Below are 50,835 nucleotides of genomic sequence, written 5' to 3' on the forward strand. Positions count from 1 at the left end.
CAAGTCTTCCTCACTTTAATCCAATTCACACGCAAGTCGAGTCCCAGTTTGTGTTCTCCATAATGGAGGCGGAAATGGAAACTTCGGTCTTCGTCGAAACCGACGGACGAACTCCTGTGTGTGTGTGTGTGTGTGTGTGTGTGTGTGTGAGATGTTTGCCCCACATCATTTTTATTATGCCATTGTTTAGACCATAATTAGATAGATAATATATCTTATGTTTATTTTTTATATATGTTTAAATATATAAAGAGAGAGAGAGAGAGAAAACAATAACAATAAAAAGACATAGTTAGCTAAAGCAAATTTATTGTGTGTGATCTGTGTTTATGTGTGATGTGTGATATGTGATCACATTTCCATATTTTGTAACGTGGCTGTGGGGATTTGCCCATTCAGCCACAAGAGTATTAGTGAGTTTGGGCACTAATGTCAGGCGAGGAAGCCTGGGGCGCAGTCAGCATTCCAGTTCATCCCAAAGGTGTTCAGTGGGGTTGAAGTCAGGGCTCTGTGTAGGCCACTCGATTTCTTCTAAACCAACATTGGCAAATCATGTCTTTATGGAGCTTGCTTTGTCCCTAAAGGATAAAGGGGCAGTGTCATGCTGGAACATGTTTGGGCTCCTTAATTCCAATGAAGGGAAATTGTAACACTACAGCATTCCATGACATACTATACAATTATGTGCTTCCAACTTCGTGGCAAAAATTTGGAGCCACTAAATTTACATCTAAATTAAACAACTTGCATAAATGAGACAATTGTAAGTCGCTCTGGATAAGGGTGTTATCCTTTGATGGTAGAGCAAAAGTACTGGATAGTCTTACAGTAAATTAAAGTAAATAACACTTAATCTTTGGTTGCGTGGATTGGATACATTTCCATGTAAATTGGCAGAGTTCTGAATTTATTCAGCTGCTACCATCATGAGTTACATCATAAATAATGATTAGTGAGCCCATTCCAGAAGCAGCCATGCAAGCTCAAACAGCTCTCTGGTCTTCATGTTGGTCTATCTTTTGTAGTGAGGTGTGTGACATGATTAAAACGTCACCATTATTTAATACGTGGCCAATGAGCTATCGTCCTACCACAGTATATAAGCTGTTGTTTAGGCCTCACGGAGTGCGTCATGGTTGAAAAGCCGCCCCTTACTTTCGTTGCTACGGACTACGGAGGTATGTGTTTATAGCTGTGCCGCTTATCTATTTGATACTAGTGTTGTTCAGTCATATCATGCAATTTACTTGTTTAGTGTGACGTTGGGCTACGGAGACTATGTGCGTATGTGGTGTGCTGCTCACTCTCAGTGTGGTGTGCCGTCAGGGCTCCCATCTGTGCAGCATAGCAGTTTCACGTAGCCCCAGTCAGAGAACTAGCTGTTGCTTTCGCAACTATTAAAGAAGCTATCATATGATTTTCGTATGTGCTGTCGTGAGTATGTCATCGGATCACGGTAGGTAAACTGTTCAGTTCTATTACAAGAACTCAGGCTGAGTAAGTGCAGTTGTTTCGGTATAGCTCCTCCCCCTCACTCTTTGAGCCACGTTGCTGCTTTTTGGTGTCCAGTCAGGTCTCAGTCTAATACCCAAGTGGGAAGGAAGGTCCCTTCCTTCTTTTTTTTGCTGTATTAATACTGTTTTTTTGTTCTTTTGCTTTATTTGTGTTGACATAGCTGTGTGCTGGTTACTGTCACTAACCTCAGTTTTCTTGAATCCAACTGGGTTGTAACAGTCTTTATCAATTGTGCTGATACCGCTATGCGGTAGTAGTGGGTTTTTTTAACCTCACTACCTGTAATCAGTTTGAGCATGGAGTTATCTCTGTGTTTTTGTGACAGTAAGTGTGTTTTTGTTTTTGTTTTTTTGTTTTTTTTTGGGGGGGGGGGGGGGGGGTTCTTAATTTTTTTTGTTTGTTTTGCCTTTGAGTATATTGTAAGTAATTTTCTTGGGTTTTGTTATACTGGATTTAGTAAGCTGATTCATAATGTGTTTATTTTCATTTAGTTTTTATGCTTAGAAGCATTGGTGTCTATTTGACCGTGTTCTTTCTTAATGTGATTTTATTTTTTTTGTTTGTGTTCTCCTGTAGGAGCTGAGTGCTTCCTGAGGCAGGGGGGAGTTCTTTGTTGCACCTTAGGCTTTACTTCACTAAGGGTCATTATTATTGCTGTGTTATTATTTGCAGTGAATTTTGTGGGTATGATTCTGATTGGTGGGGTTCTTTCCCTTTTGTATAGCTGTTGCTGTTGTACTAGCCCGCCCTTCATACAGGAAGCCTTAGTCCTCGTATGATGACGATGATGATTATTTTTATTTCTTTTTGTTTGTTTTATTTGACCAATGCCTGACTGCATTGGTTGCTGGTTTTAAATAATTCTTGGTCAGTCTTCTTAGTTTCAAATTAAATTTATTTTTGTATGGAAACCCATGCCTCTTGTCTTTTCTGATTGGATTGTACTTGTGTGCCTTTATTTGGGTTGTTTTACCCATTTCCTCGGGGTGGTGTAGTCATTAGGGGCGAGCCACTTTCTACACTTTTTAACAACAAATGCGGTTTTCACAGGTGAAACCCAGGGCTCAAACCAAGAGTAGACATTCAGAGCTATTAATTGTTTAAATAATCAAGCTAACATGGATAAATCAATCAGGGCATATTCAATCCAACAAGAAAAATAGTAATATGTTCCAGTATTTTTGAGCATTTGAAAAATTGGTTGGTTCAAACAAAAGGTGCCATTTTCTAAGTTGTTTAACACCTCTAGATGTAAATATTAGGAAATTAAAACTGGAATTCTATCATGTCATATTCATCTTAAACCCAAATGTCTTCCTTGTGTAGCAAAAACAAAAGAATTGGCCCTACCATCCTAATACTTTTGGAGGGGGATATATATATATATATATATATATATATATATATATATATAAGAAGCTGCCACCACCATGCTTCACTGTGGCTATGCTGTTCTTTGGATGAATATCTGTCTCAAACATATATTTTAGAATTTTGCTGATAAAAGTTCTACCTTGACCTCATCAGACCATTACACATTTTGTCACATGGTTTGGCAAAATTTGGATGGGCTGTTTGTTGTGAGAAAGTGCTTCCATTTAGCCACCCTGATCCATAGCCCAGATATGTGAAGAATGCAAGAGATTGCATGTCACATGCAGAGATTGACCAGTACTTGCCAGATATTCCTGCAGCTACTGTAATGTTGTCATGGGTCTCTTGACAGCCTCCATGATAAGTTTTCTTCTTGTCCTTTCAACAATCTTTAAGTGATATCCTGTTCTTGGTAATGCCACTGTGGTGCCCCATTTTCAACATTTTCTGATGGTCTTCACAGTCTTCTATGGTACATGTAAGGTTTTGGGGAAATTCTTTTATACCCCTTTTCTGATTGATATCTTTTGAGAATGAGATCCTGTACATGATTTGTAGGCTCATTCACGACAATGGCTTCAGCAATCAGATGAAACAGAGAAAGTGTCAGGAACATTTTACAGAAAGCTGCTGATCTTTATTTGGGGTTAATCAGAATCACTTCTTTGATGATTCTTTGATGTGCATACAAATAAGTTCAGTGGGGTTGAGGTTAGGGCTCTGGGCTTCTCCCACTCCAACCTTGGCAAACCATCTCTTCATGGACCTCTCTTTGTGCATAGGGGCACTGGCATGCTGAAAAATGTTTAGATTTAAATCCAGGGAAGAGAAATCCTAATACTACAGCATACAAAGACATCCTAAACAAATTTGTGCTTAATAAAAAACAAAGAGGAGTGATTTGTAAATGCACTTTGACTTGTCCATCCATCCATCCATCCATCCATCTTCTATACCACTTATCCTTCCTTCAGGATCACGGGGAAACCTGGAGCCTATCCCAGGGAGCATCGGGCACAAGGCAGGGTACACCCTGGACAGGGTGCCAATCCATCGCAGGGCACACTCACAAAACCATTCACACACCCATTCATACACTACGGACACTTTGGACATGCCAATCAGACTACCATGCATGTCTTTGGACTGGGGGAGGAAACCGGAGTACTTTGACTTGTATTTAAACAAAAAACATATAAAGCCAATTTATTTCATGTTTTGCCTTATCAACTGCATTTTTTTAAAAAAATAAATAAATAAACATTTATTTTGAAATTGATGCATGCAACACATTCCAAAAAATGTTGGGACGGGGAGATTTAGGACTAATAGCAATGTGACAAGTTGAAATAAGAAGGTGACGTGAAATAGGTGAGGCAATCATCTAATCATAGAATATTAGGAGGCTCCAAAAAAGGCCTAGTCCTTCAAGAGCAAGAATGGGTCGAGGATTGCCAATCTGCCAATAGATGCGTCAGCTAATAATCCAACACTTTGAGAACAACATTCCCCAAAGATAAACCTTCTACAGTGCACAATATAATTAAAAGATTCAAGGAATCCAGTCAAATCTCATTACATAAAGGGCAAGGCCGAAAACCACTTCTGAATGCGCGTGATCTCCGATCCCTCAGACGTCACTGTCTTAAAAACTGTCATGAGTCTGTAATGGATATCCTGACATGGATTTGGGAATACTTTGGTAAACCTTTTGTCAGCCAGCACCATTCGCCGCTGCATCCACAGATGCAAGTTAAGGTTTTACTATGCAAAGCAGAAGCCATACATCAACACTGTCCATAAGCACCGCCGACTTCTTTAGGCTCGGTCTCATCTGACATGGACAGTAGCACAGTGGGATCGTGTTTTGTGGTCCGACGAGTCAACATTTCAATTAGCTTTTGGACAAAAAATCTGTCGTGTTCTCCAGGCCAAAGAGGAAAAGGACCATCCAGGGTGTTATCAGTGTCAGGTCCAAAAGCCAGCGTCTGTCATGGTATGTGGGTGTGTCAGTGCTCATGGCATGGGTAACTTGCACATCTGTGAGGGTACCATTGATGCAGAAAGATTTTTGTAGATCTCAGGACACTTAGCTATTATGAATCCTGTTTTTCTTGGCAATTTCAAATGATCACTGGCAAACTATCGAAGTGTGAGTGTAACACGTCACTGTAAGAAAAGGGGAAAAAAAAGCCTGTGTAATTTTTAAAACAAGTGGTACCAGGAGCAAATTTATTTCACTGCTCGTTTGTTGCTAGGCCTTCAAATTTCTGTGTGTGATAATAATAATGTCAGGTGCTAGATATTGGTTCATTGGTTCATGGTTCATTGAACAAGCATTAACAACATTGTTTAAACCCTTTCCAATAAAGATCTGTAAAGCTTATTTGGATTTTACAAAATTATCTTTAAAATACAGTCTCCTGAAAAGTGACTTTTTTTTGCTGAGCGTATGTTATATATATATATATATATATATATATATATATATATATATATATATATATATATATATATATATATATATATATACTGAGTGTTATATTTGTATTGTTTGTTTAGTATTATTGTGTTATTGTGCGTGTTGTGTTCCAAGTTATGGGAGGGTCTCCGTCCAGCCCGGCTCTTCCGTCTCCTGGAATGACACCTAGGGACTGGGTAGAAGCCGTGTTAGGCGGATTATATATGGTTCCATATTTAGATTGTTTATACGGCTGGTGCACCGCAGCTTCAAATCATTTCACTCCGTGGCTCCTTTGAGACGCGTGTATTAGCTCAGATCAAACGAATTATTTATGACGGGGAAGGTGATCCGGATTGTGATTATGAATATATGTCAAAATGTTATATGGAATGGCTTCGCCTACTCCCCTTATGGAATAAATATTATAATTTAAAAGACAAACTTCCTAAAACGTTTCATGTGAATGATAAGACACCTCGCGCACCACCACGTAGAACTAAAGTTTCAAGCCTAAATTCCAGCGCCGCCGCTGCTCCAATTTCGAAGCAAAAAACCCACTCATGCTAAACCGCCCACATACACAGCGCGAGCACTGTCCTGTCGTGATCATCTCCAACTGACCGGTCCGGATTATCGTTTAGGCACATCATGTCATTATTGTAAGAAACCTGGCCATTGGGCTCGTAAGTGTCACGCTAAAAAACGAGATCAGCAGCAAAGGAGAAGAAGAGGTTGTTGTGGTCATGGTTTTATGGTAAGAGGTGGCCTGCAGTATTTTCCTGCACAATCTGTCCCATATTATCAGCCTGGTCAATATCAATGTATGGCCCACCTCCCGTCCCCGCTGCTGCAGGGATGGCGAGGTCCCAATCAAACCATCAGTGAGATACGTTTCCACCACCACCTGTACATAATCCTGTACAGCAGGATTATTATTATCACAATCAATAGGGATGCCCACAGAGCTCTTGTGACCCAGTGTGCCAATCATACTTAAACGTAGCTTTTAATTCTTTTAAATTTGATTTTAATTCCGTGTTTTTCCCTGTTTGGAAACTGAACGAAAGTGTTTTGAATTCCATGATGACCTTAATCTAAACACAGAGCGCGCGAGAGAGGAAGAGATGTGTGTGCCCTGCTGCTGCTTTCGTGGACAGAACAGTGCGCTGATACGTCATTTTAACGCAAACAAAAGACTTTCTTATTATTGCCATTGTAGACAATATTCAGGGACTGTTATGGATATGAGTACAAATTATTATAATGTTTGGATCATGAATTAATTTTCACGCATGAATTCGTAAACATTCCGGAGTGTCCTTCTAATTTTGCATTGTCGAGCTCTAAATTGGTGGTATCTAAACCTCTGATTGTGGAAACGCAGTAAACCTCCTAAATCAGCTGTTCAATATGTCAGAATGTGTCTCATTCAAAATCAGATCCAAGTTTACAGACTCTGCCTAACTCTCTGTGGGCAGACCACAAGGACATGCAATATCCTATCAGCTAAGTCAAAACATTCTCATCCTGTGTATGTAAAACAATATCCCATGTCTGAATCGAAAGCCCTTGGCGTTAATGTTATTGTTAATTCTCTTTTACAGCAAGGTGTTCTGAAGCCCTGTAAGCCCATATAACACACCTGTTAAATTCTGTTCCCAAGACCTCAGGCGGAAGTTGGGTTTCAATGTTTTATTTCTCCTGTTGTTCTAATGTGCCTTCTATTATTAGATTACATTAATACCTTCACACCATACGTGGTTTAGCGTGGTGGATTTGTGCTCTATTGTTTCAGTGTTCAGCCATTATTCGCATTCACGTATAGGGGACGCCAGCTGACCTGGACACGCCTGCCACAGGGCTACGTTGACTCCATGTTTTCTCGTGTTGTGAGACTCCTTGCAAGATCTCCATGATGACGCCAGTGTACTGCAATATGCGATGATCTCCTTATCACTGCTGAGTCAGAAGCTGCTGAACTGCAAAATTGAGACTGCTAGAACATCTGGCTCACAATGGATTCAAGGTTTGACGTACAAAATGGCACCTACATAAAACAGAAGTCAAATGTTTGGGTTTTCTCTTATCAAAAGGACAGAGGAGCCTGTCGGACGGCCGGATGGCGGTTGTGATGACTTCTCGGCTGCCCGCTACAAAACAGCTCAGAGCCATCGTAGACCATTCTGATCCACTTTTGACTCCTGGGACACATACTCCTGAGACTGTTTATGCAAAAAATGCTTTATGTTCCTCTCTAGCCCTGGAGACTACACGGAAATTTACCATCTGCCCACTCATGAACACTCTGGGGGTGGCACAAGGACATGCTGGACTACCCGGCTGTCTGCGGGCGGTTGCTGGGAGCGCTCTGTAGGTAACAGATGCAGAATGATTGGTCCTGTCACTTTTGGTGTTGCACATGGCCCTTCAGTTGAAACAGGTATTATCCAACATTGAAATACAACACATGACGACTCAGCGCAGAAGTGGTTATGGAACTATTCTCTGTGCTACCACAAATATGACCATTAAATTTGTCTGCTAAATTCACAGGATGACACCATTCCTTTACCTGAAAATTATGATTGTTTAAAAGAAATTGTTTCTTCATGTAGCATTCGATCTGATCTGTCTGATACTCCTTTGTTTAACAGTAAGTATGTTTTTGTATTCGGATCGTGTTCTAAGCCCGCCAATCTCACACTCCACTCTAGTCGACAATCTAATATCTTCCTGTGCTAAACCAACAGCTCTTGCGATCATCAAAACAAAGACGGCGTCTCACATCGTTCTCTATCAGGAGTGTTGTCTGATATGACCTCCCAATTTTGTATATGTGACTTAGGTCCTCAAATAAAGACACATCTCTCACTATGTTTGATATGACTACAAAACAATGCCACTGGTTCTGCTGTAAAGCAGAGGCCATTTGATGCCTTTTGAATGTCTGCAGGTCGATTTTACCCATATGCCAACCGTTGGACGGCATAGAATGTTGTTGGTCATTGTAGACCGTTTCTCTAAATGGGTTGAGGCTTTTCTATGCACGAGGAAAAATGCTAAAACTGTCGTCAGGATTTTGGCAAAGGAGTACTCCCTGGCCTGACCTTTTACCTGCCGTTCTTACTGAAATTCGAATGACGCCATCTAAAACCACAGGCCTTTCACCCTTTGAGGTGTTATTCGGACCTTTCCCCATGGCTTGGAAAATGTCTACTAACCTTTCTCAGTCCACAGGAAGTAGTGTTGATATTCATCTAGACGACTACGTGTCTAAATTGCTTGACGTGTTGTGTACGTGCTAAATTAAAATTACCTTTACCCCTCACAGAAACCCACACATCCTTTTATTCCAGGAGACCAGGTGTTATGACCTCAGAAGGACCGATCTGGAGACATGCAAGTTGGTTAAAAGCTGTTAACAAATGAGCTCTGACCATTCTATTTTTCCTCCACCTATTCTCTATGGCAGGTTGCCTATTCGGGAACGTACCTGTACCCCTGACGAGGTCTGAGCATCGGTGAACGTGTCTACAAAAGAAGGAAGTCCTGTCCTGCTGGCTGACCTGATTCACATTTTACACATATACATATAGTTTTTCTGTATTGGCTCTCATCACAAAACCAATATCATGACTTTTCTGTGGATGGGTGATGTTAACCTATGACTTTAGAGAATTCCTTTTTGTTTATTCTATGCTACGCTAGAATAAAAGAGAGGAATGAAAGGAAATTCTCTTATATCATGTACTCTCTTATATTATGAACTGGTATCAAATACCTATGATGAATGTATACATTTAATTACCTCTTTGAATAAGCTGATCACCTGTAATCTTTATTATAGTAGACTTATTTTGTAGTATGACCCTGTGCGTTGTGTGTAACTGTCCACGCACTGCTGTTATCAATGTGTATAAATACTCTTGGTTTGCATGAATAAACTCGGACATCTCGTGAGCATGCATGTGTCAGTGTGTGTTCATTTAGACTCCGCAGATCTGAAGCGCTCTGAGGAAAACCACACTTTCTAGCTCATAGCAGCACAGAACTAAAAGTTAATAGAAGTAACTAATTGTAGAACAGGCTGAAAGCGCTGACGGAGATCTGAAGATATAATATGAGATTCCTGAGATACATAGAAATCTAACAGCGTGTGTGTATATATATATATATATATATATATATATATATATATATATATATATATAAGCAAACAAACAAAAGAGAAGCACAAAGATAATGCTTAATGTGCAGGATGTGTACATTCAGTAACAAGTTCTTAGTAATTTTTTAAAAAGTCATGTCTTGTTCCTCCATAATTTTGCAGAACATACTGAATACACACTGAAACACACTTGCAGGAAACAATGTCATTTTGAGTACAGCTTCCTGGACACAGATATTTAACACATATGCACAAATTGTAGAAGTTCCAAATTGCTTAAAAAAAATTTTTTAATTCAAATTAAAATAAACAAATAAATAAACTCAAAGGCAAAGCCTGCCTGAAAAACAAACACCCTTGGGAGCTAAATGACACACTATTATTAATGAAAAAAAAAAAACACTTTCAATAAACTGCATGTGCACAAAGAAGGGATTGAATATATGTGTGTCTAACATCACTGTCAACATTTTAACCACAGACAAACCAGGTAGAGCCACACTGAGTAAAGTCACACGAAACACGCAAACCAGTACTATCTTTTCTATACATTATAAACTACATTATTATTATTATTATTATTATTATTATTATTACTATTATTGTTGCTGTTATTATTATTATTATTATTATTATATTATTGTTATACTTCAAACTCACTAAGTAATATGTATATGAATGTATATATTAACTGCTGTCTAAAGTTGGTATTTGGGGTTAAGTAAATCAAATGACTTTAATAATGATATACAGACCGCAAATACAACAAAATCACAAAGCACAACCCACTGTTGTGTGCTAATTCAAAACTGCTAATTTATTGTAATCGATCTGTGTGTGCGTGGGACACTGGAACCAAGCTCCCTGCAGACGAGCACACATAGGAGAGGATCCGAGATTAATCTCAAACTTGCTAGAGAGTCCAACATAAACGGAAGGTCAGTACAAACAGTCAAGAAAAATGGCATGTATAAAATGATCAGTGTAAACATGGCAACAGTAAGCACCAGCACTCCTGGCTTCCTGTCTATGGCCTGGTTGAGGTCATGAGGTGCTTTCCAAGTTAACAAGTATGTGACTGCACACACAATTATAGGCAACACACATACCAGCATAATTATTACATTTCCAATTAAATATATGAACCTGCATCCAATTAGTAACAGAAACACCACGATGCAGAGGATAATGGAACAAGAAGGGGAGAAAACCTCACCAAGTGATGGATATCTTTGGGAAATACTTTCTACTGCCACTATCTGGTGAAGTAAATTCCCATAGAGCCTGGCTCCAAACAAAAGTGTAAAAATAAGTTCACATGGTTTAGAGTCTTCTTTGAAAAGGTATGCCACAAGAAATGGAATCAGAATCAGCTCCAGCAGGTCACTGAGGAGCAGGAAGATGGCGATGGATGAGATTCGACCTCTCCTCTTATGATGACGGCACAAAACACCGAATGCCCAAAGCAGAACCGGAAAACCCACACAAAAACCAGCAATGAGGAAGATGGTCAGGCGGATGCTTTTGGTATTCAGGTATTCCCTTCTTGAATACCAGCTCTCAAAGCAGTGCATGATGTGATAGTTGTATCTAACTATAAATGGACAAAAGGATTGATTCATCTTTCTTTAATCAACAAAAAATAATTGGGGAAAAAAACATGCTGTGATTTAAGAGTAATAAAGGAAATTCAGGATGTGCTGTCATAAGAAAATAATAAACCACCCTTTTGCTGATTATTTTCTTATAGTAGCATGTCCCATCATGTTTATAGTTCTAAATCCTTAATGGATTGTGTAAACTACATTTCATATCATGCATAATGAAGAGAAAGAGAGAGAGAGAGAGAGAGAGAGAGAGAGAGAGCGAGAGAGAGAGACCTTTAAAAAATTTTGCCTTATCATAGCTGTCAGTTATTTTCTCACATTTTATATGAGTGATGTTTTCTACTTACCAAAGCCACAGACCACAAAAAGAAATCAAACTGAGCACAAACCAAAAAGATGACTGCATAACAACCTTCACAGGATCTCTTAAACCTGAAACATTAAACATGTATTTTACATTAAAAAAACAAGCCATATAATTATTAAAACTTTATGGACATCATGTTAAGCTTCAAGCAGATCAGTAAGTTTTCCAACATGGGGAAAGTCTTTAGGACATAGAACCTCATGGGTGCTGACAGCATCAAGAGATCAAGCAACATACAGACATATTAGCTTGTTAAACAGTATATATATATTTATATCTCCCTGGTGTTAAAATTTCTTTTACTGTGATAGCTAAGTGAGTAAAATGTTATTATGTTAAATATGACACATTTCTTTACAGTGTTAAGCAAGGTTACTTTTTTATTTCCATTTTTTACTGTTTCAAAATAACAAAAAAGGAAAGCAAAAGTTATGGCACCCTGCATGGTCAATAATTAGTAACACCCCCTTTTTTTAGCCAGCTAAGAGTCTTTCAGTTCTTGTTTTGATCAGTATTCCTTGCAAAAGGCTTCTATTTCTGTGAGATTCTAGGGCCGTTTTGCATGCACTGCTCTATTGAGGTCAGCTTTTGGACGATTTTTAGGTCGGGGACTGTTAGGGCCATGCCAAACCTTCAGCTTGCTTCTCTTAAGGTAATCATTGTGGATTTTGAGCTGTGTTAAGGATCATTATCCTCTTGAAGAAACTATCCTATTTTCATCTTCAGCTATTTTACAGATGGCTGTAAAATACCGGCTTCATTGCTGATATTTCATTGAATCCATTCTTCCCTCTACCAGTTAAATGTTCCCCATGCCACTGGTTGCAAAACAAACCCAAAGCATGATCGATCCACCCTGATGCTTAACAGTTGGAGAGGTGTTCTTTTCATTAAATTCTGTGCCCTTTTTTCTCCAAACATATCTCTGCACATTGTGGCCAAAAAGTTCTATCTTAATTTCATCAGTTGACAGGACTTGTTTCCAAAATGCATCAGGCTTGCTTAGACGTTCATTTGCAAACTTCTGATATTGAATTTTTTGGTGAGGATGCAGGAAAGTTTTTCTTCTGATAACTCTTCCATGAGGGTCATATTTGTGCAGGTGTCTTAAATCTTCCTGAAGGTCTTTTGCAGTCAAACATGGGTTTTGATTAGCCTATCTAGCAATCCTATGAGCAGTTCTCTCGGAAAGTTTTCTTGGTTTCCCAGACCCCAATTTGACCCCTACCATTCCTGTTAACTGCCATTTCTTAATTACATTACAAACTGAGGAAACGGCTACTTGAAAACATTTTGCCCATCATTTTCTCATAGCTTTCTCCTGCTTTGTGGGCATCAATTATTTTAATAATTGGAGTGCAAGCAGCTGCTTAGAGGAGCTCATGGCCACTGATTTTTGTTGTTGTTGCTGTTGTTTTTACACCAAACACAGCTTCTTAAACTCGCCCTAAATACCTGATTTTTATGCAATTTTAATTATTTGTACAAAAGTTATTTAATTATTTAAAAAGCTGTAGAAAGACTTGTTAAAATTGCGTTAGTCACAAAAGCATTCATGGCATTCAAATCAAATATGTGCTCGCAACTGGATTTTTTAAAACATTTCATACGGCACTAAGAAAAATCTCAATTAAATCTGAATTAACTTACAGTTGTGTGGAGAACTCGGGTGCCCCTGGTCCAGGTATATCCAAATTTGACCTTATAATTTAATTTAAAAAAGGAGAAAAGCTGACTGCCTGTAGCAGTGTGAGAAGGGGTGGAGAAAATAGAGACGGAGACACAATGTTGTGGTTGTGCTGTAGAACCATATATACAGTGGGGGAAATAAGTATTGAACGCGTCAAGATTTTTTTCAGTAAAAATATTTCCAATGAGGTTATTCACATGAAATTTTCACCAGCAATCAGTATTAACTCAAGAAATCTGCAAATATAAAGAATTAACAACATTAAAGTCCATAAATAAAGTTATGTTTAATAAAGTGGAATGACACAGGAAAAAAGTATAGAACACGCTAATAAAAAGCAGTTCTCCACGGCAAGGTAAGGCAAGGAACCAGCTGAAATCCGTAAGTAAATAAAGCCCCTATCTGTGCAAATTAATATCTGGGATGGGTTAGTAAATTGATGGTCTATAAAAAGTTTTTTTTATTACCAAGGTGTCACACAAAAAACATTTCATGATGGGTAAAAGCAAAGAGCTTTCCCAAGACCTTCGCAACCTTATTGCTGCAAAACATATTGATGTAATCGGATACAGACATATTTCAAAACTTCTGAATCTTCCAGTAAGCACCAGTGGGGCCATTATCCTCAAGTGGAAGCAACATAACTCATGTCATCAACCAACTACGCACAAGAGCTCCTTGCAAGATTTCTGACCAGGGAGAAAGAAGAATAGTCAGAAGAGTAGCCCAAAAGCCAAGGACCACTCGGAAAGAGCTCCAGAAACACTTGGAGGCAGCAGGTACCATCGCCACAGAGAAAACAATAGACAATGCACTCCACTGCTCACACTCTCCCCGCAAGACTCCATTACTAAAGAAAAGGCATGTCGAAGCTCATTTATCGTTTGCTAACTCATTTGGACAAGCCTATGAAATACTGGGAGAGTGTAGTCCGGTCAGATGAGAACAAAATTGAACTTTTTGGCTGTCATACTACACACCATGTTTGGAGAATAAATGGCACTGCTCATCACCCTTAAAACACTATATCAACAGTGAAGTTTGGAGGTGGAAGCATCATGGTGTGGGGCTGTTTTTCATCACATGGTACTGGCAGACTTCATATAATTGAAGGAACAATGAATGGAGCCCTTTACCGGGAGATTCTTGAGAAGAATCTGCTGCCATCCACCAGGATGATGAAGATGAGACATGGGTGGACTTTCCAGCAGGAAAACGATCCAAAGCATACAACAAAGGAAACTCTCAATTGGTTTAAGGTGTTAGAATGGCCCAGTCAATCACCTGACTTGAATCAAATTGAACAAGATTTAAAGACAATATGTTTATAAAAATGGTCCAAAATGACACCTGAATACTGCAGCCGATTCATTTCTTCATACAGGAAGTGTCTTGAAGCTGTCATTACAAACAAAGGCTTCTCCACTAAGTATTAAATAAATTTCAGTTAGCATGTTCAATATTTATTGTGCCCTGCGATGGACTGGCACCCTGTCCAGGGTGTACCCCGCCTTGTGCCCGATGCTCCCTGGGATAGGCTCCAGGTTCCCTCGTGACCCTGAAAAGGAGTAAGAAGTAGAAGATGGAAGGATGGGTGGATGTTCAATATTTTTTTCTTGTCATATCCCTTTATTACACATAGACTTTAATGTTTGGATTTCTTTATATTTCCAGATTTCTTGAGTTAATAGCAAAGTCTGGTGAAAATATCATGCAAATAGCCTCATGAAAAATGTATTTACTGAAAAAAATGTTGATGTGTCCAATACTTATTTCAACCACTGTATGTACAGGAGCATCTAAAAAAATTAGAATATCGTGCAAAAGTTCGTTTTTTCCCATAATTTATTTCAAAAAGTGGAACTTTCATATATTCTACATTCATTACACAAAGTGAAATATTTCAAGCCTTTTTCATTTTAATCTTGATGATTACGGCTTACAGCTCATGGAAATCAAAAATCCAGTATCTCAAAATATTAGAATAAAGAATTTATAATACAGAAAGGTTGACCTGAGAAAAGCTCTAATCAGATAATTAACTCAAAACCCCTGTAAAGGTTTCCTGATGCTTTAATCTCTCAGTCTGGTTCAGTACACACATCCACAATCATGGGGAAGATGAAAGTAAATGCTGCATTTCATTTGGAAATCAAGGTCCCAGAGTCTGGAGGAAGAGTGGAGAGACACAGAATCCTCATTGCTTTAAGTCCAGTGTGAAGTTTCCACAGTCAGTGATGATTTGGGGAGACATGTCATCTGCTGGTGTTGGTCCACCGTGTTTTCTCAAGTGGAGAGTCGATGCAGCATCTACCATGAGATTTTAGAGCACTTCATGCTTCCATCTGCTGACGAGCTTTATGGAGATGCTGATTTCCTTTTCCAGCAGGACTCTGCATCTGCCCACAGTGCCAAAACTACTAGTAACTGGTTTGCTGACCATGGTGTTACTGTGTGTAGTGGGGTGTGTGTCGTGGTTAAAACGTCACCCTTATTAACTACGTGGCCAATGGGCTCTCTCCCTACCACAGTATATAAGCTGTCGTCGTCACAACTATTAAAGATGCTATCATGATTTTCGTATGTACCATCGTGAGTATCATGTCATCGGATCACGCGTCCTCAATTTTGCATGCATTAAGGCGTGCTGAGTGAGATGTGGTCATATCGGTATAGCGCCTCCCCCTCACTCACGGAACCATGTTGCTGTTTGGTTTTGTTGTTTGGTTGTGCTGCTTGGTTGCTTTGATTTGTTTTTATCGTTTTATGTTCTGTTTTTTGTTCTTTGCTTTGTGTTGGTTACTGTCACTGAGATCAGCTTTCTTTAATTCAACTGTGTTGTAACAGTCTTTATCAGTTACGTTGATACTGCTATGTGGTAGTAGTGGTTTTGGTCAGCTTTAGTAGACTTGCTACCTGTAATCAGTTTGAGTGTGGGTTATCTGTGTTTTTGTGACAGTATGTTTGTCTTTGTTTTGTGTTATTCTTTTGTTTGTCTGCTTTGAGCAGATTGTAAGTGACTGTGTTTTGTGTTCTCCTTGTATTAACTGAAGCTCTTGTCCTGCATGCACAGAATTTTACACCTTGTGCTGCAGCGACACAATTGGCTGATGAGCAGGTATACAGCCAAACAAATCAAGAACTCCACAGCAAGCACATCAGCAAACCCAAATTCAAATAAAAACAAAAGAGCAAAATATTAAGACTTATTTTATTTTTATTAAAAAAAGGGGAAGAAGATTTTTATTTAATAATACAAGACTACCAATTCAGAATGAAGAAAATTGTAATAACAAAAAGTGTTCACATCATGTCTGTAGATTGGTTGTCTGTGTCCACCTCTTTGTCCATCCCTCTTATCCCCTTACAACCCAACCCCCAAAAATGATAGGGGGCAGTTCAGGAATCAAAATGAATCTATACACAAACTTATATTCAATCTGTTCCTTAAGAATGAAACATGAGGAAACAAGAGCTGAAAGGACAAAATGACAGAAACAGAAGTAATAATCTAATAAAGCACATGGCAAAGCGAGGGGGGAGGAAAAAAAAGCCATTTATCTCTAGTTAACCAAAAAAAAACACAAAAAAAAAGCTTGATGAAATTTACAAGAAAACCTCATTTATGAACTCGCACACTTGAAGCACACACACACACACACGCAATGCCAAACAGGAATAAAAAGGTGAGAAATATGCATGGAGTCTTTCTGCTCTCTGCATCATTTCTTCAACACTCACTATCCAACACGACTAAAGGGCAGAAACCTTTATTTACAGTGCGTGTGACAGACAGCAAGAGAGTGAGAAGGAAGAATTAAAGAAACCACGATTTGGCAGTATGGGTGAGTGTGTATGGAAAGTAGAGTTCTAACGCCGCCGTTTCTTCTTGCTGCTGGGAGGTGCAGCTGTTGACCGGCCCTTCCTTTTCCTGTTTGTACTCTCATCGTCCTCGTAATGGCTCTCTCTGTCAGCTAGAGAGAGAGAGAGAGAGAGAGAGAACAAAAATAAATAAATAAAAAAGGTGAGAAGCAGCAGCTTGAGTGCTCTACAGAAGATGTCCAAGAGTGAAACACTCACCTTTTCTGGCCTCTTCCTCCAGTTCATCCCAGTCTTTGCCACTTTCCTCTTCACTGCCCAGTGATGCGCTGTAGTCTAGAAAACAAACAAAATGTGGATCATAATTTGCACATGCAAAGCTGAAAAGAGTGTGTGTGTGTGTGTATACATACATATTTTTTATATAATAATATATATATATATATATATATATATATATAATATATATATATATAAATAAAACACGTGTATGAATAATTATATACGGGTCGTTAGATCTTGAATTCTGCCCGCTCTAAAACATACACAGAGAAAGTAGAGCGATAAGATTATATCTGAGTGAATTATAATATAGTATAGAGAGAAAGAGATAGCATGTGTGAATTACCTGCATCTATGCCACGAATTTCAATACTGCATGCAACTGTACCTGTGTTACTATGGTTACAGTTGTTTATAGGCAGCGCATTAATTTAGAACTGCGATTAAATTGACTGGAACTACCTGTGTATAACAGTTTCAACACACTTTCCAGCCAATCAGATTAAATTATTCAGACAGACCATAGTATAAACTATGGTTAAAATAAATCAGTACGGAATAGCATTCTAAACATGAACACTACAAATGTATCTTGTGATGAGAAGGGAAACTTATTTCCATTTTTTTTTTTTTTCCATTTCAACACATTTTAAAATGTTTCCTATCTGGTCAGGTTAATTTCCATAGTTTCTTTAATGGCACTTCAAACTACATTTAAATTACATTTACATTTATTTAGCAGACACTTTTATCCAAAGCTACTTACAAATGAGGAAATACAAGCAAAGCAATACATCAAGCGGAGAACAATACAAGTAGTGTAACCAAAAAAAGATTTGTATTACCATTTCCAGAGTCTTCCGTCTCTGAAGAGTAATCTTCATCACTGTCCTCATCCTCCTCCTCCTCCTCATCAGCTGAAGGGTTGAATGTCTCATCTTCCATCTCAGACTCTGAGTCCTCCTCTCCACCACTTCCCTGCAAGCATTATTACCAAGTTACAAACAATTCTCTACAGTATTTAACATAATTACTCACACCACCACACTGTTCTTAATACCAGCTTTACTTTTAAGAGCACCCATCCAAAAGCCAACATACAGTTTTGGGGAGTTTGGCTATAAAGTAGATACAAATATACGTAAAACTTGTTGGTTTGTAAGAGAGTTTCTTGAAGGCCAGGAGAAATGTCTGTTCACATACATCAGACACCATTAATTTCACAAGCAATAGTGCAGACATGGACAAAATATTTGGACCCTGGCACTGCTTAACAAGTTAAAAGACAAATTTTAAAAACTAATATCTCAGCTTATAACACAGTGAACTCTGCACTCTGCTGGTCAGATTTGATTTTACATTTAATTATGCTCTGTGTACATGAACCATGGCCATAAAGTCTACAAAATGTCAATAATTAGGACTTAATACTACTGCATTAATACTAATGCTGTTCAGACTTTATTCATTTATTTATTTTTTTAAACAAATCTTTACCTTGTTTCTGGGCTTATTTATACAGTACTTATTTTTATCTTGCTTATGAACAACCAATACATTTCCTTCTCACTTACCTCACTCTCAGGGTCAAGGAAGGACCAGCCGCCCTGTTCGAAGAAGCCCTCAGGGTCATCAACGATGGTCTTCATGATCTTGGTCCAGTTCAGTGACTGAACTCCTTCTGTGTACTTGATGTCGCACGAGCTGGAAAGAAGGTAAAGTATTAGTTTACCGTAGGACTAGGTATAACCAAGAGATAATTATAAAATCCTTATACAATATCCTGTATTATATCCTAATATCCAGGTGAGATTATTCACAGAAGCGAAGGCAAGATGTATGCATAAACTATGGGAACTTTATGGTCCCCATAATTTTAACATTATGGTCGGCACAACCTCTAGCTCTCCACACATCACTGTTTGGCGGCTGCTAAAAGTTTGTAACCTAATTCAGCATGAATACGTAGTTACAGCCTGTACAGTGGACACAAACAATGTAATGTGAAATCACAGATGTGTTATGGCACCATCTGGTGGAAAGCACTAATAAAAGATTTTAGGACAAAAGGGTTAAAAGCAAATAAAAACAAAACATACATTAATGCTTCAATTGGCATCAAGTGTAAAAGTGAACCTACTTCAGCCACTCTTTAATCGGGTCGAGAGAGTTCACAGGCACTGCGTTGATCATCGTTACTTTCTTGTTGTAGTCTTTGTAGACTATGACGACGTCAAAGTTCTTTAGATGAAACTGCACACGCTCAAAATGAACAAGTTCCACTTCATCCAGCGTCACTACGAAAGGAGGCTAGAGAGGGGAACGCAGAGAAAGCCTCCATTAGTGGCCTGCTGAACAGATTCCAGCCCTTCTGTACATTTTATTGGCCATTTGAGATGATCAGTTTGGCCATCAGCTTTAGCCAACATTTCCAAGGTCACTAACAAACTTGACAGCCATAGATCAGAGAAGTAGCATATAAATGTGATTAACCTTCCTCAGATAATAATGAAATCAACACCAATAATGCAAAATGGACAGCTAAGAGTTTATGAGCCTCACTTCATTATTACTATTTGGAAATGAAGGCATTTTTCTAACTACATAAATGATATGGTTTAATATATAAAATAGGTAAACATATATACATATGCATGCAGCATAGAAGTGGCTTTGTGTCCTGACCGGGGAGGACAACAGGTTAATATTTTAAGTTCTTTACTATAAGTGTAACAACGCATTGACACCATCTGCAGCGCCCGGACCTTTTAGCCGACTTGGCGCTCTATTTCCGGCTAAAATGACGCTCTCGTTATGTTTCAAGCAATTGTCTTTCCTGGGTCAGAGACTCTGCTTATTCAATCAAAATTTGGACAGAATTTATGCATTTATTTATTAGATATAGTGAACCTGTAGTATGGTGATATAGTTATTTATTTTCTTTTGCACAGACAAAAAGGCACATTGTTTTGCACTGTTTATGACTCAGAAATAAAACATTAAAAAAAAAGGAGACTGACAATTTTCTTCATTCACCACAATGTATCGTTACACTCCTATTCTTTATGGACATAATTAAAAACAGGCCCATTGAAAAAGATTTTTAAAAAATAAAAAAATAAAAATTTATTATTCAGGACCTGCTATTGTTTTTGTAATCGTTCATCCACCCAGAACTAACTGAATAACCCTGGTGTAAGGTGTGTCCATTCAGTTACATGCTCTGGTTTGTTTTGTGCTTTCACACTCACCCACTCAGTCACGTTGCAGAGTGCACTAGATGTTGGCTGTAGGAGACAAGTGCTTCTGTAGGGGGCGCCCTGGAACCTGCACACAGACATACAAAAGAAACCAGCTTGATACGAAGTTACACACAACAGAACCCCCACCCGCTATCACCACTCATGAATTATACAGTCTCTCACCCCAGATCTCGGAAAGGGACCTCAAACTCAAGCTCCTCCTTGGTAAGTGTCTCCACTTTCTCAATGAAGTTCTTAAAGGCAGACTTGAGTTTGTGTCTCATTTCACGCTCCATCTGCTCGGCGTACAGGTCGTCTCGGTCGTGCATGTGCTGGTGCTTGCCCAAGTCTGTGGTGATCTCTCCCACCTCTGTGTAGAACTGTACATCTGTGTGGCGCTTCTTCCCAAACATGATGGCGTTCTGAGACCAAAAAAAGAAAAAAAAAAAAAAAGAAAGAAAAAAAAAAAAACACATCACAATGGAAATGTGAAAAAGATTGTTAAACTTTCTTCTTTTTTTGGGGGTTCTCTTTCATGCTTGGTTCAATCATCAGATGTTATAGAGGCAGTGGCTATCTCTTGCCAGTATTTAACCACAGCTCAACCAATCTAACCTCCACACATTGATTTTCAGTCACTATCAAGCAGTCCAAAAACAGATTTTTTTTTGTTGTTGTTATTATTAGTTTTCTTTTGATGTAGTTGTATTATTTTTTGCTGATAACTTCCTGTTAGGATATTGTGAAAATGTAACATTGTTTACGTGGAGGTTTTAAATAAGCCCTCACGGGTTTTCTGCCTTTCCCTAAACTGGCGATCATGTCGTCGGTTTGGAAATACTTAAAAGTTTCTGATAAGGACATCAAGTTTACCACCTGCAGGGTTTTTCCGCAGAAACGTCAAGAGGGTACGGTGCCGAAGCACTTTTCCACGACAGGGTTGAAACATCACCTACCATTCAATATGCAGAATACAGCAAAACAACCAAGAGAATAGAGGCCCTCTGCTATTCTGTGTTTTGCCCATTTTCATTAAAATGATTGTGTAGCATATTTAAACTTTTTGTATCTGCAAGATGCTAGCCTAGAGCTGCCAAGTTCATTACTTGACTGCTGTTTTGCACATCATAATAGTTAATGTTACATTATTTGGATAATTGGATTAAAAAAAATAGTTAACTTTGTTACAGAACCGAATTAAGAATCATTTAATATAGTTTATTTTATTTCAGTAAACGTTATTTTATTGGTATGTAGTTTTTCAATTCAGATTCATAAAATTCATGAAATGAATTAAAAGTCTAATATTAACAATTACACAAAAAATTTTTAAAAAAAGGTTTTAAAAATAAATAAGTAAAAATTCATTTTCGGTTTCCTGCCCAGAATTTTCCTTTCAGTGCTTCACTTATTACTGCAGCCTTCTGGAAGACAGTGTGCTCTTGCCTCTTGTGTATAAAATACAGTATCTCACAAGAGTGAGTACACCCCTCACATATTTGTAAATATTTGATTATCTTTTCATGTGACAACACTGAAGAAATGACACTTTGCTACAATGTAAAGTAGTGAGTGTACAGCTTGTGTAACAGTGTAAATTTGCTGTCCCCTCAAAATAACTCAACACACAGACATTAATGTCTAAACTGCTGGCAACAAAAGTGAGTACACCCCTAAGTGATTTACAAAAATGTGAGGGGTATACTCACTTTTGTGAGATACTGTACAATATTAAATTACAGTTATTTTTGCAGGGGATTTAGGCTACTGTACATCAAATGAGCAGTAAATCAATAGCTCAAATTGTAGACAAGTGTGCATTCATAAAACATCCACTTGGAACATTCAGCAACCATGGGCTGCTACAGTAATGTAAAAATTTAATCTTGCAAAACAGCTCAAGGAATCAGTGAGTGAGAATTGTGACCTCAATTCGAAGCCAAAGACACCTATTTCATAAAAGAATATGCTGCTCTCTATATAGAGCATAGAGAGACTACTGAGAAGAGAAGAAAAAGAAAAGGAAAAAAAAAGAAACACCACAGGCCATATACTGCTCCAAACTTTAGCTACTTTTCTAACTGACTAGTTTAATGCTTGGGAAACTATATGGAAGTTATCCTGCATGAACATAAGCATATACAGATGTGCACCTTGAGGTGGAAATGTAATACGATGATCATTTCTCCATCACATGGCTGGAATATGGCGTGCTTGATGTTGTTGTACAGGATGTCCACTTTATCACCACGCACTGACGTGAAACGGAAACCTGCGAACAGGCAGACATGTTAAAAATGTGATCCACCACAGGGGACATATTACTATGCATGTGCACGTGCCTATCCTTTACAACAGCGAAAGCTTATAGAGCAGCATATCATGTAGGTACAATCTGTAGGCAAGAAACTGGAACTTGTTCATGAGTTTAGACTCATTATGTCTCATTTGGCACAACCGTACTCATCAAAAACACCATTCTACCAAATTCTTAGACATGTAACATCCTAAGCTGACGATCCCAGTTATCTGATTCTGTATAACAGCTCAATAAATGTAATTTTCATACTGACAACACTCATCATATTGATTAATGCTTTAGTGTGCAGGATTTCTTTTTAAATAAACGGAAAATGATGAATGAGGTTCGATCCTGAGCTCACTTTGAAAGTCCTGTAATACTAATTCAGTTATTGCTGCATCAAGGGTGTATGACCGTATTTGGCCAGAAATATATGCCCAAATACATAAACGCCATCAAGACTCAATGTTAGGCATGAAAAGAGGCCCAACTACACTGTCACTAGCAAGAGCCACAAAGTAATCAGAAGAAAGAGTGTATAGGCATGAAGGATGAAAAAACAAAAAAAGGAACGAACGTTTATTACAAAAGAGGAACATGGATGGATACTTGATTGGCTTTGGTCCGTTTTCTTGCTGCTTTCTTGAACAATGTCACCCGATTTATTCTCACAGGGGCCTTTATATAGTTAGCCAGTTAAGCTGTTTTAGCTAGTCAGCTAAATCCATCTGTATTTTCTTTTTGACACTTAATTGGGCACACAAAACATTCACAGATCTGGCTATATTTATTCTCTGAACTGGTTTTGTTTTGGGTCATTATAGGCAGGCTTGTGGTGAATGTCCAATAAAGTGTAGGAAAATGAAAGAAAATGCTCCCTCTCACCATTGGTGTGCGCCTCCAACGAGCCCTGCATCCTCTTTTGGGCGATATTGGGCCGGATGTAAAGGTCTTTGAGCTTAGGGTTACTGCGGTTCAAGTTGATAACTAGCGAGTCCTGCTTGACGATGCCTTCTTTCTCCTTCTCCTCAGCCTCACGCGTCTTGTAGCGTTTCTGCACCTCCTTGATTATACGGAAGGCGTTTTGCAGGTTGGTGGAGGGAACCGACGTGTCGCCAGGAGACTTCAGGTTTGATGCACGGTATGTGCTGAGAGGACGCAAAACAACAAATCAAAATTTGCCAAACATCATGATAAAATAAAAACTGGTCAGATAGTATGTTGTTGCTCAAGTAGAAACATTTCAAACTATACGAATACAGCCCTGAAAACAGTTTCTTCATTTCCAATCAGTTCTCACTACTGCACATTGTCTTAACCAAGACAGCATGAAATGAATATTTTACCTTTATTACCCCAAAGCACACTGTACACAATTCAAAACCACTATTGTCTTAAATTGAATGTTTTTTCACCCCCTCTGTAATCTTCCATACATTTTATCCACCTATAAAACGTCTGACTACACCACCAAAAACACAAACTCGGGGGAACCCAATAATACACGATGTTCCTTCTTCCTCTCTCACCACCCCCCAACCACCATCAAGCAAAAACTTAATGTTCAGCTGCCATTACATACAAGTAAATAACTTTACGGAAGAAAAAAACATTCGGATTTCTGTTTTACATTGTGTCTTTAGCCCAACCAGTACCTTACTAATGTTAATATAAAAACAAGATGAACTTAAAGTGCTCACATCTCTTTAACAAACGTGGCCTCAGGGTTGGGGAAGATGTTGCCCTCATGCCTCCCCAGAGAGCTCCCAGGAACGAAGAAGTTTATCCTCAAGTAGGTGTAGTCTCCCTCCACTGACATACTGATGTTCTACACACAAATAAATAAAAGACAAATTATTATTATTTTTTTTAAAGTGCACAAACATTTTTTGGCAAGTGAAAATTGTTCCAAGCATTTCTGCTGGAAACTGGTACCAACAAGAATTAACGGTACCCAAGTGAGGATGTAGCAGGACTGTGTTTAATTACACAAAAATCATAAAAACCACCACCACAAACAGAGCATATTCTGATGATATTACTACACTGATCATATTAACATCCTTAACATTACCAATAATGTCTTTCGGAACGAATAATACATTAACCTAAAGATAACGAACCGGCTAATCAGACAAAAGAACAATGTTAACCCAAACACTTCTTTGATGATGGACTTATGAACACTGGCATCATTTAGTGCAAAAAGCACTTGCTTTTATTGTTATCACGGACAAAACCAAATAATTGGGAGAAAATCAACTGGAGCTTTTGTCCACTTCATGTTTTTAAATGTACAGTGGGGAGAAAAACAAAAAGCCCCCCTTTTTTTTTTTTACCTTAATGGTGGCGATGTGAAAGGGTGTCGCTATGCCAAACACCGGCATGACGACAGTCTCGTACTTCTTGTCGATATAGAGCTTCATGTCCCGAATGTCCTTCTCACGAGGCATCTGGGACACGTTCTTGTAGGACACGTTTGACTTTCTGGCCCTATATAAAAATAAATTTAAAAATAAATAAATAATAATAAAAAAAAAGTTAAACTGGGAGTGTTCAACACTGCTATGGAATACATAAAGACAACCTAATGTTAGGGTAGAGTGGATAGAGATTTAACTCTAAATTACTTTTTAAAAACCTGTATTATTTATTTTACTATTCATCAATATAACAACCACATTTTCTCTTACTTTTGGACCTGCTGTTCACCCTTCTGTTCCGTTAGACGCCTCTTGGCTTCTTCGTTCATCTGATTGGCCAATTCCCTCTGATGTGCTCGCCTCTTCTCTTCTGCAGTCATCTCGTTCTAACCAATTGAATTAAAAGCGTCAGTTCTTTGCTTGACAGATGTATTTATACACTGCTACACATACAGATGAATAAGCAACATAAAAAGGCACTCACTCTGGTCCTGTCGGTCAACAGGGCAGCACGAGCTCCTTTACCCAGCAGTTCGTCGGCATTATTTTCTTCTTCCTCTTCATCCTCCTCATCATCATTCTACATGTAGAGATATGCAATGTAAGACTGCAGGCCATCCATATATATATATATATGCTTCTTGGTGTTACCACCTTGTACGCAGTGAAAAATTTCCATAACGTAGGTAGTGCATACCTTGAGGAAAATGCCAACATTCTTGATCTTCTTTTTCACTGGCGTTAGAACAATGGCTGGGTCCTCCTACAAATCATCAGAAAGACCACATTTACACCCAATCACGTGATGCATTTTGCATTCATAAATGCACAATCAGTTATCTGGATTTCCTCATCTCCAGCTGCTTTACGCGGAAGACAGTAGGCGCAAGCTGAAATTGTGCAGACATGTCTACGCGTCTTACCTCGTTGATCAGAACAGAGTCTCCGATGAACAGGGCGTACTTCTTCTGTTCCTCCTTCTTTCCCTCGCTGTTCAGCATGTCGGCAAAACCCAGACTCACACTCAACACCATGCCTACGCACATATAATGCACACTGAATGCTCACTGCTGAACTTCAAGAGAATCGCTACATGTTGAAGTGGCATCGAAACGGGCACTTAGACAAACCTGCGTCTGTTTCACAGACCTATTGGGTGCAGCATTGAAATGAGCGGTGATTTGAGCACAACCCATGACATCGGCTTCGGTTCCTGCCCACTGGTCCCTAATTTACATATCACTTGTATACAATGCATCCAAAGGACATCTAATGTACATGCAAAAACACCCTAATTTGTGCAGATGTTACGACAGTAAGCCAATAAAAGGAAAATCTAATTATTTCTTTCCAATCAGTCACTGGAAAGTAGCCAGCTTAAAGGCGATATTTATGGTAGTGAAGCTGCCTAGAGGTACATGATCGCTGAAAATAAAGTCGTTTCATTTAAGGTGCGCACAAAACGAAAACCTGAGAGTTTCAGCTCAATACAGTTTAAACAGAAGAAACAAAGGTCCAAAAGGTTTGTCTTTTGCAGTCCTCACTGTAATTACTGGTGTGTAAATCAAATACATGTGATGTTCAAGCTTTTCTGAATACCCTGAAATGTACACAACTCTGATGAATGGGGGCCACACTTTTACAAACTTCAGTCCCAAGAGGATCCTTAGAGATCCGAGGCCAAAACACAGTTTTAGAAAAAGTGCATCCGTAGCCCTGGTCATCTATACAAACAAGTCTGTTCAATAAACAACAACCCTAGCATTCTTTCTCAAATCCTTTGGTGTGCATTCTTACCTTTCTTTAATCTGTACTGGTTTTTAGCATTCAGGACCAGGGAGGCTTCCCTAAACTCTATCCCCATGGCGAACCTGAAACACACAGTGTGTGTTGTGTGTGTGTTATAAGACAGACCGGATATCAATCAGAGTCTAAGCTGAATGTTGTAAACTAGGCTTTTGAGAGTGGTATTTTCCTGATTTAGCATTAAAATAAAGTTTTTTAAGAAATGAAAAGGTCACAGCAATTGGTCTACAAATAAGAACCTGCAATATCTTATAGCAGTGACTGTGTAGGGATGGCTGCGTCATAAACACACCTACTGAAAACTGCACATGCTTTTGGAGACTGCGGTTATGAGAGCGCGTATTTGTGGTAAACTTACCCCAAGTTCTTTGTGAGCTTGCCGACAAGGTCCGGTTTCTCCTTTTTGACATACTCCATGACAGCAGTGTAGGCATCGCAGATCTTAACCCCTAAGAAAATAAGAAAAAAATATTTAATAAAAAAAAAAACAATATATAGTTAGTAAAAAATAAATAAATAAATAAATAAAAAAACTTTCATGGTTACTGAATAAGATGTGGCAAAAGGGAAGAAAAGGAAAGCAGGAGAAAAATTAATGAATTTAAATAAATAAATAAATAAATAAATAAATAAAAAAATAAATAAAAACCTCCACACAGAACATACACACACATACATACATACTTTACTCCCTCACCATGCTTGAGCTCTTTGAGTAGCTCCTCCTCCACCTGTAGGAGGAAGTTATAGTTGTCCTGCATTTCCTGTGGCGGGTCCACCATGAGCGTACGCACCAGGTTAGAGCAGTAGGACTTGTAGCGGATGCCCATTGCGCACGTTATTGCGCCAAAATGCATGTGATTCTTGTCACTGAGTGAGAGAGAGAGAGAGAGAGAGAGAGAGAGAGCAAAAGTTATGAAAGTCTTTTCATAACCTTACTTAATGCTGCTTTTGTACACTTTTCTGCACATTTAAAAAGCGAGCATGTCTTGGCATCACATTCCCACCTGACCACGCTGAATTTGAGGCTGTAGTTACCGCCGCTCTGGATGATAGGAGGGTAGCACATCTCCACAGTCGAGGGATCGGCGCCACCCAAGAACTTCCTGTCCTCGATCGCCTTCTCGACCGACTCTGCCAGTCGGCTGTGCTTCACTTTCTGTTAACACGTGAACAAGCTGCATAATGGACATCCAGTGCAAAACTAAAACAATGAGCATATACGATTAACAAAAGGAAAATAAAAAGATAAAAACGGATCCAATATGCATGCGACCTAATCCACAGTTAGCTAGCTAGCGTGGCCTTGAAGTGTTTAACATCCAGAATGAACAGGCTCTGTAGAACACAAGCCGTCGCCCTAATGCCCCAGTGACAAGTCAAAGAGACACCCCAAATCTATGTTCCTCACCTCATCTGCATCCACAATCTCCATGACCCTTTCCTTGAAAAACTTTGTGAAGACATCACTGGTGATCGAGGCTGCTTTCTTCATCAGAGTCAGCTCTCCTTCCTCCTTTACTGCCATTGTATACGCCACCACTGCACTGATGTCCACCTAAGACAGACCCACATTTGAGCTCGAGATATATAAGACATATTTGAGCACGATCTTCTAAATATAAAAATCCCGGTTTTCTTTATAGCCATATGATCACTCGTCAATTCTGGATCTCCTTATAACCATTCTCACCTTCTCCAGGCCCTCAGCGGTAAGCATGTCGTTCCAGCTCTTCATGTACTCTCCGGGAAACTTGTCCTTGATAAAGACACCCACAGACTTCCCTGCTTTACTGCCCCGTATCGCTTCTATCATCTTCTCGAAGTTAGCCTTGTTACTTTCATTCTGAGACAACCAAAGAGAAGGCGAGATCTTTAACACTGATGAAATTAATAAAATATTACACCTTACATACAACATCGCCACCGAGTAAAAATGTAACAAATAACTGGTTGGGCACAAACTGCAGACAAACACAAACAGTTCTGGAGTCTATAAATAGTATTCTCTCCATGACTGCGTGGGTTTCCTTCCACCTCCCAAAAACAGGTGGATTGGCTGTAATAAATTGTCCTAAGGTGCAATAATAGTAATAATAATAAATTATAATTCTGCATTTAAACTTAAATGAAGTCTGTTACATGTACGTTGCAGCACTGAAATCCTTGTCTTTGCATATCCCAGCTTGTCAGGAAGCTGAGGTCAGAGCACAGGGTCAGCCATTATATGGCACCCCTGGAGCAGAGAGGGTTAAAGAGCCTTGCTCAAGGTGGCAATGCTGGGGCTTGAACCTTCCAATCAATAACCCAGAGCTACCACTTCCCCAAATTTGCCAACATGATTGATAACAGCAGAGTTCATATACGGCATCTTTGTTAGATATATATATAAAATTTATTTGTGTGTGTGTATTTTTATATTTTTTATATATATATATATATATATATATATATATATATATATATATATATATATATATATATATATATATAGTAAGCACATTTTCAATACACGTACAATTCTAATTACAATGCTAATAATAAAACAATAAAACATTAAGTGATTATTTTCACAAATTTTAGATTGGCACAAGATAATCTTATCAGAACATCCCCGAGGCCATCACGAATCAGTAGGGTGTAATCTCTCATGACAAAACAAAACAAGCGAGGAGGTTTGCAGCACTTCTACCTTTTCTCGAACCAAGAGTGTGATGGGCGGGATCCCGTTGGCGTTCTCGTTTCCTTTGGTGACGGATACCTGTTTGAGGAAATCCAGCTTCTTCTTGCTGGCCAAGAAAATGATCTTGGTCTCACAGAACACCATTATGGTGTCGGTCAGCTCGTAGCCAAACAGCCATGTCTGTGTGAGAGCAAACCTTTACTTAAATTCATTTTTAAAAAAAAAATAAAAAAAAAAAACTGATTAAAAAAAAAAAAAAAAGAAAAGAAAAAAAAGAAAAAGAGAAAACTCAAACAATAGCCTACACACTATCTCATAGTAGTACTGTATACATTCAACAGTCATAAACCCTTAGCACTCACTCACTGAACACTTTTACCACAAATGAGTAAGAGTCTAGCCCATGACTCCCCCCCCCCCCCCGACCTTTTCTTGTCATCCACATGCCTATGAATATTGAGTCATCTGTAGCACTCCATACATACAGGTGCATCTCATAAAATTGGAACATCGCGGAAAAGTTCATTTTTCACGTAAATTTTTTTTTATAAAGTGGAACTTTCATATATTCTACATTCATTACAAAAAGTGAATTATTTCAAGCCTTTATTTTAATCTTGATTATGGCTTACGCCTCACAGAAATAAAAAATCCAGTACATCAATTTAAGAATAAAGAATTTATAATACAGAAATAATGACCTGAGAAGAGCTCTAATCAGATAATTAACTCAAAACACCTGCAAAGGTTTCCTGAGCCTGGTTCAATACACACATCCACAATCATGGGGAAGATGAAAGTAAATGCTGCATTTTATTTGGAAATCAGGGTCCCAGAGTCTGTAGGAAGAGTGGAAAGGCACAGAATCCAGGTTGATGTAAGTCCAGTGTGAAGTTTACATAGTCAGTGATGATTTGGGGAGCCATGTCATCTGCTGGTGTTGGTCCACTGTGTTTTCTCAAGTCGAGAGTCACTGCAGCATCTACCAGGAGATTTTAATGCACTTCATTCTGCTGACGAGCTTTATGGAGATGCTGCTTTCCTTTTCCAGCAGGACTTGGCACCTGCCCACAGTGCCAAAACTACTAGTAACTGGTTTGCTGACCATGCTATTACTGTGCTTAATTGGCCAGCCAACTCACCTGACCCGAACCCCATAGAGAATCTATGAGACACCCCAAACCCAACAATACAGATGAGCTGAAGGCCGCTATCAAAGCAACCTGGGCTTCCATAACAAACACCTCAGCAGTGCCTCCATGCCACACTGCATTGATGCAGTAATTCGTGCAAAAGGTTTAAAGCCCCAGCCAAGTATTGAGTGCATAAATTAACATACTTTTCAGAAGGTCAATATTTCTGTATTACAAATTCTTTATTCTAATATTCTGAAATACTTTATTTTTGACTTCCATGAGATGTAATCATCTACATTTAGACAAAAAAAGGCTTGAAATATTTCATGTTGTGTAATGAATCTAGTATATATGAAAGTTCAACTTTTTGAATTAAGTTACAGGAAAAAAGTTACCTTCTCCCACAATATTTTTTTTTTTTTTAGATGCACCTGTGTGTGTCTGACTAGAACTCTTTTCTTGCTACATCCTGCATGAAGACTGAACAGGTAGAAGACAGGTGCATCTCCATGCCTCTCTCTGGATGAAAGCACTAGTGAAGTTTACCCACCTCCAGGGCAGTGGACTTCGCATACACAATCTCCTCATCCACTCCAACAGACACCACGATGGCATCCACCTTCCCAAACTCATCCTCACCTTTCTGTAAAGAAAACAATACACAGACCAGACAGAAGGGTGGAGGGAAAGAGAGAAACCCTGAGAATTATTAAGTAACATTCCTGGTGGCAGAAAAGCTACAAGGGCGAAAATCTGGAAGCTCTGCAGCAAATAATATTTTAATTAAACATCACATAGCATTTATTGAAGAAAGGGTGGCGAATACAAGGCTTTAAACGTGAACAAGCTAAGCCTGCTAAGCTACTTTCTACAACAGGGAAGATGCTAGCTACTGAACCGGACGCGTGGCTAGCTGTGCTAACTATTAACTAAAACCCCACCGTTTAAACGGAGTCAGCTAACTAACTATGGATATATCAGCAAAAGAAAATAAATCCTTAACTCTCCTCCCTCCCCAGTTAGCTTTTTTTTACGGTTTAGTGACTCAAACACACAAATATTATTAATAATAATAAACCTGCACATAGCAGCTACCAGGCTAATAAACGATTAGCTAGCATCCGGACTGCCGAAGGCGCTAACTGCCTTACACCGCTAAACTAAATTAATGCGCTTTCTTAACAAAAAAAGAAGGAATTATTTTATAAGCAGAACATGTCTGTGCATCACAAACAGCCGAACTGGCTTCAATTTAACGCTTTAATAAAGCTACATCACCGCCGAGGTCTACACGCAGGCCTCTCAATCGCATCACGTCAAAAAGCAGGATTTTCCTCCGTCCATATTTAATGGGGTTTTTTTTTTACCTTCCAGTTGCCGTACAGTCGTTTAATCCGGCGATAGTAGGCCTCCTTGTCCAAGTTCACCGTCATTTCTTCTCTTCAGCTTGTGTACTAACTCCAGGTCCCGGCTCCGGAGAAGGCCGGAATATCAGAAATCTCCGCGTTCTCTTTTTCTACACGCCTCACAACAAAACCTCCGGAGTGCTGGTTCTCTTATTATTTATTTACTTTATTTGTTTATTTATCTACGCAGCGTGAACCTCCACGCATCCGTATTTTTAAAAACTACACTTTATAATATTTTTTTATATATGGATATATAATTTTTGTTTTTGTTTTTTTTAAAAAAAAATATCAAATGTTTCGTCCACACGAGCCGCTAGAGTCAGTAAGTGTCCGCTAGCGCCATGGCTAATTCAGCTGCATAAATACCGCCAAATGCGCATGTATGATGTTCCCCGCACAGCCACGCACATAATTACGGCTCTTTCTCCCTCCGCCTTCTCCTCAAAACTACTTCCCTCCTTCTCTTCTTCTCTCCACACCTCAACCACTTCAATTAGGACTGTCAGATATTAAATAACAATACGTAAATACTTCCTTTATTTATCCCTGAATACCTCTTCTGTCTGTGCTTTGTTTAGTTAAAATTGTGTTTTGTTTCGTCGCGTTATAACCGTGGCAGAAATACACACACATAAATATACAGCAGGGGTTTATGCGAGCGAATTTGCTTTGTCTTTAAAAAAATACATTTATTATACATATTGATTTTTTTTAATGTACATTTATAGTGAGTGTGTATACATATATAAATAAATAAATATATATATATATATATAAACAGCAAACAGCCCCCCCCCAGCCGTCTTGTGCTTAGGCTCCTCCCATCTCGCTATGAGCACGCGCAAGTTTCCCGCCTTTCCGAATTTTCCCGCCAATACCCGTCATTTAAAATGGTTCCCACACAAAGAAGAGAAGGATGTAGTGAAACACCACAACCTCGTGGGGGGTGTAAAATATACGCTGGGTCTCAAACCACGTACCGTTGTACTGTGCTCACACTGAGAATACACTATATGGGCAAAAGTTTGTGGACACCTGACTATAACAAATATATATATATATATATATATATATATATATATATATATATATATATATATATACACATATTGTAATGATCGGCTATGACGATGTCAGGTGGGGTCAAGGGGCGTGGTCACCACCCTGCTCTCCCTCTCTCTGTGACCTCCACATTGTGTGCTGACACAGTCTCATGTTAAGGTACCATTTTTAGGATGTTTTACTCGGTTGATCTTCTAATGACTGATCTGTAACCATGCGTAAGCCTATGGTATCCTTCAATGTAATAAATGAACAACAGCACTTTCACTTTGTGTCCGGCTGAGTTATATTAATTTTCCTGAGAAACCCGTGAGGATCTAGCCGGATCCTTACAATTGGCACCCGAACAGGGACCAGCAGGACTGTACACAAAGTGAAGTACATGAAGACATAGTTTGGAAGAACCCAAGTATCCGGTGCAGACACCCTGACCTCAACCCCACTCCACACCTCTGGGATGAACTGGAATACTAATTGGGTCCCAGGACTCCTCACCTGAGATCATTTTCACTTGTTGATGAATTGTCAAATCCCTCCAGCCAGGGTCTAAAATCTAGCTGAAAGCCTTTCCAGAAGAGTATATAATAATAGCAAAAGGGGACTAAATCCAAAAACGAGCACGTATGGGTGTCAGTGATTCAGGTGTTCACAAACCTTTGGCCATGTAGTGTATTCATAGCTAGCGTGATTCTGGTCTGGGTAATAAATATAATAAAAAGAGCTAGTTTCCAATGGTTTTTCTCCTCAGCCCACCCAAAAGCTATCCCCATGTTACCCAGTTCTACAAGCTATAGTTTACTCTAAACTAAAAAGTAAAGATCCTTCTTTACCATGATTTCACGATTTTGCATTTGCAGAAATGAACGCAAAAATCAAACGTACTCTGCATTATTCAGGAGAGCATGCAATTTTTCAAAAATCACGGCAGATTTTAGGCCAGGACGCATCATGTGACGTCATCACATTCGCAAATTCAGTCAAAGCCCTTTTCAATTCACGTGCATCAAACAGTAGTACTTCTAAAAGGCCTCATTTACCAACATACATCACTGCGAAAGAGCACGCAAAATTATTTCATGCAACTGCAATTTCGCCAATTCATGTAGTTTTCCATGAAAAAACCTCTGCAACCTTTAGCTAGCTAGCTGCCTCATTTAGTGCAACTGGAATACACAGATGAATTTGCTTATCAGTCCAAACAACCCCAGCAGTGCTTTACTGAATCTGTTGTTCACAAAAACAGCAATTCTAACATAATAACTTTATTAAAAAAAATAAATAAAAAAGCTTAATTTGAATTGCCTTGGGATGGCATCAATCACATACATCGATTTTATTGACATGACAGTACATGCATCAGTTCTCTTTTAGATATTTTCACAGAGAAGCAACACGCCAAACAAGTGACTCGTGCTTGATGTTTATTTAACATGAAAAAATGTCTACTCCACTGATGCAAGTCACTAAAAAGGAAATTGTTTTGTAACAGAATATAATGTAGAAATTCTGAAATTTGTCTCCAACACTGTCTCTTGCTGGTTGCAAAATAAGGAACAAACTCCATCCTGGAATATAAAACACCGATCTTGTTCATGTAGCTGTGCATATGTTTAAAAACTCGTGTTTCATTGTTCAAAACATTGTATCTTGCCCATGTAAAACGTTTCCACTAGAGCAACGATCCACAATCCGAGGTGTTGTGTGTATGTCATGATCCCAGTTTGGAAATCTTTCAAATGTCTTTATGCGGGTGAGAAATAACAGTACAGCAAATTATGGCTGTACTCATCAGAGCTGATGTTTCTGAGCCTTTTCCTCCTCCATGAACTCGCAAACAAAACACACTCATTCTGCATAACTGGAGACATAAGTGGACATTTTGGAAAGCAAGTTTAAAAAAAAAAAAAAAAAATCATCAGGTACTGTCCTTTTATGCCAGCTTTCATCATATTTAATTCATGGTTATTTTTATTGATGTAAAAATATTTTACATCAATCAAAAATGTAGTGCCTTTATGGTGAGCTATGTTATGTATTTTTTTCAACATTTTTAATATGACCTCCACTCCACATGGACCAGTTTTTTGGCCTTTTTTAAAAAAAAAAATTTTTTTTTCATTTTTTAAACATGTTGGGCACACAAATTTAGGAATCAATGCAAACTAATAACTGACAAAATTACTTGGGTCACATTTTTCAAATTCTACATACCATTTGGCATTTTATGCTTGATTTCCAAACCATTATTTCCCCCTTAAAATTGATCAATTTAAGGATTTTTTTTTTTAAATACGAGTTTTCCGCTAAATTCCAAAGGAATGAAATGCACTCTCAGTCTTCACTTTTGTGCTTAAATGGTTAGATTAACTATGTAGCTAATCAGTACAGCTAATAACTACCTTGTATGCACAGTTAGCCATACTGACGCTGACTGGTCAACTTATCCCTTTAAAACCATCACATTCACCATTAGCTTGAGATGTAAGTAGTCATAGATAATAACTGAATCAAAAATATTCCCCTCAATGGGGAGATTTCCTATGTATACAAGCCACTTTCTCTCTCTTTCACTCTGCCTTCATCCCTGTCTCACTCGACGATTGGTGCACTGGGTTTTAAGTGACGGTGGTGGAGTTCTGTCCTCTGATCGCACACCAGGCCATGAACACGTCCCTGTGGGAGAACAACAAAGAAAACACTGCTCAGGCAAACAGCAGATATAAAACAAGTTGACAACGTGATAGTCATAAATAATTCGAACATGCTGTACATAAGGATGCGACAATAAATGAGCACGATGTAAGGGCTGGATATTATCAATAATATTTTAGTTTTCATTTTGTCATCACCATTTGACAATTTAAATAATATGCATATACAGACATAGTGAAAATAGTCAACCTAATGTGCAATAAAATACAATAGTCTGCAACGGAATGAAGATTAATACTGATTTAGGAATATAATACTAATCGTAGGTGTTCAGACAAAGATCTCTTTACAGACTGCTTCACTAGATCATAGATTATTACATTTTACTTTAACAAAACATTTGTTAATCTGTTTCTTATTAGACTTTGATAATACAACTTGAGTGTATAAATCTGTGATTTGAAATACAGCTGCATTACATTGAGAGCTGCTCTTAAAGAAAAAAAATCAAAACACAGAAAATTCAGCAGTGCTATAAATTGATACAAATTGTGGCCTCGGAAAAAGAAAGAAAAAGAACAAACAAACAAACAAATAACAACAAAAAAAAAGCACTCCAAGCATATCCTTTTGCAAAATCCTAAAAGACCTTCAAAACAGGATAAGCTGCTTAATTAAGCTGAACCCTCAAGGGTGAAGTTCCATGATTGTACCAGTTTGCATTGAAATAATTCAATAAATGCTGTAGTAGTATCAGTGAACTTTTGCACCAAATATCGTGTTACAGTTGTGACGTTATCTTTCTCCTACACTCCCACCCACATTACACAATAAAGACTATATTTCCTATATTATATCCTCCCCAAAAGAGTTTTTAAACTGATGGCATTCTTAGTGGCCTAGTGAACCAGTATCAAGATGTATTTATTGACAGAATTCAAAGCACTTTTGTACGTCACTCTGGAAAACTGCTTGTGCCAAATGTCATAAATGTAAACAAAGATTTATGTTTGCTAATTGGGTTTAAGTGAGAGGTGTGGGTGTGTGTGTGTGTGGTATTTCTTTACCTGCAATGTGTGGCCACACACTCGTTGCTACAGTATTCTCTGTCCCAGTCTTTGCTCTCCACTGGCAGGTTGTTGCAGCCGGCACGCACACACACAACAGGACCTGCAGGAGGAGCGACCTCATGCGCTGGAGAGCTGTTCAGCTCCACCTCCATCTGAGAGAGAAGGAAAGAAGAGCAGTTAAACAAATGGTAATAAACACATACAAATAAACCAACTCTGTGGAACATCAGGTCCGACTCGTGTTCTGTTCAGTTCAAAAAAGGAACGCATCACCAATCAGCCTGTCGCTGATTACTTTCCTAGAACAGCACGTTCCGAGATGTCTTATTGTCTACGTGCTTGTACTGCCCTACAATAAACAGAACACGAGGGTCTGGTGTAATTATTCATCATCATACCCCTTCCTCTGCTTCTGTGGTGACTATAGTGGCAGGCTGCACCACTTCCACCTCCATGGCGGTGGCAGCGGGGTCTGTGGGTGCCTCTGTGGTGCTGGTCACAATAATGGGTGTGGCCACATCTGCCTGTGCCGGGGCAGGGACGATCTTGATCTGTAGTGGAGGAGGAGGCGTGGCAGTGACAGTGGCAGTGGCCTGGCCGACCGCACCCCCTCCGCGAGGTTTGGCCTGGAGCGGTGGCGGGGCAACAGAATGCACCATCTGCTGGAGGCGTGGGGGTGGCGGCGTGTTCTGCATCTGCTGCAGGGGTGGCGGCTGGCGGGCTGAAGGCAGCTTGGGGATGATGATCTTGGTGACCATGGGCAGTGTCGGGGTGGGCGCGGTGGGCGGAGCCGAGGATGCGGGCGGCTTGTGGGCACCTGTGCGAGAGCGCGTGGTCACCTGCGGCAAGTCGATGATGATGTTCGACGTGCAAATGTTGGTGATGGTGTTGTTGTCGGGTGCGTGCACCGGGATGCGGCTGGAGCGTGTGGGTGTTGGCTGAGGGGGTGGAGCCTCAGGGGCGGGAGTCACAATAGGAGCGGCAGGTGGAGAAGGCGCCGTGTCCAGCACCTCAATAGTGGGCTGCGAAGGCCAATAATAACTCGTGTAAAATTGAATGCTTTCTACTGAAAGATACAATTTCTAAAGTATACAACAGTTTCATTAGTATTTGTTGAAAAAGGCACCTAAGCCTGGAATACCTGGGATAGCTGACTGGCTCTGTAAGCTGCCAGTGCTTTAAGATACTCCTTCTTAGCAGCTTCAGTCTTCCTCTTGTAGACCTGAAGCACAAACAGGGTTAATCAAGTATCTGAGCAAATCTTTTGACCGTATCTGGCTTATCCAATAAAAACACGCATATAAAATGACGCATACAAGCCAATTATCAGCCAAGAAAAGCAACCGATTATGGCATGAAACCCTATGATGACACATTTAACAGATTCACACCTGCTTCTGCTCTTCTCCCAGACTGTCCCACATGGAGGCGACGATCTTAGACACCTCTCCAAACGTAGCATTGGGGTTCTGGCCCTTGATGGCTGCCTGCGTATCGCGGAAGAATAACGCGTAAGCAGAAACCGGCTTCTGAGGCTCGTTGGGATCTTTTTTCTTCTTGCCTTTTTTGGCTCCTCCTCCAACACCTACAGCTTTCCGGGCGAGGGCGGGCGGAGCGGAGGACACCGATGCGGCAGGCTGCTCCGACAGAGCAGGGGAGAGAGAGATGACGCCGGGAGAGACGGAAAGAGAGACAGGGGACTCCACCAGCACGCTCTTCTGGGCCAGAAGGAGATGGACAGATGGAGATGGACAGATGGAGATGGACAGATGGAGGGAAAGGTGAAAGAAGAAAAGAATAGGACGGTAGGAAAGAGAGATTAGTTTCAATTACGTTTAATTTTTTTGTGTAATTTGGGTTTAATGTAGTCAGGTTTAAATTAGCCAGAGTTGTGATATAAACCGAAACACTCACTCTTCTGAAGTCGTCCATGTCGTCATCCTGCAGAGACTCTGAAGGTGAACCGGTGGCTGACAGTGGCTGGTCAGGTGAGTGTGCACGTGTCAGAATGGCCCCGCCCCCTAGACTGAGACCCAGCTGTGCACTAAGCTCCGACTGGTCAATGGTGGTCAGCGGATTGTGCCCCAGCAGGCCGTGGTTCATGTCTGGGAGAGGCACGTCTATGGTCATGGGGGAGGAGCTGCTAAACTGCGAGCCCATGGGATGCCCAAGATCCTGGAAAGGTCAGATCACTTAGGTTCGGGTTTAAAATCAGTTCTTGCATCCAAGATAAGATGTAAACATGTAGGCTTCGTTCATTATTCCTAATAGATATAACTGTACTATTTTTATAAACAAGAACCTAAAGTATATGGGTCCTGTACACCCATGCCTTTTAAACATATATAAGACACCTCCAGATGGAGAAATATCAAAACAGACCTATTTCACTATATTAGGAAACTATTCATGTATAGCTGATATTTTTATAGCCATATTTTCTCCTCACCATTCCCAGAGTTGATCCCAACATCGGTCCGCCTCCCTGCTGGGTCATGAGACTCAAATGCTCAAGCCCTTGTGTCGTTGGGTTTACAAAGGTAGAGGCAAAGGAAGGGTCGTCACCCTGCACCACGGCGTTGCCAGGGACGACAGGGGCTGAACCACCATCGCCCAGCTCTCCGAAGTGCGACACCACATCCGAAACACTGAGGGCCGAGTCAGGGACGAGGGAGATGGGCGGGATCTCAAACTCCTCATCGCCCAAACTGGGCGTGTGGAAAGTCTGCAGGAGGAAGATCGGGTTGAGAGAGAGAGAGAGAGATACACACACAAATTCAGCTCTAACCTTATGGTAACCACACACATTGGAAGGCTTTAGTCTGTACAGCACTTTAAACCATGCTACAGATTTGTTTGGGGCTTTAATGATCTAGAAGTTAATTTAGTCATTCACAACTTTACTGCATATTATGCCAAATTACCTGAAAAGTGATTATTTACAGCAGGCAATCAAGCACATATAATTAGTGATGTGGCTTAGGGCTGGTCAATACGACTACATAAAATATACATCATGATAACTTCTGACAACATATTTCTCTGATCTGTCGCAGTATCAGTATAGTCACATTTTTATAATAATCATAAACTCTGACTGGAAACAGCTGATTATAAGTTAAAATTCTGTAAGCTTATCAGTGTCAAAGCATTTGGTTTTTTTTGGTAAAATAAAAAAAAGTCATTAAACTTATCAAATGCAACACTAAGGCTTTATTAGCAAACCTATACATAATAAAGCGCATCATGCAAGGTACAAATGTCTTCACGCATCATATATGATATGATTTTTTTGTCACATCGCCCACCACTAGTGTTCCTGAAAAGCATTTTGAACAAAAACACAGAATCTCGTGGGAAAAAGGTGGAGACTGAAAACATTTTCAGTTACAGTAAATGTAATCATAGAATGTTAGGTTATAAAACAAAAACAATTTAGCTAATACCCCTGTCACAGTTCTTAAAAAAATAAATAAATAAAACTTTTTTTTCCCCCCCAGCTACCTGAAAAGTAAAAGGGTCAAAATTAACACTTTTCTGAGGTTTTTAAGATCTCAGTGCAGACAAACAAGTGCAGGGACAGAAACAGACCAGCCATCTAATGTAACTTACAATCCTACTTTAGAGCAACAATCTCAATTCTAGTCACTCAGGGCTGGAGGTCAGCACAGTTTGGTGATCTTCCTGCTTACAGACATTCGCTAATCTCTGTAATTCTCTCGTGAATTAAGTAAGGAGTAATTGATGACGGACCGTTGAAATATTAGAAAATAACACACCCCCCACAGTGGTAATGTTAATATTTTCTAATGATTCCACTTATACCATAGTTACCATGTCTCAATACATTGTTCAGATGTTTTATTTCAAGACACTGGTCAGGCTTTTGTCCTTAAAATGCTCGTGCGTGTGGAACTAATTTATTACACATCCCATCTCAAACCTCCGTTACTAATTCGTAAACGTCGTTTAAGAGCTAGTAATGGAGACTTGAGCCATTGACATGCAGTTATTGTTTGGGGGGGGGGGAGCTGATAAAATTATAATTATATATAATTAGATATATAAAATAAATAAATAAATAAATAAATAAATATCAATAAGCCTACTCATTCACAGGTTTTAAGTGTTTTATTACTGCAGAAAATACAGCGAATAAATAAATAATAAGACACTGATACGTGTTCACTTATCACACGTGCTCTCTCGCACTCTCTTTTTTCCTTGCTCTCCCTGTCCCTCTCTCTCTCTCGTAACTGCATATCAACGACTCAAGCCTCCACTTCACCTCATGGCCACATTACCACAGCGGGTGCGCGTTATTTTCTAATAATTCAACGGCCTGCCATCAATTATTACTCACATATTTCTGGAAAATCTAAATTGTCTTGTCATTTTGTTTGCTGTTAGTTCTGTGTGCTGTTGCGGACAGTAGCTTCAATGTTTCCGTTATTTCAGTTCACTCGAAAGCGAAGTGATATGGAACTAATGTGGTCAGGACCTGACTGGAACTACTTTAGCTGTGCATTTACTGAAAAATAATTGCAGAATGCCTGTCAGCCAATCAGAATCAAGAATTCAACAGCACTGTGGTATAAATCAGTTTAATTAATTAATTAATCAATCAATCAATTAATGAATTAATTAATGCAATCACGCCTTGACCCGCACCATCTGAACGAGGTGGTCTCAACCCGATCGCGACCGAACTCTGGAGCGGTTCGCTTGTGTCGAGAAAGCAACTGATGAATCAAATTCACATAGCAATGCGTGACGTGAACTGCGTTGTGTAAAAATCGTGTTTGTTTTGCTAGCGGCTCGCGACGTGAATCGCAGTTTAACTCGCGGTAAAATGCCTCAGTGAAATTTACTTATAAGAACATATTTCTGAAAAACTTTCGTAATCGCTGAGGTTCACAAGGTGTTTAGCGAGCATCTCAAGGAGATGGGCTTTAATTGCTCCGTGGAACAGTGCCACACAAAGGCTTTTAAAAAAATCTCCATCGACAACACCTTACAGTTTGAGATTCACTTCACAGCCTCTTCGTTTTAAACTGATCCATTATAATAACTACAGCTGAAAAAGAAAGCCACGATAATCTCGCACAATAAGCTGCAGTCCGTCCATCTTCGAAGATGACCGCTACGAGCGAAATCCCGGAACGTAAACAGGCGCACTCTGACCAATGAGAGGACGCTTTACTCATATGACTTGCATAAACACATTTGGGCACGATTTGAAACATTGCCTTGTGAAAGCAAACCAAGGCAAGGCGGAAATGCGACAATTTAAGTCGTCGTTTTGGAAAAAAGCACAGATCTACAGGTCTGAAAACACCTCAAGAGGCTCGGTACTCTCTATTACCCTACGTTCACGCACGCAAGTCATTCATGCCACTTATAGCGTGTCTCTTGTGGACGTGTAGCTACTCATCTCTTGTGGTAATGTCTGAAAATCACCAAACATGCGCTGGACACATTTCCTTCAGGACTGGAATTAATAGAGGTGGGTGCACAAGCATCATCACATCACCCAAGTACATGTAGCTCTGTGCTACACACACTCGGTAAAACTTCAATAAAACCTTTGAGTCGTGTGCGGTTATTCCTAGAGAGTCGCTTTTAAAATGTTGTTCATAATAGAAGATGAGTAAAGGCATTATCCCATGTGCATTTTATGTTCTTTTCAACTTCTTTTTCCTGCATTTCCAGAAGACGTGAACTTCACCATGTTCACAATCTGTTCTTCGCGCGGTCTGTCCAGTAATCGCACACTATAAAACACAAGCAGCGGAGATTAAAAAGCTGGATACGCTGACGGGAGCTGTGCGTTTCTCGTTGTTATGGGAAGTCGAAAGTAAACCTCGCTCAATAACTCGGGGTCGGATTACATGAAACCTGTTTATAAACACAGAGTGTGTGGTTCAGGATACACACACAGCTCAATCGGAATGAAATCAGACGGATTGGCTGAAATCTTTGCAAGTACGCACATACTCTCTGAGAAATTTTTAAAAAAATGAATAAAACATGTACCTTTACTCGTCGCTGAGGTGGCCTCGGTTTGCTTTTCAGTCCATACAGGAGCTTGATTTTTCTGCGGCTTTTTTCAAAATCTTGATGAGTTTGTTTTTTTGCGGAAAACTAATCGAACTGGCGAAATTACAACTGTGCGAAATTGTGCAAAACAATCTTTCGCGGCGATGTTTATTGGTAAACGAGACCTTTTAGCTGTACTCGTGTTTGACGCACGAGAATCGAAGAGGGCTTCGGCGTTGTGATGGTGAAGCCCAAAATCTCCAGAAAATCTGAGGACATTTTGGAAAAAAATTTATAAAAATCGCAAGCTCCTCCGAATATCGGAGTTCGCGTTCATTTCTGCCGTCGCAAAATTGTTAAATGCCGGAGGGACTGCCTTTTGTACCTTTATTATGTATCTTTCACCTGGAAGTGATTCAAACGATTCAAGGTACATAATTAGAGTGCAATCTGTAATTAAAGTGCATTTAGTGCACCCGTCTGGGTCAAAGATACACAGTAAAGTTATAAAATATATAGCCTTGAAAGTAGCACGCCAACGACAAGGAAAGCTGCAGCTCAGGACCTTTCTGAGAGCTGTAGAAGAAACCTGTACCCAGCGAGTCTCTGGAACTAGAAGCAGTTTCAACAAACACTTGATTCTGGCTTTAGGATTAGGTCTAAAGTGTGGACAATGTGAACAATGACATGGACAGAAAGAAGTAAAGCGCTCTGTACGCAAAGCACCTCGGCATCCTGGATTTGAAGGGAGTATGTGGAGTGGAGCGGTACCTCGGAGGAGGACAGGAAAGGATGGCCCTCTCCACTGATGGGCAAAAAGTTGTCGCTTCCTCCGGGAAACTGAAAAAGAATCCAAAGCAAATGATCCAAATTGAGAAAAACATTTTATTTTTTAATTTAAAAAAAAATCCACTTGCATATTAATCTTTATAATTAACATCTTTAATAGCATCCAAGGTTTACTCTGTAATAAAATTCTGACTTTTTAAATTTTATTCTATTTAAATTTCTTTCATCGACATGTTGTTCTATTTTCACTTTATTTAACAGTTTCCTTCACTACCCACAATGCCATTCGACCAGCTTCTGATAGTGGCACCAGACGAATTTAGCTCTTGCTTCATCACTGCCTAAATACAGCGATGCAGCGGCACTTTAGTCCTTTAGTCTGTCTAGCTTTCACACCTCCTCACCTGTACACTCTGTTTCAAAGCTTCAACTTTCATTCTAACACCACCTCCGGACACCCGCGCCTCAAAGATCGCCAACCAGTCGAGCGTTTGCTGGACTAGAAGTCCTCACTACTCCAACTTAAGATCTCTCCTTCGTACCACGCTAAATGACGTTGAAAAACGAGTGAGTGAGAGCTCTCGGATGTTTGTTTCAACGGCAAAAAAACCTGGGCGTTATGAAACGGCTGATTTTTTTCTTTTCCTCCTATTGAGCTGTTGTGTTTTGTGTTACGGCGTTTTATTGTATCTTTGAAACTGTTGCTGGAACTTTGGTTCACCCCAGACTGAACTCAAGATCCAGCGTCTCGCCAGTTGCCGTGTTGTGCAATTATATGACCACGTGACGCAAACATGCAGCTTCGTAGAAAATACAACTTTGTGTGGTTGTTTTATTACTGTGAGAGTTTTATCACTGAAGCGACGTGCCAAAAAATTATTCCAGACAGGGGCATAACCTGGCCTGGGGAGTCGGAGTTGTAGCCTCAAAGATTTTTCTTTAGCCCTGAATAAGTCTCCATATTGAATTGTCAATATGCAACTGAATATCAGTAGAAGATGAAGGCGGTGTTGTAATTTTATATCTTCACTGAAAGGAGGTGAGACCGATCTGACAGGATTTACAGGAAAATATGTGGAAATAGCCTACTCGTGTCTCATTGGCTGACAGCTTTCAATTCTACTAAACACTAGCTCACAAAGTCAGTCAGTATGAGGGGGGAAATGGATAAACACTGATTTTTTTTTTAAACTAGTAAAGGAGTTGAAAGAGTAACATCCTCTCATGAGCAGGAAAACAAGGTGTGTAAACGTCTATACAAGCTCCAAGTAGAGCATAAGGTTGGATAATGTACACTACATGGCTCTGTAGCAGCTAAACCCATACTGTGAGAGCTTAATGACACCAAACGAGCCTAGTTAGAAAAGTTTGATATATTAATCGGTCTGGTCATCTAACAAACAGCACCGACACCTGAGGTGAGTTTTACGAAACCCAACTTTGTCCAATTTTCACATTTTTTAAGCCAAAAAAAAAAAAAAAAAAAAAAAAAAAGAGTGCACAATAAGTCTATACAGAAGTAGGTTTTTAACAGCTTTTTTTGATGGAGGAGAATCTGGGCTCAGTCCTGCTTGACTAAAAGCACCACCACAATCACTAAACACCTCAGGAAGATTTCAATCTAAACATATGTAAAGTGTTTGTAAGTAGAGCTTTCCTTTACATACATTAGCAGCAGTGAGTGCAGGAAAAGCTTATAATATAACTCGTTATTCAAATCTACACATTACACTTCCCACACAACCTCTAAACCCTGGCTGGTGTTTGTTGTTTTAAAAGGTTTACACTGATCACCTTTGGAACTGGATCAAATCCGTTAAAGGCTTGTGCGTCCAGGAACTCTGGATCCCCCGCCTGTCCGGTCTCATCCGTCAGATCAGAGTAAAAATTCAGATCCATTTTAGGACTGGTGTGAGCATGCGCAAAAAAAGAGCAAATAAATCAGCCGGATGAAATCTGAACCGCAGGGTAACGGCGACTGAGCCGCAGGAATCCCCCGGGTGAGCTAGTGGACTGTAAGGCCTTGGGAGGGATACTGACCCGCAGGTCTAGTCCGGGTTATAGATCCACTACTCTTGTCTCACACGCGGCTCGCGCTGTCCCGCATGACTGACGCACACTGCGGTGCACAGCCGCTTAGACCGCTCTGAGCGTCAAGTATTATGCAAAACTATCTGAAAAGCGGCGAGATCGCACACGTTTCTGTTTAAAAGACAGCAGCAGAGTCCTGCCCGCAGCAAAGGCGTGCTAGCTAGCAGCTTAGCTCACTGCTAACGGAGATTCCATTTGAATGACAGCCACATGGGGGGTAAAAAACACGGCTAAGACACCGGCTACAGCAAAAATCCACATTCCACACTGCGTCCGAGATCATCCACATCTCCGTGTCTATTCCTGACACGTTAAAATAAACAGAGGCGAATTCAAACCGACATAAAATCCAAAAACTGGCTGATCACATCACAAACGGGATTTTTTTTTCTCTTCTTCTTCGCTCTACGCGCACCGCAGGCTTCTCAATCGAGCCCGAGCTGCGGATTCAGACCTCAGGATGGCGGCGCAGCGAAGGGGAACAGCGATGCTCGTGATATTTCACGCGTGTCGAATAAACCATTGCACTCGCTAAACTTCACAGGAAATCGTGCAGCAAAGCCTTTTAAGATTCTATCATAAAAGCGATATGCGGTAAATATCAAGACAAAATATGAATCGCGTTTTCAGAAATAAGACGCTCCCCCTATTACCGAGCAGTGGAAAAGTCCGAACGGGGCCTACTTAAACGGAACGCTGAACTGGCACAGCATTTAAATCCAGTTGAGACTGAGGAGTCGACTCCGATTCAGTGTGTCGGCGATAGAACGATTCCTGATTTTTTTTTTTAAGCCAGCAAAAGATAATCTTATAGAATATATAGTGCATTATTAAGTACACACTACTATGACGGTATTAATATGAAAGGTGTAACATGCTCCACTTCAGTTATCAAGACTACCTTGTTATAAAAACTTGTATTAATATGCATGCCTATCAACTTAATTATTAACGTAATTTTGTATTCAGCAAAAAAAAAGTCTTATTTTATAGGTTTAGTCATTCGATAGGACAGCTCGAAAGCAATCCTTTGCTTTAGTCACAAAAGCGCATCATATGTAGCTGTCAACTTGATTAATCCCATTGAATGCACTTGGGTCACATTTTTATTTAACAAACTGGTACGAACCCCTATGAACTAAGGTGATAAACAGCAAACTAATACAACTAATACTGAAACAAATTCAGATCGCAAATTAGATAGAAGGTCCAATAACAGCTACACCGGAATCTGCTACTCCGGAATCTGCTAGTCACTCTGTGTGTAATCAACACTCTAGCTGTAGAATCGACTCTCGATTCGCAAAGAGTAGAGTCCGAGAGTCGATTCTTTATTCTTTCTCTGAGACACGAGTGGATGGATATTTTTCATTTAAAGCTGCTTAAATATTCTGTAGCAATGGCTGTCTATTTATATTAGTGTATTATATGATAAATATATTATTTGAGCAGGTGAAAGGTTCTCCTTCAGAAGAGATTCGTATTACATTTGAATCACAGAAGAAAGCCTCTATTAAATAATCTGTATTAAAGTGTCTACATGTCCACACTCCAGTCTGTCAGTTTTAGTACTAATGGCTCGTCATTATATACGAAGTAAATTTAAGTAAATACACTTAAGGAGCACTGGAAGCCTGTCTGACTTACCACGAATCGTTTTAGATGATTGAACCATTTGAGTAGTTTTGCTGCTTTTCTACAACTATTTAAATCAAAACTTTTCTCTTTCCATTTATAACAATCGCATCAAAGCACAAATCCAGTGCACATTTCTAACATTCAGCTTGATATTTACACTCCAGTACAGTGACTCAAACACATCACAGAGTACACTCATCCATGGAGTACACTTCTAGTGAACACTAGACAAAGGGCTGGAAAGCTTTCCAATCTAACACAGATGTTTTCAACATCAACACAAGAAGTGGGAGATTTGAGTGATGGTGGTTAAGTAGCTAGCTTTGTCTTTCTTTACTCGAACTTATTAGCTTTGCACAGCAGCATAATGAAGTGTATGGTGATCTGAAGGGAGGCTGATGATCAAGCGAGTTAAATATTCCCAAATAATGTCGAGGAAAGTAGTTTTCTGGAAACAAATGAGAGCTAACTAGGTCGCTATCCAAAAAGCCATTCGTTTGTGACGAGCTGCTAGGAAGCTAGCTAAGAACAAGGAAGTAAGTTGATGGGGGAGCGCTCGGGCTTCTTGGTGGCTTTTTTTTTGTTGTTGAAAACTCCTTGTTTAATGAACAATTAATTAGAGGAGCAAAGTGTGAATTAACATGTCGAGGGTGGACGAAGGACCAGACAGATGAGCTATTGACACTGAGTAACTCTCGACTTCTCTTCTTACCTCCATACTCGCCCTGAAAACGACACGGTTTCTGCCTTAGAACTCCGACCAAAGCGACTCTCAGCTTAAAAAAAATACCCTGACAACATGGCTTCCGGGTTCAAAGCGGACGTGACGTTCACTGCCGGTGTTGTTGTTGTTTTTATGCTTGCGTTCACGACAACTAGGAAGTCGGAATTTTCCAACTCGGAAATATATATATCATAACGATATTAGAGCTTTCTCAGCTGTCTTTTGTTGGAAATAAAATGAATACTAACTGTAAGCTGTCTACAAAAGCTGGAATTAACAAGCTGTATTGTTAGTGGCTGTGATAGTTCAATGACATGAACGAGCAGTTTGATCAAAGTAAATATTGCAGAAAGTGAATTAACAGCTCACTGATCAAATATCACCAACTATTTAGCGATTTCAAATCTAAACAGAAATTCAAAAGACTGCTTTAAACTCTTGTGCAGAATCATTTCCTTTCCTCGCTTCCTTTCCTTGCATCTTAGCTCCACCTCATTTCCTCCCCTCACTTCCTTTCCTTGCATCTTAGCTCCATCCCATTTCCTTTCCTTGCATCTTAGCTCCACCCCATTTCCTTTCCTTGCATCTTAGCTCCACCTCATTTCCTCCCCTCATTTCCTTTCCTTGCATCTTAGCTCCATCCCATTTCCTTTCCTTGCATCTTAGCTCCACCCCATTTCCTTTCCTTGCATCTTAGCTCCATCCCATTTCCTCCCCTCACTTCCTTTCCTTGCATCTTAGCTCCATCCCATTTCCTTTCCTTGCATCTTAGCTCCACCCCATTTCCTTTCCTCGCTTCCTTTCCTTGCATCTTAACGCCATCCCATTTCCTTTCCTTGATTCCTTTCCTTGCATCTTAGCTCCATCCCATTTCCTTTCCTTGATTCCTATCCTTGCATCTTAGCTCCATCCCATTTCCTTTCCTTGCATCTTAGCTCCACCGCCTTAGGATGCGAGGGAAGGATGCAAGGATGAGATGCAAGGAGAGAGAGAAGGAGAGGAGAGGAGAAGTCGAATGGAATATCCTCACTCTCTCAAGCGTCACTTCAATGCGATGTCAATTAATAGTGACTGAGCTCAGATGGATGACCTCACTGCACGTCAGGGATCTGCCTTTATGTTGTTGGAGTTTGATTAATAACAGCATTCCTAGTAAAGCAAAATGCACTGATAGTATGTGAAATGTCTGGCTTATTCAACAATGAATTAATGAACAATACATAAATTATCGCATCTTTTGTGCAGCTTTGCATATCCAAACATGCAAGTATCAATTCATTACAATACTCATTGTAAGCATATATTATTATTTAATTATATTTCACACAAAATTCCATCACATCTTCAAAGAGCTTTTTGTTTGAGATATAAAGGAAGAGAATTTATATGTGCGTCAGGTTTTTCGACAAGAAACACTTCTGCGTAGGATACACCTGTGTATTCTCGCTCCTAGTTCTTCTGGAAGCTTCCTCACTCTTTGTTCCTCACCTCTTCATGGTACAGTTACAGAATTGAGATGTCCTTCAAGATGGCTGACTTCGATCGATTTCCGTATCATGGGTTGGAGGACGGAGAAGCGAGGAAACGAGGAAGCATCAGTTTGAGTATTGAGAAGCAGCTCTACACTACCATAGTGTGTAGATATACAGTATAAAGAGTGTAGATGCCAGTGTTACATGCACCTTGTAGTGAGGATGTATACACTCCTGGGGGAGTGCCCAAAATGGCAAAATATTAATATTAAAATATTAACAATAAATCATTGGTTAGAAAATGAGCAAGAATGAAACAGATGCACTCCTGAGACCTCCTGTGCCACGGGTTGCTTGTTTACTTTCTCTGCAGTGAACTGTTTGGGGAAAATTGGAGAAACAGGGAAATTCACTTAGTCTTCTTGTACGCAAAAGTTAAATCAAGATAAATTGATTAAAATGTTTGGTGTAAAATTCAAATTAACACATGTCTGGGTGGACAAAATTAAAATAAAGTAAAAAAAAAAGTAAAATGAAATAAACATAAAAAGCTGTCCACAGGTTTACCCACTAGGCTCATTTAAAGAAATCAAAGGGTAATTCTTGTGAATTTTATGACCAGTGACTTGTTTTTAAGACCATTAAAAGCTTAATTTTTACTGGGCTAAGCAATTAACAAAAGTTGTTTTTAGTGCAGGCTATAAAATGTTAATATTCCATCCATCCATTTTCTGTACTGCTTATCCTACTGGGTCGCAGAGAACCTGGAGCCTATCCCAGGGGGAATGGGGCATAAGGTGGAGGCCACCCTGGACAGGGTGCCAATCCATCGCAGGGCACAACCACATATACATTCACAAACCCATTCATACACTATGGACACTTTCGACATGCCAATCAGCCTATAATGCATGTCTTTGGACTTGGGGAGGAAACCGGAGTACCCGGAGGAAACCCCTGCAGCATGGGGAGAACATCCAAACTCCGCACACACAGAGCAGTGGCGGGAAT

At 39.7% G+C, this 50,835-nt stretch overlaps 2 protein-coding genes across 5 annotated transcripts; both read right to left on the bottom strand.

Moving 5' to 3' along the window:
• Window positions 1-16,384: 16,384 nt before the first annotated feature.
• supt16h (SPT16 homolog, facilitates chromatin remodeling subunit) lies at window positions 16,385-32,767 on the bottom strand. The gene is made up of 24 exons (XM_053619379.1): window positions 32,246-32,767; window positions 31,429-31,521; window positions 29,752-29,922; window positions 28,753-28,905; window positions 28,471-28,617; window positions 28,067-28,218; window positions 27,757-27,929; window positions 27,418-27,508; window positions 27,051-27,124; window positions 26,177-26,289; window positions 25,951-26,016; window positions 25,738-25,833; window positions 25,524-25,639; window positions 25,170-25,323; window positions 24,531-24,658; window positions 23,716-23,978; window positions 22,682-22,800; window positions 20,712-20,950; window positions 20,538-20,613; window positions 19,427-19,596; window positions 18,861-18,990; window positions 18,132-18,264; window positions 17,266-17,340; window positions 16,385-17,159 (listed from the first exon to the last, which is right to left on the bottom strand). Exons 1-24 carry the CDS (start codon window positions 32,309-32,311, stop codon window positions 17,056-17,058), a joined length of 3,102 nt encoding a protein of 1,033 aa, XP_053475354.1. The 5' UTR covers window positions 32,312-32,767; the 3' UTR covers window positions 16,385-17,055.
• Window positions 32,768-34,667: 1,900 nt separating this feature from the next.
• On the bottom strand, window positions 34,668-49,431 carry tox4b (TOX high mobility group box family member 4 b). Of its 4 annotated transcripts, none has more exons than XM_053619405.1 (9): window positions 48,341-49,431; window positions 43,882-43,950; window positions 39,521-39,796; window positions 38,986-39,246; window positions 38,463-38,786; window positions 38,213-38,293; window positions 37,470-38,093; window positions 37,069-37,223; window positions 34,668-36,022 (listed from the first exon to the last, which is right to left on the bottom strand). In XM_053619405.1, exons 1-9 carry the CDS (start codon window positions 48,344-48,346, stop codon window positions 35,965-35,967), a joined length of 1,854 nt encoding a protein of 617 aa, XP_053475380.1. In that variant the 5' UTR covers window positions 48,347-49,431; the 3' UTR covers window positions 34,668-35,964. The 4 variants fall into 4 exon arrangements, with proteins under 4 accessions (XP_053475380.1, XP_053475379.1, XP_053475377.1 ...); XM_053619404.1 differs by having other exon boundaries at window positions 43,837-43,950; window positions 48,341-49,430; XM_053619402.1 differs by lacking the exon at window positions 48,341-49,431 and adding an exon at window positions 45,694-45,883.
• Between the last annotated feature and the right edge of the window lie 1,404 nt (window positions 49,432-50,835).

Source organism: Ictalurus furcatus, chromosome 29 (genome assembly GCF_023375685.1).
Source record: "Ictalurus furcatus strain D&B chromosome 29, Billie_1.0, whole genome shotgun sequence".
Taxonomy (NCBI): domain Eukaryota; kingdom Metazoa; phylum Chordata; class Actinopteri; order Siluriformes; family Ictaluridae; genus Ictalurus; species Ictalurus furcatus.

Coding starts and splice junctions, on each gene's coding strand:
- supt16h (XM_053619379.1), bottom strand. CDS start 32,311: ATGACGGTGAACTTGGACAAGGAGGCCTACTATCGCCGGATTAAACGA. Junction 26,017..26,176: donor ACTCTGTTCTGATCAACGAG/GTAAGACGCGTA, acceptor GATGATTTGTAG/GAGGACCCAGCCATTGTTCT. Junction 17,341..18,131: donor GACGGAAGACTCTGGAAATG/GTAATACAAATC, acceptor TTTGTTTTCTAG/ACTACAGCGCATCACTGGGC.
- tox4b (XM_053619401.1), bottom strand. CDS start 45,798: ATGGATCTGAATTTTTACTCTGATCTGACGGATGAGACCGGACAGGCG. Junction 38,294..38,462: donor TGGGAGAAGAGCAGAAGCAG/GTGTGAATCTGT, acceptor TTTGTGCTTCAG/GTCTACAAGAGGAAGACTGA. Junction 36,023..37,068: donor TGTGTGGCCACACATTGCAG/GTAAAGAAATAC, acceptor GTTCTCCCACAG/GGACGTGTTCATGGCCTGGT.